The 54356-nt window shown below is 42.2% G+C and overlaps 1 protein-coding gene across 8 annotated transcripts; it reads left to right on the plus strand.

Moving 5' to 3' along the window:
* The first annotated feature begins 2371 nt into the window (after positions 1–2371).
* On the plus strand, positions 2372–49899 carry LOC137102071 (kinesin-like protein KIF26A). Of its 8 annotated transcripts, none has more exons than XM_067481166.1 (15): positions 2373–8512; positions 9895–10353; positions 13741–13871; positions 23626–23818; positions 27848–28039; positions 29243–29336; positions 29415–29683; positions 31397–31580; positions 33777–33933; positions 35738–35900; positions 37358–40523; positions 42415–42605; positions 43365–43388; positions 45825–45975; positions 46656–49898. In XM_067481166.1, the coding sequence occupies exons 2-15, from the start codon at positions 10057–10059 to the stop codon at positions 46838–46840; spliced, it is 5397 nt and encodes a 1798-aa protein (XP_067337267.1). In that variant the 5' UTR covers positions 2373–8512; positions 9895–10056; the 3' UTR covers positions 46841–49898. The 8 variants fall into 8 exon arrangements, with proteins under 8 accessions (XP_067337268.1, XP_067337267.1, XP_067337266.1 ...); XM_067481165.1 differs by having other exon boundaries at positions 2373–2608; XM_067481162.1 differs by having other exon boundaries at positions 2373–10353; positions 46656–49899.
* Positions 49900–54356: the final 4457 nt, after the last annotated feature.

The following is a 54356-nucleotide window of genomic DNA, read 5'->3' on the forward strand; positions in this document are numbered from 1 at the left end:
GTCAGATCATCATACAGATCACAGAGAGAGACAGTGAAGAGCTCGCACACCAACAAAGACCTGAGCTGCTCTGACGTCCCCGCTTCAATAGAAAGAACTGACAGAGCAGCTCAGCGTCAAACTAACGTCTCTGCAGCGAGAAGCAGCAACAGGAAACAATGTGAACAATCTCTGCTGTATGTTTAGACACACCGCAGAGGCGTTAATGTCCTGATCCAGGACACAAGGTACTAAGTCTGATTAGGTCATGCGAAGGGTTAAACACCTGAGAAATTGTGAAAGGACCCAGCTGTTTAGGGGTTGTTTCAGACCAAGAGAGAACCACACCATTCCTGACTAATGAAGATTTAGTTCATACTAGGAAAATAAGACTACAATCAAAGATCAAAGGCTTTCGGCTTGTCCCTTCAGGGGACTTGCCCTTCCTGTCGCAACCATCCCATTTTTGTCAGGGCTCAGGAGCAGCACAAAGGATGCCCTTGGTGGCTGGGCGGGGCCACACCTGGTGATGTTGGATTCATATCAGTGGCCTTCTGCATCCCAACTCAATGCTCTACTGCTGATCCACCAGGCCCCTTTGAGTGTAAAGCTACGGTATTCGAACATAAACAGAAAACCTAACTTCATTGAGTTTTAACCAGGGACAGTTCAACTAAGAATCCAAATGTGATTAGAAATGAATGGATCAGGGAATGGCCTGGACAATGCTGTTAAATCAAAGAATGGAAGCGTGAGATGTGGATAGATTTATTGAAGAACACAGGTTATCAAAGGACAGAGGCTGACTTGGCCTTTTGAATTAATAATTTAAAATGAATGAATCGGGGGAAAACCTGAGAAATAGACCGATAACAAGAGTTAGAAGTCCAGATAACAGGAGTCAGACAAATCAGAAGACAGGGTGAGGACCAAACAGGGGACTGAAGGGAGAGGTGAGTGTCAATAGGCAGGGGAACAGGTGTAAACTATAATAGGCGGTGATGAGTAGTGAAGCTGGAGGATTTAACTGGGAACAGGATGTGGGGAAAGGGCTACAAAATAAAAGTTTAGAACAGGAAGTGGAGCTAAAGGGCCAGATCATGACAGAAAGTGAAAAAGGAAATGTAACATCATATTACCACCACCAACACTATGGCATCTGTAATCCTTTAACACTAATGTTACACGTTTAACTTACAGTGTCTCCAAGTGGCTGATTTACATATCACATAGTGAGAACCTCTGGTTCAATCCCCGGTTCTGGCTATATGTCGAAGTGTCTCTGGGCAAGACACAGAAACCCCAACAGCCCATTCCCATCCCCAGCTGTGCAGTGTGGGTCCACACCCAGAAGAAATTGGAGAGGGTTGGGTCAGGAAGGACATCCGGCTTAAAAACAAAACTGCCAAATCAACATGTGGACACTGATCCCCTGTGGTGACCCTGACCTCATGGGATAAACCGAAAGGACAAAACATAAATAAATAAAAAATATAATAGTTAGAACATCTACTCCACATAATAAGACAAAAACCACATTTAACATAAAGCACCGTTTCGGTTTTACACTACATGTTGTACAAATATTGACAACACAATCCAGAAACATGTGGTAATGAAATTAAATAAACTTATGAACAAACCAGTAGGTTACACAATAAACTTAAAATCAGTTAACTTAAAATCAAATTCCATACCAGTTATATCCCTACAGTAAACCACATTGATGAAGCCCCCCCCCACCCATATTCCACTTGGGGTTAAAAGAGTAAAACCTTCAGATGAACTTTACCTACAACTCGTGCTCTGCTGCAGTCACATCACCTGCTGCACACACGTTTTCTGCCGCTGACCTGGAAACCATGCCCACATAGTCACCTCTCCTTCCTATCAATGTTGCTTAGCAACCACTCCTATTCTCACTTTCTATTTTTATTATAGTTCCCCCTTTTGTTCTCGGAATATTGTGTTTTGTGGTTAATCTTATATTGTTCCAAGTTTAACTCGGGGACAAACCAATGTTTGTTTAGGATGCAGGAACCATTCTGAAGATATGAACTTTACAGCTTTGATCTGCAGCTGAAATTAAAGTAAATCAGTCTCCTGCTGATTTCTGATGTTAAATGACAGTTGGATGGAATGTGACGGGTAGTCATTCTTGGGGTAGAGTCTGAAAATATGATTAATTTACTGTCTAAAAATGTCCCCTTATAAATTACGCTCTTATACAAAAGAAAGTGCAAATGCATTTACATTCTAGTAGCGAATGCGATGACTTAATCAGTATGTTCTAATGCAACGTATCCTGTATTACAACAGGCCTGTATTACACACATTAAATGTTACATGTCTACAATTTCTCAATATGTTCTCAGGAAATGTGATGTGGTTAAAATTACGTTTCTCATGAAATCGAACTTGCAGTTTATTTGTGGGAGCTTGATTTTTAGGACACAAGTTCTAGTGTTCGGTTTCTAGAAGTAATGACTGAAGGTGCTGAGGTCACCAGAGCAGGAAGTGAAGGTTCCACTGCAGTAAAAGCCCTGTGGACTTGCTCAGTCAGCAGAAAGCTTTATGGGGTTGTGTGCTGTGACAAATGAGTGGACCTCCATCAGCCCGACAGTAGATGGTGAGTGTTGACCTGCAGTAACTTATTTTTCTGCTTATTAGAACAGCACATGTTTCAGATGGTTGTGATGAAGCTCTGAGGCTCAGCAGAGTAACTGTTGGTTTTATTTATACCTGACCTCGTTTTTAGTTTCAGCTGATTCTTTAGATAAAGGCAGTAGTCCTGATGACTGGACTTTCTTTTCTGTCATTGATGATCACTTGTTTGGGGCAAATCGAGTGCAATGAAATGTAAAGGATGAGAGTGGTGCCCAGAGGAGTTTATTGTAACGATAAAATAATACAGATGTGTGTTGAAGCATTTTACAATAATTTTTATTTAACTGTATGTTTAAAACCATGAAGTAACCATCATGATCTGAGCCCCTCAGTTCAGTGTTTCAGCATCCTGCAGGTTTGAAATGAAGCCCAGTGGCTGCAGCTTAAACACACTCAGTGTGTTATCTGAGCAGTGTCAGCATCCTCTGAGGCTCCTCCCAGAAGCAAATCCGTCCCCGGGGCCCCGGCACCGGCCCCAGCCTCACTGCTAAAAACAGACTGAGAGCAAATCAATAGAAGGATTAAAAAGAGGGAAAAACCTCCACAGACCTGAGGTCAGAATGCAGCTCCGATGTGAAGGTTTTTTCCTTTTACAATGGTTTCAGTTGAATCTTCTCCTTAATCGTTTTTAAAGAAAATGCCCTATAGAGATAGAGGAGATGAAGGACAGGAGGGAAATGGTACAGGGGTGAAAAAAGGAGAAGCTGCAGGAGGAGGAAAAGCTGAGAAAAGGAAGAAGAGGAGGAGGTGAAGGTCACTGGTCAAGGAGGCTGAAATGAATCGAAGCCGAGGCAGATTTTTACACACACACACATACGCGCGCGCACACACATTTCTTCTTCCTTTGGGTAAAAATGTGTTTTCACAAACACACAAAAGCCAGTTTTACCTCTGGATAACAAACAATAAAGAGACTGACATGTTTTATTTGTGCTGAAATCACTGACTACATTTTTTATATTTATGCACATTCAACTTCAAACATAAATGCAGATATTATTGTGTATGTATAAAAAGGCCTGTATGTCAATCAGGCCTTCATTATTATCTCATGTGACCCTGTTGGACTGGCTGCAGCCACGTTAATTCTGCTTTCTCACACTTTCAGATTTTCACTTAGACAGGATTTATCCAGCAGGTGTCGCCATTTTAACTGAGTCTGAGCCTCAGAAAGCTTCAGTTCATCCATCACTGGTGCTTTCAGTGCTCAAGACATCAAGTTTGAACAAATTCAGGATATCATGTAACACATGAGTGGTCAGAGAGTTTTCACTCTGAACACATACAGCATCACTGCTCACTGTCTGCAGAGCTTCACACTCTGTACAAAAGCACAAAAGCAGCTCATAAAAACAAAATAGATTAGTAGGAAAAAGGATCAGTCTCACACACACACACGCACTAAGGACGACTTTCCAGTCCTCGAGTTGTTAATTAGAAGAAGCTGCAGGTTAATCAGAGAATGTGACACATGACTGAGCTCATAACAAAGAGCAGAGAAATAAAAAGTGACAACATTCATGAGAGAAGGAACTGAGATAGCACAGAGGTGGAGTCATGCTGAGGATTACACAGGGTTGGATGAGCCTGATCCTGTAGGAGCTGATTCCCAAAGATCAGAGCCTGTGAACAATCACCTCCATAACAGTAACTGTGGTGAAGTAGGGAACAGTACAGATTAATGCTTCACGTCTGCAGGTCTTGAATCCGGTAATAAAGCGCACAGGTGTGAATCAGCTGATCACCTGTGGCTACACCTGTGAGGAGTCCTCCTTTAACCACAGACCTTGATCTAAACACGTGCAAACACAAAACTATGATGACTAACTGATCCACGTGTGAAGGATGATGGTGTGTCTGCAGGTCCTGCAGTCAGCAGGGGATCATCAGTCTCTGCAGTAGAAAACGGCTCAGTCCAGACTCCATTTGTTGTCTCCAACAGATCTGGGACTTCTCTCTGAGGATGGGAGGGTTCATTTGTCCTCAGTAAGGGTAAGTCATTTATCAGCAGGAGTCCAGGAGGACACTTCAGGGCTTAAGATGCAGTAAATCTGTCACTGTAGTTCACCTTTGAAAGCACTTCCTGCTGCTGGGTTTATGTTTTTTAATTCTGTCTCTCTGATCATCAGAAGGGAGTAAAGGGGTGTTTGTCTTCTTTTGACTGTGTGAGTCTTACATTTGGACGAGCTCAGTGATGCTTCGCAGATTAAGCTGCTGGCATTTGGAGAAGAAACGTGTAGACGCTGTTTGGTGGAGATAACAGGCAGGTTTTCTCTCCACTGTTTGTTGTGTTAAAGCAGCTGCTGGTTGAAGGTGGTCTGCCAGAGCTTCACTAGAGTCTGACAAGGAGGAAGAATGATTTCTCTGCTTCTAGTTTGTAGATTTGTGTTTTAAAGCAAAAGGCCAATAACCAGATATATATTCAGTGACAGCTACAGGTAGATGTAGATACTTTGTGTGGTTTACTGAACTGGTCTGTTGGGTAAAGACCAAGCAAAAACACAGCAGAGATTAAAAATCCTATCGGAATTAGTCAGAAACAACAGAGAGAAATGACCAGGAAGAGATGATGAACATCCACGAACAGATGCAGAACAAACATCAATAATCTTGTGTCTTTTTTAGTCTTTGAGTCTTCAACCCATCTTTGCCTAGAGACTAGTTTTCTGTCTGTCCATAGTTGTGAGCTACAGTAGGTACTGATGTCAACTATTAATATAATTCTGTCTTTATCATGTCCTCAGCTCTGCTGCCTGCAGGTTCTCCTCATCTAACAAAATAAAAGCCTGGAAAGAGACGTTTCTGTGGTGTTTTCCCAGCAGCCTGTGATTAATGAGATAATTAGAGCTGAGGGAGGTGAGGCAGCAGGTTCGGTTTTTACCCTCAGCAACACTAAGAACAATTAGCACTGAAAACACTCTCATATCCAAGGAGGGGAGTTAGTGCATTGATTAATGTGAGTGTCGAGAGAAAAAATTAATTTTCTCTTTCAGCAGAATGAAAATCATCCCAGTAGAGTGAGATGTTGGTTTCTTACTGCTTGGTGCTCGTTGGAGTTTGTTTGAACAAAACCCAGAGGAGCTGAAAGACAAATATCCTCATGTCCTTTAGTTCGTAATGAAGACAAACACGAGTCAGCACATTAGTCTGCAGGAACAGCCTTGCAACAAAAACTTAAATTTAAGCAGCGTGAGTCTGGAAAACCAGGTTAAAAGGATCATAGGTTTCACTCCGGTTCAGATTATACAACTAAAAATATGTGGACAGTCCTGTGGTCCTGTGGATGAGCACATTTTAAATCCTCTTTGCATTAATCCTAGTTTGTGATACTGGTTCCCAACCAGGCCTGAATTGATTGTGTTAAAACAGCCAAAGCATTTCTAACTTATTCCATTTTCACACAAAATCAGCTCTAAAAGCAGCAGAAGAAAAAAAAAGATCCCATTAAAAATCCAAAGATACAGATTTAAATGGCCAAAGCAGCATCCAGAGAGAAACACTGACTCATGGTGGCTGTGATTGTTACCGGGGAGGTGGATGGAAACTGATCACAGGGCATACTTTTGGCCACGAGGGCTAATGGTATCATAGTTTGGCTGGTCAGGGTCAGAAAATATCAACATGAAGCTAAAAATAATTAGTTTGTTGGGGGCAGCAATGCTGCTTCAAGGCTTCCAACTGCCCCAAAACTTCAGAGAAGAAGAAGAAACTGCTTCCTTCTCAGGTTTTGTCATAAACTCCTCCACTTACTTCATACTTGGTACAGTCCAGCAGGTTGTCTTCTATAAAAGGTGTCCAGATCCACCCAGTCTGGTTTGATTGTTCTTGTGCCTGGAACCGATGGAGGCACAGGTGAAACAGCAAAGGTAAGAACATCAAACATTAACCTCAGCAGGTGTTTTCAGGTTCTGAGGTGATAAAACACACCAGGGTTTAGAAGGATAATTTCACATTGTGGTAAATCCCTCTAAAAGGTGACAGGACCTGTTCTTGTGTCTGTACATTGAAAATGAAGCTACAGCTATCAGCTAGTTAGCTTAGCATCATAAATGATTCCTCTGGAAAGAACAATCAGGCTCAAACCTGTCCAGAAGGGACACCAGTCTACAGTCTTTATGCTAAGCTAACAGCTGGTTGGCTAGTTAGTTTCACACTTGTCTCATAGAAAATATAATTGTTCTGCTAATGTGGAGCGCAAGCGTAATTGTATAGTGGGTGTGATGAGCACATGCTGTGAAAACGTTTTTTTTTCTAAATAAGATATTCCAGCTAATATGGAATAACCAGCTACAGCATTGGTTTTTGCAGTGTGTCAGTTAAAGCATCTACACACTCTCTAAATGTTAAATGTTCCTTTAAAAAAATTTTTTTTGAATGTCAAATTAAACAAGATGGTTTGATCACTTGATAATCGAGCAGGAGACTGACATTTTTACAGTTTTTTAAATTAAACAGCAGAGACATGTGATTTCATGAGTTCAGGTCCTGAATTAACGGACTGTTTTAGTGCCTTTATACTGCAGCACTGTGGGAAATAGATTCCTCATGCTCTGCCTGATCAAATATATTGAGTGTTTTTACTGAATTTATTGGCAATGATGATGAAGTGAGGTGTGTGTGTTAAACCAGGCTCTCCTGAATCTCCTTGTCTGCTTCTTGTTCACTGAACCCAGATCTAACACGAAGAAGGTTAAGGAGTTAATTCAGACAGCAACAAGGCTGCAAGATTCTTCATCACTGCCTCTTTTCTCTTTAATTAGAGCTTCTGTAAGACTGTCAATAATACTGAACTTCCACACAGCACAGAGGTGCTTCAATTAATGACAGGCAGTTGAAGCACGATGAGGCTTTAAACCCAGAACAGTAATACCTGAGGGGTTAGAGAAGGAGTCATTTCTCACAGTCTTTGGTTCACAGGGTTTTGTTGCACCACATGAATAAAGATTCTTTACTGATTTGTGTTGTAGCACCCATGATGTCACGTGTTTTACAAGCCTTACGTGATCAGCTGTTTTCTGTCTACACACACAGAAGCTGTGGGTACTGGCTAGTTCCAGTAGCACCATCATTGTTGTCTCTGTGGTTTGAGTTTGTCTGCAGGATGTTTATGTTCTTCTATGGCAAAAGGGTAAAGCCTGATCATCTTGAGCTGAAAACACAATCTCTCTTTTTTTTTTAACATGAACAGAAACAATGAAAACACTGGAAGAAGTCAGATAAAACATGGCCTCAAATAACTCCTTTAAAAAGTGTTTGGTGCTAATGAAAACCCCTTTTCAGATTAGAGCCTTTAAAATGACCTTTATGATCCTCTTTTTTTCTGCATTTTGGGCCATAAAACACATTCCTCCACTACTGACTGTTGGCTCCACACATAATGCTCTGGATTTTCTGGTGTTTCCAAACAGTACAGGACCAAATGAGTCAAATTCAAAAATAAAAAGAATTGTGATAGTCATAAAATGTGTTCAAAGCATGTTTCTCAATCCTGCACCTGTGTTCTGCTGCAATATAAACGCATGGATTTGACCAAATACTGCAGTAAATTACAGTAAAGTTAAAAAGATATTGCACGAAACTCTTGGGACTCTTAGTTCACTAGCTGCTGGTGTTTGCAGTGAAGACACAGCTGAGGATGTGTGCTGGTGAATGCTGGTTTCATCTGTTCCAGAGTTGGTTTGAGTTGACCTCAAATCATGATGTAGCAGCTGCCCCCCCATCAGAACAGAGATTTACAGTCATGACGTCCACAGACAGAGCAGCTGACTGCTAGTCTGGAGTCAGATGGTTCAGTGTTCAGGATTGAACTGCAGAAGAAAGTGATCAGATCCTAAAACAACAGCATTAATCCAGGAGGACCTTACAGGTTAGCTTTTACTTTTATGTGTTTTCATCTATTCATCTACTGATGTATGGTTCAGTGAATCGTGTTTTATTGACAAATGGCTGATTGATTATTCATGTGACTTAACAATCTGATTACCAACTTGCTGATGACTTGTACAGATGGTCAGAACTTATCTGTAAATTTTAACCTGGTCTTTGTTCCTGGTCTCTTCTGAAAGCGATCACTTACATTTTGACTCGTTTTTAGCTGCGTCACAAACTAAGCAACTGCTGCACAGAGATTGTTGGATTTTAAAACAACTAAAGAAGTTTGTGTTTTGTGTTGAGTTTTGTGCATGACAACAGTCTTTAATGTGTAAAACTGATTGAGCCGGATTTGATCGAAGGTGGTTCACTGGTTAAAGCAGATAAAGGACAAAAGGACTTGATGGAGCAGCCGATCCCCCTTGGTGGTGATTGTTTGGATCAAAGTTCTGCTGCAGGTCACTTTAACCAGGCTGTGGATGTTCCACACATTATTGAATTTTCTTGCATCACTTAGTCAGAGCAGAAAATAGTTGTGATTACCAGGATTTCTCAAGGTTCTGTAAAGTCAGGATGAATTCTTTCTTTGTGTGGAGCTGCTCTGCAGCAGGACGTCAGAGGTCAAACAAAGAAGCAGTAAAAGTGATTTTTTTTTCTTAGTGAAACAGCAGCTTGTTGCCTCACACTGAAACTGATGCAGATTCTGCAGATCTGTTGTTTCCTGTCCTCAGCTGCAGGCGTCTGCTCTAAACCACCACGGCCTGTGAAGTTATCCGACCACCATTGAGGATCAGTGATTCCTGTCGACGGCGGGTCACGTCCTCACACAGGCCACTGTAAATCTGCTCACGCTGACAGGTTTAATGTCCTGCTGCTGCCGCTGTACACGACAGTTTGTGTGTGGAGGATTTTTACAAGCTGGGCAGCTGGTTGATGGACAGACAGGGTGACTGCTGCTGATCTAACGGTAGCAGAGTCTTTGTGATGGAGGCTGAATGAGGTTCACATTGAGCAGCTGCTGGAAAATAAAGGCTTTGAGAAAGTCTGTTCACATTTCAAGTTTAATGACAAGTTTAATGTTACAAACGCTAAAGAACTCTCAACTCATACTGGATTTTATACATTCACATTAAACTGTCCACATTAAACTGTTCCTAACTTTAGTTTGTGTAAAGTTGTCTACACATTAGTATCTCCATGTGGTTTTAGTAGAGTCAAACAGTAAGAGGACAGAGAGTGAGACAGTGAATCATCGTCACGTCTTTAGTGATGATTCTGATGCATAGTGAGGGGGGAACATGTAACAGACGTGAGATGATAATAATAATTATTCTTCCTCAAACCTCAGAAAATGTTTTGTCTCGTTTAACCCTCCAGGACCCGGCCTATGCCTGCTTCCTTTTCGATAAGCTCCAGCGCCTCCAGCTCCCTAGCCGTGGACTGCATTCTTCTGTTGACACACGCTGTGATGTCTGTGGTGCCTCCTTCCAGCAGCTGAGACGCCTTGCTCTGCGTCGGGCTCTGGGCATCAGCAGGGAGATGACACCTCGCCCTGCTGCTCCTAATGTCCTACCAACCACCACCATCGTCCCCTCTGCCTCAGGTACCAGCTGGATGGGTGAGGAGCTGCCAGTGAAGCAGCAGAAATGGTCATACGAGGAGAAGCAGCAGGGGAGCGGGACTCCGTGGGGATGGGGCGGAGTTCAGAGCACCTACCTGGGTGGGGGCGGGGTCAAAGGCTTAGCCACAGTCACACCCCTCCCCATGAACACACAGCACTACCTGGAAGGAGTATGGAGGGTCTCCTGCTGCATACCTGAACACCAGCCACCTACGGTAAGCGTGGGGGGTTGGGGACACTTTAAGTTACACACATAAACATGAGGACAGGTGAGTAGCTGTCCTCATCAGAATCTCCAGGTCGGTCTTCAAGAACTCTTTCCATCATTAGTCTTTAAAGGTTCACTTTTCACATCAGTCGCTAAAAATATTTCTGTGCAACTAAACCTCAAACATGTTTTTGTGAAAAACATTGTCATCTCGTGATGATGTTGTGATGCAGTGTTACAACAGTGCTGCAGGAACCTGCAGACAGAACCATCCTTCACATTAATGAGAGAATCTCTGCTGACCATCCTGACCTCCAGCCGCATGCTGTATAATTCATGAAGCTCAGCACAGATCTGTCACCGGACTAGGTTCCTGACCCCTCCTGACTGCTTCTGACACCCTGAACATTATGACATCATTGTACACCCCACCCCCTTCTTCCAGTCCCTGTCAGACATGAAGCTTGACATTTATTTAAAAATGAAGTACTCTTTGTAACTAAGTAACTCCTCCCTGAACTCTGACTTACAAGCACATTTTGTCAACATGAATAATGATCTTCACTTTGCAGAAATTCAGTAATTGTTACTCAACTTTCAGGTAAAGCAGATTTAGATATAAAATTAGATTATTTCCTGTCCTTCCTGTGAGTCCCTGCTCTGCAGGCACATGGGTTTTTAAGGAGCAGCTGTTAATTGTGGGATGACTCCTCATTCAGTCTGTGAACTCTCCAACTGCTGCAGGAAGCCACATCTTTATTATCCAGCTCAATATTCTCCATCAGCTGAGAGGAACCACAGATATTTCACTGTCCTCTGACTGCACAGATCCAGCCCTGAGCTCGGGAAGGTTTCAGACTTTTAGCTGTCTTTTTGACTGTCACTGTCCCTGTCCCCATGAGATGTCCACATTTATCTCAAAGACTAGGCCGTGACACACCTTAAACTAGGCAAGCTGCTCTGTCTAATTTCATCATGTCGGCTCTGTAAACCACCAAAAGGTTTGAAGTGATAATGTTTTTAAAGTGTAGAATCACAGCCATTTTTGTTGATTGACCTTTGGCAGTCAGTAGCTCAGCTGGTTTCTGGGCAGATGTTTCTGGGCAAGTTTGTGTTGTTCATTTACAAGTCAGCAGATGAAAAGTCCTGAGTGGATTCAGGACTTGGTGATTAGTAAGGACAAAAACCAGTCACATGCTGAAAAACCAAAACTGATCCATTAGAGAGCAGAAACATCAGGTGAGCACAAATCAACAGTTCTTTTTAGGAAAAAAACAAAGTGGTTAAGTAAGAAGTCACAGTCGGGTCCTCTTGTAGGGGAGTGATCATAATTTACACTTGTAAAGTTGATGGTTCAGTGTCCATGTGCATTTATATGTGACAGGAGAACAGAGTGTTTGTTCATCTAGAGAAAGTTTTGAGACCTGATCTGAGAAAGGAGGGGGGTAGACAGGCTAAAGGACAGTTGATGTAGCAGTCTGTCTTTGCAGCCTTGTGTGTGCACTACAGGAATAACATGATGATAAATATCAACTGAACCATGATGGGGGAAAAAAAGAAACTGTGATGTGAAGCTTCCACCTCATCCAGCAGGCTGGAAGTGGTGTTGGTCTTTGTATGTAAGTGGTTGTAAATCCCAAAAGTTCATATAACGTCAGTCTATGTAAACTAGAACCGCTTCAACCTGTTTTTACTGTTACTGAACCAAAGCTGCTGCTGTTAAACATTCGTGTCCGTGTTTGATTTGTTCAGGTTTGTGTTGTGGTGCCGGCGGTGGTCTGGTCCTGCCGGCAGCTCTCTGCGTAATCCTGTTTATGGGCCGAGCATGTCCCAGTCCTGTTAACGCGATAATCCAGCATAACCAGGCCGCGGATCTGAGCCCAGAGATGGACGCAAAAACTGGAGAAAGGATGGAAAATGCTCACTTCCTTAAAATGAGGGCAGAGGCAACAAATATAAAGAATTTCTAACCTGATGTGTAGTGGATACAGTCAGAAAACATACGGGTGATAAATGTTTGAACAGCTGTTTTTTTGTCTGTGAATGAGAAGTGACATTTGAAAGCTGAAACATGTAAAATACAAACTGCAGGTTTGCTTTTTTTTTTTTTTTACAATAACTAAATCAGAAAGTCTGATTTCAGGTTTTGTAGCAGCAGAGCCGAACAATGAGGCCTTGGACCTCGTTAGCAGGATGATCCACTCTGAGAAGCCATGTTGTGATTGAGCACGATGGGAAGTTTGGAAAGCAGCGATCAGTCTAATGACCAGAGCTAATTAGTTAATGACCTCCTCATCCAAAGCTTCCTCCTCCTGCAGCTAATGAAGCGTCAGGCTAACGAACGACCAGCGGCAGCCATGCTTTCCTGCCACAGCTTTTCCCCAGAGACTGGATGAGCTGTTCAATCTTGTGTCTGTTACAGGATACCTTGTTATCTAGGCTAACAGCTTGTCTGTGCTCTCTCACAAAACTGCAACCTGTAACTCTGACAATGTCCAGAGAGCACGACATAAGGTGAGGACACCCAGGAATAAAGAGCAAAATAAAATCCCAGGAGGAAACATGAGAGTGAAGCTCTGTGCTTCTCTTCGAGCTTCGAGTTTTTTCCACCTGACTTAATCCAAATAAACACAGTGGATGGTCACTAGTGCATGTGACTGCTTCCTTAAGAAGGAGAGGATACCAAAAATGTCCATCAGTCACATGAATGTATGAATCAGCAGGGACAGTGAAGTAACACCAAGAACTGGCTTTGCTCTGCTTTACATCTGCCCCTTTCTGGCAACGCCAAGGTCAAGTTCAGGAGACACTGTTGGATGGACTTTGACATGACAGAGAGACTTTGACACCACATTCAAGGATTTTACCATGAATTCAGCAGGTTTATGTCTGAAAATAGACCATTAGTCTGTGCAGTGAATGTCAATCTCTGTCGACAGAAACAACTCGAGAGTGAAATGACTGCACACAGACTCACTTTGAGTCCTGCTAGTATTTCAAATAAGTCTTCAAATAAGACCATGGAAGGAGGAAGTGACACTGTCTGATCCTGGTTTAGTGAAGAGATTCATGTCACACTAAAAACAATAAAAGTGTTAGAATGTGGAAAGTATTGTGATCGTAACGTGTAACACAACTTTGATTAGAAATGAGGTCGAGTGAAAGTCAAAGTAGCCAGAATTAAATCTACTTCAGTAAAGTACAGATATGTGAAACATGTACCTAAATAAAGTACGCAAGTAAAGTACGTGTTGGCTTTCCTGAGTCATGTTTGAATCTAGATCCAGAAGGAGGTGGTTATGCACTGAAACCATAAATAAATGTTTCCTCTACTTTAACCCCATTGCCTCTGCACAGTAAAGATCTGGTGTTTGTGTGTGTGTGTGTGTCTCAGGATTTGGCTTCAGGCGGAGACCATGTGACCGTGAAGAGTTCGCCTGCGACTGCTGTCATTAAACCAGCAGCTCACAGCATCGCCACCCAAACCTGCCAACCTCCGTCTGGTGCAGCTGCTTTCTTCATCAGGTCAGTAAACGCAACACCGCTCAAAGCTTCCATCAAGGTCATTACACAGACAGAAGAACTGGACTCTGCCTAAGTCAGTAATTATTTCCAAACAAGAAGCAAAAGAAAAGTAAAATAGCAACAAAATAAAATAGATAAGAGTAAAACCACAGTTGACCGTTTAATAAAAGGAGGTGAATTTATTCATTTCACCGTTTCGGCACCCTCACATTTTCAGCCAGTTCAGTTCAGATCTGCAAAAATCAGCTCACCTTTATTCCTGATCCAGGACTTGGGGGAAGCCAGCAGAGCCCTACCTGAGGATTAGAGGCTCTGACTGTCAGAACAGGAATTCAGGGAGAAAATGAAGATCGAAAATGTTGAAAAACCCACTAAAATGTTTCTATTTATTTACGTCCTCCTTAGAATTTATTTTTGAATAAATCAGAATGTACAAAACAAACTACTGAATCATAAAATTTTTACACCATCACAGTAAAAAGGCGCAGATTTCCAATTTTTATCTTGTTTGAAGGGTCAGAACAGTGTGTCCTTCAGGTTTCAGCGGGGCTGGAGTTTGACAAAGGAGCTGGTTCAGTTTGGACCGAGTCTTCCTGAGTCACCGATCCTATCTGATATTGAGCAGTGAAAGAGAAGACAGCAGAGCAAAGCTCAGAAATGGAGAGAGATGAGAGTCAATCATCTGATGTTTCATGGGCGAATCAAACTCATCATCTGATAAAGAAAAGACACAAATCTCTCATGGTCAGACACACTGGGACTCCTTCAGTTCAGTCCTCCCTGCACCTCAGTGAGACACACAGTGAGACATACTGAGACATACCAACATAAAGAGAAGGCACGGAGTAAAAATAACGCATTTGTTTTCCAGTGAAGTGTTTTTAGACTCTGCTCCTGCAGCAGCTCCATCCTCTTCAAACACCTGAGCTCAGCTGAAGCCCTTCAGACAAGACTCAGGGTCCACATTACCCAGATTTTGCTTCAAAGACTTCCCAGCATGCATCTGTCAAAAGATGGTGGGGGCTGAGAGGAGGGAGCAGAACGTCACTCTGCTTTTATCTAAAGATGTTTGAAGGTTTGATTAGCCTGCAGCTCCCTTCAAACACACACACACACACACACACACACACACACACACACCTCGCTGGTTCACTGTGGGTTCATCCTGAAACAAACTGTTGCAGGCATATATGTGTCGTTCATACAGGAGGAGCTGTATTCAAATGTAACAAGTCCTTTTACTCAGGTAGTGTACTGTGTACTGTGAGGTTCAGGTATTACAGTGCTCCACCAAACAGCTTCAGGTACTTCAGTAGTTATACATCTTGATACTAATGGAGCTAATGGCGAGTAAGTGGACTGACAGAAAATCTTTTTACTGCTCCTCACATGTGTTTTAATATATTACTCAGTTAAAGTTTAACTATTGGTTCTGGAACTGAATCACTGTCAAGGCGATAATCTCTGAGCCTCACATTAAAGTGAAAACCAGATAAATGTGTGTAGCAGCAGGAACAGGAGAAACTGAGACGAAACCAAAAGAAAAAGAGCAAATGTTGATTATGGAGACATGCCAGGAACTCAATCTGTGTCTGAGAGGAACAGGAGATTTCTCAGATTTCAGGCTTCCTGCCAAGAAGCAGTAAGAATTCGACAGTTGGAGATTCAACAGGGGACGGCCGTATTAACACAGCAATATGAAAACGCCAGCAGAGAAGCTCGGCTGATTACGGCGTGGGAGCCAGCGGACGCGTCCATCTGTTTGTCACTGTGCATGTTTCCACGTCCAGAGAATCCCGCAATCCCCTCTGATAGCATACAGCAGCTCAGTGGAGCTGCAGAGCCACAGAGGGATCAGGATCCTGGCAGGAAAAATCTGAAATGACACAGATCTTTAATATGTCTGTCTGATCCTAAATATTTGTGTGTGGCAAAAGTGTGGGAATGTCTTCAGTGACCCCATTTTTTGATCTTAATTTACCACCAATTGATCACATTCCTGCGCATTGTCTTGCAGGGATTTTTAACCCATTCCACTTCACGGAACGGCTTGGTTTTCTTCATGACCCACCTGCTTTAGGTCTTTCGACGTTTCTTTAAGATTTAGGTCAGGTCAGCTGTTTTTAAAAGTTTCTTCTTCTCAAACCGTCTTGTGTAGCAGCTCAACAGATATTTGGTTGATTTTTATTTGGTATATAAAAATAGATTTTTCAGGTTTTTCTTCTGGAGTGGGAGTGTGATGCTCTGAACCATTAAAATAGAAACATTGGTGTGGTGACATGAAATTTCCACCAGGAACAAAACAAACATTTCTGCATTTTCAACATTTTTATTTAATAATGTGTTTCTCCCATTCAAGAAGCTACTGCTTCCGGGTTCAGTTTCTCGCTCGAAGTGGGGCTGGGGATCAAGCCATTGACCCGGTCATTAGCATACAACCTGCTCTGCCAAATGATCCCCAGTATATTTGTCAACCCCTCAATCTGGCCAGTTAACATAAAATAGACATTCAGTCATAGGCAACACCCCCACTTCCAGCCCTGCATTAGACATGGCACCTTGCTGGGGGGGTCATTATTGAGCATGAGCCCCTGATGGACCCCCCTCACCTTCCAAGCTGCTGCTCAGCAGGAGCTGACTTTAGTTTAAAGTGAGGCCATGTGACAGGAAGTCAGCTGTCAGAGCTCATCACAGTTAAGGGAGTTAGGAGAGGGGGTTGGGGGTCACCAGTGATGTGGGGGGGGAGCTCTGCTGATCCTGAAGGCTTGGAAAAATTCACCTCATTTATGTTTGGAAGCTCCTGAGCCTCGATAGTAATTATCATTGACAACCCCACAGAGGCGAAGTCACAAGTTGATCCGCCCCCCATCTCATATGTTATGCATTAGCTTCTCCTGCTGTTCATGGTCGATAGAGCACAGAGGGCGAAGAGTAGGACGGCATGCCTTTGAACAGAGGGATCAGACCTAGTCAGGCTAGTTTAGGTGAGGACTAGATCAGACTAGATTTACCCCCTGCTACAGAGAGACTCCATTTGTGTGAGACAAACAAAATCTGAATGTTTAACGTCTCCTCACAGAAAACGGACTCCCGAGCTCAACCTTCACTCAACTTCAAGCTCTTTCAAAAGAAAAAACATGAAGGAAGTGAAGAAGCCATCCATAGTTCAGAGGAGGGAGGGTGATGAAACATTCTCGTTCGAAAAGACATCAAGATGGCACCGTAGGTCACAGTTCAGGGACATCATAATCAAATCTGTACACAGAGCAGTAGAGTAGATGTATCATGATGTTTCCAGATATGAGGACACTGGACCTGACCTGTTGAACTGAGGAAGCAGTTTCCTGAATGTTTCAGCTCCTGTAAAAACCCCAAATAAGCTGAATAGAAAATCCAGGTTCCCACTGACTAAGATCAAGTTCCCCAAAGTGGATCTCTGGCTTTGGGCCCAAGCTTGTCTATCAACTTTCTGGAATAACGGGCTTCTCTCCTAAATCCTTTGGACAAACCAGGGGTGCTGCAGGGCTTTTCTGTGGCTTCCTCTGTTTGACTGAAGACCAGAGCTGCAGCGATGCACCAAAATATGAGCTGCAACAGCCACAGGAAGCAAATTACCTGAGCTCGTGTTTGTAAAACATCTGGAATCTGATCTAGAATCAAAGCATTGCACCAACAATAAAATGTACTAAAACATAATGGAAGGAGGGTGACATATATGTTCTGCCACGATAGGAACTGAATCCTCAACCCTGAGAGCACAGTGTTAATACATTGCTCAAAGCAAAGGAGAGGAGGTCGGCAGGCTGCCTGGGGGCGTCACTAATGTGACCCACATTAGTCCTGCTGTGGGTCCTGCTGAGACACAAACGTGGACGTTTAACAAATGAAAGCCTGGAGGTGAGTGGGACATCCACTGCTTCTCTAATTCACTGAAGCTGCACTGACTAGAATATCTGCAGTGACTGATTTATTTATTTATTTATTTCTCTGCATCCACTGCTCCATGTCCTGTAACTCTGAAAAATAACCTTGTTACATCCACAGACTCTGTTGATGTTTTCCTCTGCAGGGTCACTAAGGACATGCCTGACAGATTATTAAATGTCCATGAGTGCCGGTGACCTAAAATGTCCTAATGGAGACAGAAACTTGGTTATTTCCCATAGATTTTATTCATGAAATAACTTTACTCTCATGTAATTATTGATTTAATTGTCACATACCTGAAATATTTCTTTACTTTTTATAAAATATAAAAAATAATAAATGATTCTGTAAACTCATAAGCAGAGAGAGAAGTTAATTTATCAGCTGGTCTGGAATCACTTTTTTCTAACCCAGCTTCCCTCCGGGTCCTCACCTTGTATCGATCGCTGTCTTTCTTTTTTTGTCCTTTCGGCTTAGCCCCTGAGTTCAGGGTGACCACAGCGGATGTTGATTTTGCACAGTTTTTACGCCGGATGCCCTTCCTGACCCAACCCTCCCAAATTTCTACCAGGCTTGGACCGGCACTGCACAGCTGGGGATGGGAAAGGGCTGTTGGGGGTTCAGACACTTCAACATATAGCCAGGAACAGGGATCAAACCACTGACCCTGTGGTCTGTGAATGACTGCCTTACTGAACTACAGCCGCCCTGTATCGGTCGCTGTCTGGTTCAGGGTTTTGATCAGGACTGGACTGGGTCTGTGGGCCCTCAGTGATTGATCAGGGGACTTTGCGTCTCCATCTCTCTACAGATATAAAACGGCATTGATCTGTCCTCAATCAGTCTGTCTGAGTGATTTGTGTGAAGTTCCACAGCCTGAATCTAATAATGCACAGTTGGGAGGCAGGACGACCTGATGCTGTGTTTACAGTACGTATTTAAACACTGATGAAGTTCCTGAATCTCGTCGCTTCCCCACTTTGATTATTTTGTCAGTCTTTGTGTAAATGGCCCTTCTGCTCCCTTGGATATTTGTCTTCCTCCACTTTTACGCCCATTTGCTTTCTGCTAATTCTCCAGACAATGACCGGCTCTATTCACACATGGACACAATCAGACATTACACAGACTTTCTCCGCAGTAGCTGCAGGATGAATGTCCAGTCCAACTGATTTAGACATTTGTTCTCAAAACCCCTTTGGTTCAATCTGCACCAGTTTCTAAAAGTTGGTGTAACATTTCTCACAGACTCTATGAAAATGTGTTCTTGACATCTTCACTGCTGCTCTGTGAGTGTCCAGTTGTCTTTGTCCAAAAGCTGGTTGGATAAAAACCTGGTTACTGTAATCAGGGAGAAACCCGATCTTTACCAGGTGCATTTCATTGATTTCTCTGCAGCATTTAAGTGGTTTTCTGATCATCACATGCAGGACAAAAGATGGGGGAAGTAGTGAAGTGTGTGGGAGAAATTAACACTTGTTAGAGTGTTGCCCCTCTTCTGTCGAGCAGCAAATCTGTTGTTTCGAATCAGTTCATGTTCTCAGAAGGTTACCCCCACCCCCACACACACGCGCGCACACACACACTTAATGTGTTTGAAGTCCGTTGGTGGGGGAAGCTGTGGGGGTGTCATCTCATGAACAATTCATGAAGAGTGTGTGAGAGAGAGAGGGGGAATGAGGGGATCAAGTCGGGCGATCAACAGTGTTTTCCACGGCTGCTGTGAGTCGACACAACGAAGAGGTGGGGCTGTGAAGGGTGGGTAGTGAGGCAGACGGACAGACAGAGGGAGGGAGGAGAGGAAGGTTGGAGCATTGCCAGTGTTTCCCAGCAACCACAACAGCAGCAAGAGGGTGGAATCTACCCGCTCTTCATTCATTCGTTTGTTTCTACCTCTAGTTTTTAATCCTTTTTTCCTCCTCCGCTGCTGCTGCTTCTGTCTCTCTCTCTCTCCCTCTCCCTCTTTTGGAGTTAGTGGAGGAAGGAGGGGAGGGGTGGAGAGGAATTGCATTGCGATACTGCAGGAACAGACTGTGGAGCGACAGGAGAGAAGAGAGGGAGAGGTGAAGGAAGGAGGGTGGAAGAAAAATGGACTAAAGGAGGTATATTTAAAGGACAGAAGATGAGGACACAGGCAAGGGAAGAAGAGGGGAAATGAGTTAAAGTGAAGGGAAAGGAAAAGAGGACGGAGGGTCAAATAAAGGAAAGAGACGGAAACCGCAAGTGGACAGTTTATTTTTATTCTTCTTTCTTTTTGCCCACCCTCTTTAAAAAAAAAAAAAAAAAAGTCTAGACGGGAAAATATTGAGTGAGTAATAAGATATTGAAGCTTAAAGAAAAAAAGAGTGGATCAAACAGGAACTGGGACAGATGGAAATTATAGGTTTTCAGGTGGAGGTTTGGTGCAATGCTTGGCTCAGGGAGGCTGTCAGATGGAAGGATGGACAGATGATGGATTCACATGATAGAACTGAAAGATTCCTGTTGTATCTTTTGTTGACAAACTGAAGTGAAGCTCCTCCTTGGGACCTTTCTCTCTTTTCCATGGGTCATGTCCCAACACAAATGAAGCTCGTTTGTCCCTGAAAACTTCCTGCAGCTCGGAACATACTGGAATCTTCCAGACTTCAAGTCAGATGAAACACGAGGATACGGTGGATGGATGAATGGAGGGTTTCCTAACGTGCGAAGGATAAAATGATGAACTGACTGAAAACCTGTTGGAATGTTTTTTTTTCCGGAGGAGTTTGGTGAGAAGGACCAAAGTTTTACTGATGGGCATTAATCTGACCTGAAGACTTGTTTCGGATTGACAAACTCCTGTAGTCCTTTACTACAAGACCGAGGGCATGTCAAGGCAAACCAATAGTTTCCTGACCGACGTCAGAGATATGACTCGTTTTGATCAACAAACTGGGAAAATCTTGGAATCCCCTCAGATTCCCTGAGGAGTTTACTGAGAATGACTTAAATAATCCACCATAAGTTCACAGCATCAGTCACTGATGGGTGGACCATCAGTTTTCAGGAGGAGGAGGACACATCTGGACTGATAGGTTTATTGAAGAACTGAGGGGACATGGAAAACCCCCGATTCTCTGAGATATTTTGTGAGAAAGAAGCTGAAAAAAGAACCATGTGGACAATCGGCTACTGATGGGTACAGCTGAGCGGAGAGATTGATGTACACAGGATTTATTTAATAATAATTAAAGGAGATATTTGATTTATAAACCACATCTGGTTTTTATGTTTATCTATGACATCCTTTACACGAGCAGTTGATTGTTGACCTGAGAAGATCTCAGACTGACCTATTAAGTTCCTGACTGATGCCTCTTCAGTGACGTCTTAAAGACAAGTATGGACTAACGGATTTGTTTTCTACTGAAGTAAGAAAAGTCTTGGAAAACCATCACATGCCTACAGGTATTTGGAAAGAGCGACTGTAACTGAGTGCAGAAGCTGCCAGTAGATATTAAATGTATACCAGTTAAGGTGCATAGATAGTGCTGACTGACAAATCAAGAAGGTTTTGAAGCCACATGTCACTAAAAACCAAAGTTACTGATGAATGGGATGTTTGCCATCTCCTGTGGACGGACTGAACCTACAGCAGATATGGACGGCTGTCCACACCTCACTGATCATCTGTGAAGTTTCTGGATAACACAGGTCTCATCACTGATTATTCACTGCTCCCTGTTTCCACTGAGATTTGTGTTTTGTACTTTTTTTTGGAGTTAATCTCCTTCTTTGCGATGCTGAAAGAGAACGAGAACAAGTTTGGACCTGGTTCCCCTTCAAAACTAAAAAGCGTGAGCAGATAATGGATTGGAAGGAGCTGTGAGTATCAGTCCCCCCATTTCACACAATTACAGGATGAGCTTGTGTCAGGGTTCCCACCCCCCCTCACATTTAGACCCTCGATGAGCAGAAAAGGTGATGAAACAAGATAAGAGGAGCTGTAGTCGTAAAGCTCCTTCACAGAGCGAAGGGAGAGTTAACTTTAATGTCTGATTATAAAATAACAGTTCTCATTTCTTAAACCTGAATCACACCTACACATGCTTGAAAAGTCATGGAGGACACATTCTGAGGTTTGAGTGTCCACTTTCTGTACCTGAGGCTGTCAAATATATCCGTTATATTAATAATAAAACAGTACTTAAACAAAAGCTTCTTCTCTGTCTGGTCACACAGCAGCTCACTAACACTGACAGAATATTTAAAGGTTGTTGTGAACTGAGAATAGTTGTTCAGCAGCATGTTGTTCAGCAGCATGTTGTTCTCAACACAACAGACGCTTCTGCCTTCAGCTGTTGTCATTGCACTGGAAAAAAACTTGTAATTGCAGAGGAGTCACTCAGATACTCACAAACTCAGATTTCGTGCATTGAACATTGGTGTTGTTCAGTTTTCTTTGACGTGCAGCTTTAAGCCGTGTGTGTTCAGAGACGTTTGGGTTTTTTTATACTTGTAAAACAGACAAGTGTCCACTAGAGGCAGAGTTGTATTTAGTAAATCACAATTTCCTGAAGAGAAACCAGGTGTAAACAAAAAAATAAAAAAACACATGTAGCTGTTGAATGGCACTAACAGTTGTTCTACCTGTTCCATCATCTTTTCTTCTTCTACGTCTTATTTCTTTGGCTTTGGATCCTCCCTCCTGACTTTGATATTAACATTAATCAGCTCACAGAATGAGCAGATATGTTGGGATTTGTGCCTGGTGGTTACCCACAACCCCCTTTTCTGTATAAGTTTCTGTTGTTTGAGGACTGTCCAGTGTGGTAGGTAGTGAGACTAATTCAGTCTTTGCTGTGTAACAACATCACATGAGTAAAGTTTGACACAGTTTGATCAGTTCTGGGCTCAAACCGTAGCTGAATCCATGAGAAATTAATTGTCAGCACTGTACACGTTGCTGCAGTTGGAGATGAACATTTCTCTGGCTGAACCACACAGCCACACACATGCAGTACTTGGAGTACTCCCCGAGGCTGGACTTTGTCCTTCATGCCGGCTGTAATTACAAGCTCTTCTCTGTGATTGGGCTCAGTGAGAAGGATGGGGAGAGGAAGAGGAGGAGAAGTACAGGAAGACGCTCTTCTTCTCTAATGATGTCACCTGAGTTTGATCCAGCACTACTCCTCTTCCTCCTCCCTGGTTTAATATCGTCTGTCGAGCTGACTCTGACCCTCAGTTCACCTCCTCTTTCGTTTCACCCACAGACTCCATTAAAGGTTTTAAACCTATGCTCTGAGCTGCTGTGAAGACACCTTCCCTTCACTTGTTCACAGCAGGAAACCTTTGTTTCTGCATCCTGCAGCATGTGAAAGATAAAGGAGCAAATAAGAGTCTGTAATCAGCCTGACAGAGACACAACAGGTTTGTGTCACACTGATTTCTGACTTATGCTGCAGAGTGAAGGGAAAAGGAGGAGAGACACTAACTGATTCACATTATGTAATAAAGTGACTTATTTTGACGTCTTTGAGCGCTTTTGTGTTAGTTTATAAATCAGTCTGAATTGATTTTAAAAAGGAGGCGGCATTGCTCAGTAATGATCTTGTGCCCGTTGCAGCCTTTTTTCACACAGGCCTGTTGGAGAAAGTTTACTAGAAACCCGGTTCCGTGTATACATGGCAGAGAATTCAGTGCTCTGAAAGAGAAATCCACCTGGAAAAACCTTGTTTCCCCAATCCCTGATCCCCATTTCAGCCTGTAGCCTGATGACATGTAAACATGTTGGATGAGGTCACCGAGGTGACTTTAGCAGAAGAACCTGCTAATCTCTGACAGGCTCTCTGTGTTTCCTCCTCAGGGCAGCTCAGAAGCTCAGCCTGTCCCGCAGGAAGAAGTCTCAGCCCAGGCCCCCCTCCTCAACCGATGAGACCCCGGGGGCTCTTGTGTACACCGGGGGCTTCAGTGGGGCCCTGCAGCTCTCCCCGCCAGCTGTCCCACCATGTCTCCTCCGTGCTGGGTCAAAGGTCAAGGACAGTCCAGGGATGGGCAAGGTTAGTTACCCAGAATGCTTTGCAGGAGATCAGAGACCAGATCAGCCGGTTCTCAGGCTGCTGGAATCTGATGAATCCAGTCTAACAGAACAGCGGGTTAAGTGAGTGGGAAGGGGTGGCAGGGTCATCTGGATGAAGGAGCCTCCTGTTTGAGAAAGAAGTAGCAAACACACGAGTGTTTGTGCTGAAACCACAGAAAGCACAATTAGTACAATGATTGGAAGAGTTTAAAACAGAAAATGTAGTAAAAATGTCAATATTCTACTAAATTTGTTTCAAGCCAAACCAGGCAAACCAGCAGGGGGCTGTTATTGTCAAGCAGGTGCACGTCTCACAGTTGCTTTGGCACATTTACCAGTTCACTTTTAATCTGACCCTTTCTGTCAAACACAAACAGCAAAATAACTGTTGCCGTTTTCTCCTCATCCCAATCATAATCTTCACACAGACACTTTCTGGTTTAGTTTTTAGTTGTGCTCATAGTCACTTTAAAACTTTAGTTTTTTTGTTTCCTTGTAGTTAACTGTGCTGTGAGCCACAGGAGCTCATGATGAGCATCTGTCTTCTAAAGTTGACCTGTGCAAAAGAAGTCTTAACCTTCTCTGTTCAGATCCTCAGGAAATGTCATGATCTCTGAACGATGAATCCATTAGGGTATGCCGAAGGCCTCAGGTCGAACAGGGGCGGTGGCTTTATGGCTTTATCAACACAGTTACCCGTGTTTGCTGCAGTCTGGACTCATCGGAGTCGATGGAGTTGCCAGAGCTGCTGCTGTCTGCTCAATGTGAAGTAATTAACCTGCAGCAGATTAAACATCTGACCCCGTGAGTGGAAGTCTGTGCATGTTGAGTCTCTATGCGCTGCTGCTAAAACATCTGGATGTTAGTTTGCATCCAGTGAAGCTGATGAATGTGTCTCACTGTTATCTCGCTGATTGGATGATTGACCAAGTGAAAAATTAAAAGACAGGAAAAAACACTTTTTAATAGGAAGTTTTTGAGCGTCCTGAATTAACAGCTTTTGAAGTCATTTTGAAGATCTCCTGTGGATCTTTAATATGAAAAATAAGTCTAAGTCTTGATGAAAGGATCTGGACTCAATCACACTTCAATCTCTGATCCAGGGTCTCCAGATGCAGTGCTTACATTTTATATCTAATCAGACTTCAGGTCCACGGCAGCTGCTGGGTTAATGAGCTGCGGTGTTGACGAAGGAGAAATAAAACGGCATCTTAATGAGACTGGATGAGCTCTGCTGCAGCTCAGACCTCCTGAATACTGATCAGAGATTTTTGCTGCTCTGCAGTTTTGCATCTTTGAGCTATTCTAACAGTTCTAACAGTTCAGGCAGGAGAAGTCACAACAGAGTCCATAGACCTTCGTCTTAACAGAGCTGCAGGCTCTTCATTCCATTAACTCTGTCGCTCAGTTAACTGGTTCCAGTGATGTTCTGGGATCCTCAGCCCTGTGGACAAGTTCAGGAACATCCTTTTTTTACCAGGCTGACCTCTACAGGGAGCGCAAGAACTTTACAGGTTGAAATGAACCATCAGCTCCTTGTCTGTGGAGGTTCCCAGTCTTCCATGTCTTGAATTTTCTCAGAGGTTTTCAGTCACTGACTATTTTGAAGTTCCTTGAAGATGTTAAACTTCTGATCGGAAAGACTTCTTTGGTTGCAAATCACGGTAGGGAGTCAGGATATATAAGGGCTCATTGACTTCCTCACTTGCTTTCCTCAAGTCAACAATGTTGCACATTAAATGGCTGCTATTACGCCCTACTCCACCTCCTGGTCTGCTCAGTAGCCCCTTATTGTGTGCTGCACCTTTGCCATCATGTTTGCAATAATACAAACTTCAGATTTCATTATTCATTGTGTTTTGGGTTAAAATGTTGACATTGGTGCTGGTTTAAAATAAACCTCAAACAAAGCTAAACACACTTCACTTCATACAACACAACCAGTGTCGACTGTTGCTTCTTTCATAATTAATGTGGAGGCTAGAAGAAGAAATATTAAAATTCATCTCCTGACCTACGAGTAAGTTCAGTTTGCTGTTTCAGAAACTTGATTGCAGTCATTTAATGGGGGTGATCAGATGATCAGCGAGTGTTAGGTGAAGAGAAATTAATTTATTGTCTAACAGCTGTAGCTGTGATACTAAATCAAGTTTTGATATGTTTGAAAAAGTAACATCAAAATTCCAAATACTTAAAATGATAATGAGTTCATTCTACCCGCATGGAGCTGTTTGTCTACAGTAAACAAGAGTATGAGGTAAAATGTACTGGACTGGGAATCCAGTGGGCACATTTTTTGTGAAAGTTTTTTTAACGTTGACAGAGAAAACAGGACGGAGTGGGACCTCCTCCTCCTCTGTTACAGCCTGGTTTTATTGCTGCTGCTTGGTCGTAAAGTGTGAAGCAGTTTGTAGTTACAGCAGAGGAAACGTCCCCCAGTGACCTGCTCATAAACACAGTGATGGACTGAGCTGAGATGAGCGCTCAGTTCATCCACAAACTGAGAGGAAACTGTTCAGTCTGTTAATGAGTTTTTATTTGTATTTTAAGTCCACTTTAAATTAGGGAAGATTTTTATCATTTTGTATTGTCTAGTTTTCTCTCTTTGCACATTGATCTAAACCATTCTCGTTTTGTTTTTTTACCTTTTCTTTCTCATCAACCATATGTTCCTTTCTTTATTTTTCAAAATATCTTCTCTTTTTTTTATACATCTTTATTGTTTGTAACTAATGCTTTTCCCCACTTCTTTGTGTAACTGCTCCAACAGACTTTTTCTCTGAACAAAGCAACTTTTTGGTTTGATGCGTCCTGTTTGCTTGGCGCCACATCTTTAATTGACCAAATACTGAAATCAGACTATTCTAAATAATTCATTTTCATTTTCAGTCGAATACAATAGGAAAGTCCAGGAAAGTTCTTCCTGGAGTTTCTAGTTCAAACGATCAGAGGAAGAACTTGTTTAGCATCGTCATGAACTCTATTCAACCTCTTCTCATTAAAGCCGCTCTTCATCACTCTGAGCAAACAGCAGCCAACAGGTTAATCCTTTAAAAAGAGTCTTTTCACTGTGGACTCTGGCTGCTCTGTGTGGGCGACAGTGAAGCTGCTGCGGAAGAACAAACCAGGGGGAGCCGAGGGATTTAAAGAGCCAGTAAATCCAATCCACTTCATGATTACAATCAGAACCAAAGGTTCTTGTGCATTGTACGTTAACAGTGCACCCGCTGGTCAGAGACTGGAGATCAGCATCTTCCTGTGAGCTGCTGCAGCCATGATTCGCTCTGCTGGCTCGCACCATCACGTCGTTTAAAAACTGCTGCGTTTTCAATTGTTATTGGCTTTAAACTTGACCTCCTCACCGCCACGAAGCACCGACTCAGCAGCTCCGTGACAGACTAATAAAAACCCTTCAGACAGCAGCACACAGTCACAGAGCAACACTGGTCTTTGCTCAGAGACACACTGCTGCACGTCAAAGGAAGAGGGTCCGGAGCCCTGCTCAGTCGATCAACATCTCGGTACACAGAAATGTCTCAAAATGTTCTGGAGGTTCTGAAAATGTGTGCGGAGGTGTGAAATGGGAAGAAGCCGGATTTTACAAAATTTAATTAAATTCAGTTTCAAGTTATTTCTGTGTCTGCTTATGATTTACAAATGCTTTTAAGGAATCCTGGAAATCTGTGTGAGAAAGCAAATATTAGGGATGGAGGGGTGTTCCAGTTGTGTCTTATTGACATGGAGGGATTTCAGAAAGTCCATCAAAAAACTACAAAGAGACAAAAACAATGACAGGAGAAAATAATAGTAGCAACAAAGAACCACAGAGACGAAAATGACCTAAAAGAAGATGAAAATTGGCTGCAACGAGACAAAGAGATATAAGACAACCACCAGATGTTTTTTTCTCTGAACAAAATGTGAGTCATCATATGCTCTAAAAGTTTCAAAGTGTAACTGCTGATTAACAGATCACAGTCTGATCTGATCCTTCTTCGTCCTTCTCCAGGTCAGGGTGATGGTCCGGATCTGTTCGGTCGCCAGCAGCGAGTCCTCAGAGTCCATGTCCTTTCTGAAGATCGACGGCAAGAAAAAGCAGCTCACTCTGTGTGAGACGTCGGCCAGTGGACAGAGACGGTCCTCTGCCTCAGCACCCAAATTTTTTACCTTTGATGCCATCTTCTCCCAGGATGCCTCACAGGTGAGATGGGGCTGAACGTGATTACTTCTTCGTCGTTTGGGTGAATATTTGTTCTAAACAATTCTTCCAGTTGGCGAAAACTACTGACTGAGCTCTGTGTATAAGTATTCCAGGCTTACAGCTTCAGTGTGAGCTCTGATCGGAAAGAGCGTGTGATGTGATGCTGTGATGACACGTCAGGATGGAGACGGGTGGATTTATTGGAACACACATGCTCTCCTGCAGCGTTCACACAGTACCTGATAAGTGAGAACGTTATTCACATTTAAACTGCTGCTGCAAGTTTTAGAGGCAGGTTCTGATGATTCTGTTCGTTTTTTATATTTGCTGGTTTTATGCAGTAATTGTAACCTGTGACAAAACAAACTGTTGTGTCTTAATGTTACATAAAGTACATGAACTGACGTATTCGTTATAACAACATAACACAGTCAGTACTGGATCACAAAAGTTGGATAATAGTACTGTAACATGACGGATGACAAAAGATTTAAGGAGGTGAAATTCATGAAAAGGCTTTAGTCTAGTTTGGTGCATGCAGCAGCACTCTTTGTCTTGAGGGTCTGAGGGTCTGTTGGCCTCTGTTGGCCTCACCTGGACACACAGATGGAGCTGCTGGCCCCACTTGTCATTTTCTGGCCACACAGGCCTCTGTCTTGCAGACCATGTTTTAAGTGACGTTTCTCAGGGCTGGTGGCAACTGTAGCTTAGAATGGAGAGCGGTCATCCACCAATGTCTTTGAGCAAGATGCTGAACCCCAACTTAGTTGCTCCCAGTTAGGTGCTCATTGGTGTGTGTGTGTGTGTGTGATTGATAGTGTGAATGAGTCCAGGGTAAAGTGCTTTGAGTACCAACAGGTGGAAAGGTAGTGCTAAACTAATAAAAAAAAAAAAGTTTTTAATCCTTCCTTTTTTTTTGCTTTTGTCTGATGAAATGGAAATTCCTCATAGTACTTTGCTTTCATGTTTTCTCTCTTTGGTTCAAAGTGTCTAACACGTGACTAAATGTTAAGTAATTGATTTGTATGTAGTCAGAGTTGAGCATCTGCAGGAAAAGAGATGAAGGCTCAGCACTTTGATCAGTCTCTTTCTGGACAGACTGTCCTCATTGATAGATGAAGAACCCCCCATCCCCCGCACATAAGAAACTCCCAACAGAGTAAAGTGTAAGCTGTAATGTGCCGTGGATCTCTATCCTGATAGGCTGAGGTGTGTTCGGGGACGGTGGCGGAGGTCATCCAGTCGGTGGTGAACGGAGCAGACGGCTGCATCTTCTGCTTCGGACACGCTAACCTGGGTAACCAAACATACAAACACACACTTTAATTTTTATTGTTAGCATTTAATATTATAGCTGCATTGGCTCCGCCTCCAGGTAAGACCTACACAATGATTGGTCGAGACTGCTCCACCCAGAGTCTCGGCGTGGCTCCCACAGCCATCTCCTGGCTCTTTAAGGTGATCGAAGAGCGGAGGGAAAAGGCCGTAGCTCGTTTCTCTGTCAGAGTGTCTGCTGTGGAGATCTCTGGCCGGGAGGAGACACTCACTGACCTCTTGGCTGAACTCTCCTGCTCCTCTGGGGGGCCCCAGGAGGCCCTGGGCCCGGCGGTCTCACTAAGAGAAGACCCAGTCTGTGGATCCCAGGTAGGCCAAGGGAAAACTTCCTCTTAAATTGTCTATTTTGTTCCCCTTATTCACCTCAGCAGCAGAGACACACAGGGACTAGATTTTTAAACCAGCTGATTGAACAGAATCATCCCTATAGTCAAATTAATAAAACTGAATAATCAAACAGGTGCAAAGGATTTAAAATGTTTTACAACTGTTCAACATCTTCTAAATAGTTTTCTGTAAGAAACTGCAGCACACCAGCATACTGGACCACAGCACATATTAGTATAACAATGTACTGTAACAGAAGATGTCTTGAAGCATTATTGTACTTTATTGTGTCCTAATTATGGCATATAACAAAAATAACCCAAACTTTCTTTTTTCTGTATTTTGAGATCTTCATTAAAAGGCATTTTCATAAATATCCTTTGGACATTTTAGACATGTCCTTGTGACTGCGAAGTTGGCTTGAGACAAAGCTTCTTTATTAACTGAACTTCTCTGTAATGGCTGCAGCCACAGATGTCGCTATAGTCATTTCACTTCCTGTCAAAAAAGCACAGGTAAAAGAAAACAAGGAATCTTCAGACCAAAGTAAACCAGACAACAACATCTCACTCAGTGAAACACTTTTATTTACTCAACAAATACTTTTTGACTGAACGTATGTTTACATTTTTTACACCCAGTGGGAGTTTCACACATTTTTAAATACATCCTGAAGGTTCACTAGGGCATCAACATCTGAACACATCCTCAATCTGGATGCACAAAAAAACATCTAATCATCTTTGTTGATGGATTTATTACAGTTTACAGTATTACAGTATTAAAGATTGAAAGTGATTTAATCAACAGTTCAAAATTTGAGTTTTGAGGAATAATTTAGAAACAGCTGTCTGATTCACCTCTGACTTTGCTTGAAACATTGAATCATTCTGAGCTTCTTTAAATCTGAGACAATGTGAATTATTCACAAAAAGTTGACATTTAATAATTTAGTTTCTTTAAATCAAACCCAGATAGTCGAGGGTGAAAACTGGGACATTTCTTGAGATCCCCCTGCTCTCCTTCAAACCTCTTTATCTCCTCTCCTTACCTCCTTACCTCCTACCTCCTGCTTATCTTGTCTAACCTCCTCTTCACCCGGGGACTTCATCTCTGTCCACAACTGTCCAATTAGCCTTCAACTTATTCAGTGGGTTTTATCTCCCTGGGCTCCTTCGCTGTGCCAGTTTTTATCTCTTCTCACTCTAAATTTTCACTTTCTTCCTCCACGTTCTTCTTCCTGCATGTAAATTTCATTTTCCTCTTTAAAACGTCAATCAGTGGTGTTGTGGCCGTTGACATTTTCTTGGTCTTTCTTGTGTTTTCTTTTTCAAAGCGACATCTTGATGAATTAAAACATATTTGAAACTGTTATCAGAGCTGCAGATGCAGAAATGATGTTTGCACAGCTATAGACTAGTTCCACCTGATCACCTGATCTTATATTAACTGGTAAAATTGACAGTTAATCATGTTAAACTGCTGTCTGAAGGTTTTTATATGCAGTTTAGTAAACTAATTTGTTCAGGTTTATCTAGTCTCTACTGGTTCAGTAAAACACGTGGAATGGCCCTGATGTCCATACGTTAGATCAGCTTTTTGTCCTCCATCTGTTCCTAGCTATAGGTAGTTGTAGTCACCAATCACGGCTTAGCTTCATCCTACATTTCCCATATTTCTTACTTTCTCGATCAGCTGCAGAACCAGACGGAGCTACGGGCAACTAGCGCTGAGAGAGCTGCCTTTTTCCTGGATACTGCCCTGGCAGCAAGGAAGAGCAGCAGGACGGCAAACGACCAGGAGGCTCGGAGGAACTCGCACTTTCTGTTCACCCTGCACCTCTACCAGGAGAGACTGGACAAGAGCAACAAGGCAGCAGGTCAGTTTGTGTCCACAGTTAGTATTGAAATGATACTAGGAGGAGTTATTTCTGAGTTTGGAGAAGTTCAGTTTATCTGTAGGGTTTATAAAGATGTGTTCAGATGGAGATGAGTTTAAAGTTCAGAGCCACAGCAAGAGTAGGGAAGTCGGAAGTTATTGAGAGATGGACTAAGACATGGTTGCTTTAAAGCTGTATGGAATCTAAATTTAGGGATACAAGTACTGGGTTCAGTACTGCCCTTGTGTACTCATACTTGTCAAAGATTTCCAGTATAATGCACAGATATCCCTTTACATTAAATTACATTAACCTCCGGCTGCCTGTGGCCAACATGAGGACTGTCTCTGTTTCAGAGACACTAAGAAAGGTGACAGCAACAAAAGTAAAAATGACTGCAATCTCTGCCAGAGGGCCAGGAAGGAATGTTTATTGACACAGAACAGATGCAACAGATATTATATATTATAGAGAAACAACAACTCTCTCTGATCCTGTATGAATTCACTAAACCCATAGACTGCTTGTCCTGCTGAATGTAGTAAAGTGAATGATGGGGTCTGAATTACAATTAAAATTGAGACTGAGGTTTCTTCTAAGCAGAGAAGGATGTCAGAGACAATTTAATTTAGGGGACATGCATGTGATTTAAAGAGTAAATTCCTGGGGTCGTATTAATAACAAGGTGAAATATCACTGCTACATTGTTGACACTGAGATTTCAAATGAAACTTGAAAAACAGTGCCTACACAGAAAGTTTGGTGTTTTTAAAGAAATCAGTCACAGCTTCACAATCACTATCAGAACATAAATTAGTTATTGCGCTAATATGGTAAGAATACTGCATTACTGTATAGTGCTCATATAGGCAAGTACTTGAACACACTGTAGCATTGCTTGTAAAACCAAAGTCAGACTCAAACTATGTCCCTTAAAAGCCAAGTTTTCTTATTTGGGTTGAACTGTTGGAGAATGTTTGAAAGGAGCTCAACAACTTTTTAATGAAGACACAGCAGGTTGTTGACCGTGAAACCACAGACAACAGAAAAATCAACCTTTAACATTGTGGAGCTGTGAAACCTCTGCAGCTCGGTTAAAGATTCTTCTTTCCTTTTCCAGCTCATTTACAAGTTTGTAGCTGCTAATTAGCTTCATGTGGAGCTGCAGACGTGTACAACGAGAACCTTAATAAGCAGAGAGGATGCGCTAACGCCACCTCTGCCCACGTCTACCTGCAACAGCATAGACACTTCCACAGTTATTAGTGTTTCACCGCTGCTCCATCCATGAGTGGAATAAATCTGCATGGCTAATAAGGCCTGAAAGCGCCATGTCCTGCAGTGTTTGTAGACCGGCTGGTCTCAAACTGTGCACTTAGCTGCTCTCAGCATTTTATAAATGTTGCTGATGTGGTCAGTTGATTGTCCAAACCATCATTTCCCTGATTTAAATGAATGAGCAATTAAAACAGTAAAGACCAGACTGACGCTGATCTTTATCTGAAAATTTAAATGTGCATACATGCATATAAATATGAACAATGTTAATATGTTGAGCTTGATACAACCTAAAAAAATGTGATCCAACTGGTTTTGACTTTAACACCAGGCAATGGTAATTTAGTTTGATGCTCTTTAAACTGACTTGATGTCCTCTCGATGTCCTCAGTCAGCTGGCTTACTTCAGCATTCCTATGCAGACTGGAATAAATAATATGTAGTTCTTGGGGGACCTCCTCAGTGAGGAGTTTGAAAGAAAAAGTCTGCATTGACTTGGACTTTTTTTGGGACTTGTTGAATTTTGACATGGTACTAACTAGGACTTGATTTGACATACTGTTCACCGTTGGAAAGCGCTTGTGCATGAACTCTCAGCTCCAGCTCACACAGCCCAAGGTCCATAGACATTTTCCCATGTCAACAAGACATCCCTTCATATTAGCAGCAAACATTCTTATGGAAGAGAAGATGTACATTGATTTATTTTTTCTCGTTCCCCGGGTAATGTTCGAATTTTTTCCTTGTAAATTGCTCTTAAAAACCAATTGATTATTAAAATTCACATTGATTACCCTCCTGCCTATATACAAATGAATTTATTGACACATCTTTTAACCAACCGTTTTAGCACTAATTAACAATTACAAACTAATTCTGCATGCTTTCTTTTAAAAACATCCGCTCTCTGTCTCTTAGTGTCTGGTCGGAGTCGTCTCCACCTCCTTGATTTGGGGAGCTGTGAGACGGATATCAGCAAGACCAGAGAAGGAGGAGGAGGTCAGTGTCTGTCTTTGTCGGCACTGGGAAACGTCATCCTCGCCCTTGCCAACGAGGCCAAGCACATTCCGTACAGGTATGAAAAGCTCACACTCTGGGCATTTTAATGAACTCAGCAGGGGGTCAAAGGTCAGAGAGCTGATAGAACAGATGGACCAAAGATCCCTGAGAGGATGGAAAGGACAGGGGAGGCAGTGCATGAACCAGGCAGACAGAATTCAATGTATTTTTAATGAGTTTTCAGTCGATCTTAAATGGCTGATTAGACTGATGAATAAATCACTTTGTGATGTTAATGGACATGTATATTCAGTCCTCTGGGTCTTTGTTATGCAGTCTCATTGTTTCCAAGCTTTCTTTAGTTTCAGGTCTGTATTTTGGTATTTTGTTTGCCCTCACTTTGTGTTCCTTTTCAAGCTGTTTAATTTTAAGGGGGGACATTGCCATTATTTCAATTTGGGTTGATTGTCTGTTTAATGTGTGCAGTAAAAAGATACAAATTTCTAAGATGAAAAATTTCCAAATTATTTTTTATTTCCAAAAAAAAAGGTTTTGTGGTCAAACCAATTGTGTTTTGCTTACAGTCATTGAGGTGTGTTTTGACAAAAAGACTCGAGTTCTTTTTCCTTTCTGCTGTTCCATTTCAGGGGTCTCAACAGTGAAACATGTGCCTCCATCTAACCCTGTCCTCTGCATCCTCTTGTCTCACACCAACTAACGTCATGTCCTCTCTAACTACATCCACAAATGTCCTCTTTGGTCTTCCTCTAGACCTTCTGCCTGGCAGCTCCAACCTCAGCATCCTTCTACCCGATATATTCACAGTTTCTCCTCTGAACATGTCCAACATTGTCTGTCTTGGACACGCTTCCTTTCATTCTCACTGATACTCTTTTATCACACAACACACCTGACACTTTTCTCCACCCATTCCAACCTGCCTGCACTCGCCTCTTCACCTCTTTTCCACACTCTCCGTTGCTCTGAACCGTTGACCCTAAGTACTTAAAGTCCTGCACTTTCTTCACCTCTGCTCCCTGTAACCTCACTTTTCCATCTGGGTCCCTCTCATTCACACACATGTATTCTGTTTTACTGCGGCTAAGCTTCATTCCTCTGTTTTCCAGAGCAAACCTCCACCTCTCTAGGTTTTCCTCCACCTGCTCCCTGCTCTCACTACAAATCACAATGTCATCTGCAAACATCATAGTCCACGGAGATTCCTGTCTAACCTCATCTGTCAGCCTGTCCATCACCAGAGCAAACAAGAAGGGGCCCAGAGCCAATCCTTGATGCAGACCCACCTCTACCTTGAACTCCTCTGTCACAACTACACCACACCTCACCACGGTCTTACAGCTCTCATACATGTCCTGCACCACTCTAACATACTTCTCCTTACAGACAGACAAACAGACTTCCTCATACAATACCACAGATCTTCTCTCGGCACCTTGTCATACGCTTTCATTTGGTCATATCTGGATGAGCCAGAAGGATCAGGAACTTGAATAAAAATTTAATTATAATTTTGAGGTCAGAAAAGGTTTCTCAGTTTGTTGTTGCGATAAAGTGAGTAAAATATTTTTGGATAGTAGTATTTAAATTAAGCAGATGATCATTAAAGCTGTACTCTGGATTTTATAAAGGCAGGATTTCTTTAACGTTTCAGTCCATTCCTGACTTCAGCTTACAAGTGGTGTGTAGTTCAAAGCTTCATTAATGTGACATGAGATCATTCTTATTCCTTTTTTGCTTTTCTGTGCCCAACTGTTGCACAGTGTGATGAATGGGATTGCATGGGGGGGTTCTCAGGCCTGTGGTGCATCTTTTCTCCCTCGTTTTTTGACTAACGAGGGGTTTCTTGATGTATTATTCAGGGACAGCAAGCTCACCATGCTGCTCAGTGAATCCCTGGGCAACATCAACTGCCGAACCACCATGATCGCTCACATCTCAGACTCCCCGGCCAGCTACATGGAGACGCTGACCACGGTGCAGCTGGCGTCCCGCATCAATCGCGTGAAGAAAAAGAAGTCAAAGGTAATTCATCTTCTATTCAGGTTTTATTTCTCCAGCTCAGGGCAGTGGACAACTGGGTTGGGAAAGACCAATTACTTGGTTGTCTGCTTGTATTTGACGTACCAAATAAGTTTGATAACTTAGTCACCAATTAATTCCAATAGAGAATAGTTAAATACTAGTTTGGCACATGACTTTGGAGGTTTGTTCATGACATGAAACATTTTCACTTTTTATGCTAACTGCTTATGTAAATTTAAGAAACTCTAAAAGTGGCAACAAACTAAATGGTAAATGGTAAATGGTCTGCACTTATATAGCGCTTTTATACCTATTGGCACTCAAAGCGCTTTACACTGCTTCTTATTCACCCATTCACACTCACAATCACACACACATTCATACACTGGTGGGGGAGCTGCTCTGCAGCTGGCCAACACTCACCAGGAGCAACTAAGTTGGGGTTCAGTGTCTTGCTCAAGGACACTTCGACATGTGACCGGAGGATCCGGGGATTGAACCAACAACTGTGAGATTGGTGGACAACCGCTCTACCTTCCTGTGCCACAGTCGCCCCTAACTAACTACATAGGGTGAAAACTGTTAATGCTATTGAGTATTGATTTTGGGGAATCCTGTACCAGCCTGTCATACAGGAGATTCTGAACTAGGCAAAAAATTACTTTGGGTGAAGAAAACCCCTCTTGTCTTGTTTTGGTATTTGGAACAAAATTAAACTCTGCTTATAAAACATTTCGGAGTGAAATGAAAAGGAATGTGTTTTCAGTTCTGTGAAGAACAAGCAGCAATCACATTTTCTTAATGTGAAAATATTTTTCAAGAAAAGCTGAGACTTAATGGTTTCTTCCTTACTAAATCCAAAATACATACAATATGTCAGCGATTACACAAATCATACAGTATGACATTTAGTTTAACGGAACTCAATTACTGAGCATTTACCAGATCACACTGGACACTTTACCTTGCTGAAAGTGGAACACTTAAATTAGATTTCAAAGCTTTAATGGTTCGTCAAAGAAGAGTTCTAATTCAGAGGCTTGAATGTTTTTCTTATTCTTCAATGGGACTTTTTACAGATGTGAAAAACATGTGAATCAATTGTTATATGGTCAGAATTCAGGGATTTTTTTTCTACCATGATGTGACAGATAATCAATATCCCTAATCCTACGGGAGCGGCAGCCTCTGTGGGAAGATGAGATTGGCTTTTGCTCTCATTAGGGGGATTGACAGACGTTATTTGTATTTTATTGATTAAACGAGTCATATAGGAACATGGGTTACAAGCTTATACATCTTATTGGCATTAATTTTAATTATTCCATAGGGTCCATGTTCAAACTCGCACTGTATTGACACAGAATTCTCCTGAAATGGATTTGCCTTGAGGTTGATGTGCTGCTGCATACTTCAGGTGTATTTAGTTTGTTAATTCTGTCTTGATTTATCTGCAGTACATCTCCAGCTCATCTGGTGGGGAAAGTTCCTGTGAGGAAGGCCCGTCCCGTCAACCTTCTCATCTACGGTCTTTCCACCCTTGTACTGTGGCCCTTGACCCAGACACGCCCCTGCTTCTCTCCAGTGATCCTGACTATTCATCTAGCAGCGAACACTCCTGTGACACAGTTATATACATCGGACCTGGAGGGATGGCAATCTCAGACCAGGAACTGAGCGACAATGAGGGGCCACCATCTTTTGTTCCCATAATCCCTTCCCTAAACAAAAAGCGAGTTAAGGACATACCCAAGTCTGATGGTGATCACCTAAAATGTAACACATTTGCAGAGTTGCAGGAGAGACTTGATTGTATTGATGGCAGCGAAGGCCCAGCCACGTTCAGCACAGAGAGCAAAGCAGTACAAGCAGCAGAACTCAGAACTCAGACTGGAGCTGCTAAACCTACAGATCCCCCACCCAAACCTGATACAAATTCCTGCCAAAGGTTATTGGAAAACACACCGACCACATGCACAAAGAAATCTGATGAGGGACAATTCAAGTTCCCTTCACCCGCTGATCTCATGGAGACTTCCAACCGGACAAGTGCAGATGGGGAGAAGCTTTCATCCACCCCCTTTCAGCCATGTAGGTTAAATCCAAGTCGGAGTGTTCCCTGGGACTCAGAGCCTGTGGTGCGCGAGAAAGTTTACCTTAAAAGTGTACCCAAGCCATCAGCTTCACCATCCTTACCCAGGGCATCCAGGATAACATCTCAGCCTGGAGAGGTTGTTGGTAGGACTCCCCCAGTGGGTATGAGTCAACAAGCACTGAAACAAGACCAGTCACCATGCTCAGCTAGCATGGAAAGAGCCCCAGACAGGTTTCCAATTAAGGCCAACAATCTTCGAGCATCTCTATCAGGAAGATGCCTCGACAGGGATTTTCTGAGAACCACAGTTACATTGCAACAGCCTGTTGAGCTGAACGGGGAGGATGAGCTTGTGTTTACGGTCATAGAGGAGCTTCCACATGCCTTTGTTCCAGATAATGGCCGCCCCTCCAACCTCCTGAGCTTCAACAGTGCCTTCTCACTGCAATCTTTCACCTCTGGGTCACGCCCTGTAAGCATCATCAGCAGTATTAATGATGAGTATGATGCTTACACATCTCAACAAGCTGTGGGACCAGGGGCTGATGTCAGCCAGGAAATGTTTTCCCAGTGTGGTAACGAACATCTATCATCTGTCAGCTCATGGTCAAGGGAAGGGACTGCTGATTCAGCTGAAAGTACAAACAGACTTTCCATGAAGGAGAAAAACATTGCAGCAAAGAATGCATCAACACTGACCTCACAAAGTATGATTCCTAAGCAGCCATTTGTGAAGCAAAGCATCAAGAGCTCCCTGAATGACAGCGGAATCAGTTTCTCAGAGCTGGACAGTGACCTTGCTACTCCAAACAAAGTTTTTACCAAATGCCCTCGCTCCCCTGACTCAAACAAAATCTCTTTGAAAGGCTCTTCCAAGGTGAGAGCCAATATTTTGAGCACTGAGTCAGGACAGATCGCCCATCATGCCACTCATTCCAGTCTTTCCAGAAAAACAAAGCCTACCTCATCTGCAGCTGTTAGCTGCAGCAGACAGGAAGGCAAACTTGATGATATTCTGCTTCAGGATAGCAGTCACTTTGATCCCAGAGAAGCTGACTTTCTCTCTGCATGTAAGCCATCAGGAAGTGGCATAAGTAGTATTTCCTCTAAGAGACCCGTAGAATACAGTAACAGTGTACCTCGGCCACCGAAGGCACAAATGTCGTCTTCAGCTCAGAGGGTTGTGGACGGTTGTGAGGAGTCTAGCAGCAAAAGAGGAAATACTCTGATAAAGCTGCCACAACTAACTCGAGGTGCAACAACCCTAGGAACTGTTTCTATCCCCCAGAGTTCTGAATCAAAATGGGCTCCAGAAGGAACTTTAGCAACAGGTACCCTGAGGTTTGGATCATTAGGGAAAAAGTCAAACGGGCAGAAAAGCAGCGTAGTCTGCAAGTCTGGGCCCGGAAATCTTTCACCTCCTGTTCCACCTGTTAGACAGTTAAGCCAAGAACAAAAAACAAGGACTGTGCTATCTCCAAGTGCCTTAAAAACTATCAATGATGTGGAAAAGTACTCATCCTCTAAAACATCAACCTCAGGGGAAGAGTTCAACATCAGGGTCCGAGCAGGTTCACTTAGTCACAGGACATCTAGTTTAAAAACTGAAAATGTCTTTACCAGAACATCTTCAAGCCTAAAGACAAGAGGAGCCAAAGCAGATTCCTCCAGGTCTTATGGGAGCCTGGTGTCTCTAGAGAGATCTGACAGTATAACCTTTGCTGGGTGCAAATCTGAGCTGTTCAGGGAGAACGGCAGTGCTGCTGTAGGAAGTAGCTGCAGATCCAGTAGATCAGTGCCAAGACTCGGGGTTCCAGCCTCCACAGCTGTTGCTTCTTCTGAAGCTACTCCTGGTGTCTTTGCAACCACAAGTAAACTGGGGCAGGTCAGAGGCACCAGTAACTCACGAGCAGCAATTTCTGGTGGACTGAAGGTTCGGACGTTGTCTGCAAGCAGTTCCAGGAGCCTTAGCTCTTCTCCAAAACCTTCTGATAATGCAACTGTTTGCAACACTAGCCTACCTCAAACTGTCAAGACCCCTGCTCGCTCTGGAGTGGGAGTGAAGATGGGACGAGGCACCATCATGGGCACAAAACAGGTTATCAGTAGAGCTGCTAACAGCCGGGTTAGTGAGCTAGCTGCTGGGAGTCCAAGAAAACAACTGGGCCGGGGACCTGGATCGACAGAAAGTGATGCTACTGATAGTGGGACCAGTAGTCTCAGTGGGTCTCCAATCAGCACACCTCTACCATCACCTTACAGCAAAATCACTGCACCTCGGAGGCCACAGCGCTACAGCAGCGGGCATGGCAGTGACAACAGTAGCATCCTCAGTGGGGAGCTGCCCCCTGCCATGGGCCGCACAGCCCTGTTTTACCATAGTGGAGGGAGTAGCGGTTATGAAAGTATGATTCGAGACAGTGAGACCACAGGCAGCACCTCCTCAGCTCATGACTCCATGAGTGAGAGCGGAGTGTCCTCGTCCAATAGGAGCAGAGTTTCTAAATTGCCCAAGAAGAGAGGAAATGGTGAGTCCAAATTCCAGTCCATCAGTCCTGTATGTTCACTCTGTAATCTAAACCATTTTCACAGTGTGAACCACCTCCCTAACGGCCAGGCTTAATTTCACCCAAAAACAATCTGCTGTTTTTTCCACTGTAGAGTCTTAAAGTTGTGCGTTTACACTGATCAGCCACAACCTCAATACTACCTGGTAGTTCAATTCCTGATTCCACGTGTCAAAGTGTCCTTGGATAAGATGGTCCGTGTGGAGCTGTCCAACAAGTGTTTCTTCATGAGGATCAATAAACTATGAGTTTTTATTAATATTATTGTTAAAGGTGGTTGCTGTTTTTTTCAGTAGCTGGACATTTTTCAGTATTGGAAAAATGTCAAAGTAGTGAAGAAAATGTGTAAAACACATGTTAAGAGGTTTAGAACAATACCTTTTGATTTTTAAATGTTCATATACACTTTAGCGTGAATATTTATAAAAATCCGAATTAATTAATCAATGACCAAATCAATTTACTTACACTGTACATACATACACTGTATGTAACGTACTTTGTATGCATCTTGGTATTACACACATTGTGTCCTGTGTTTGTGTGGACTGGATTTGTTGGTGAAGCAAATGTGAACCATTTGCATCATTTCTTTTCTGTTTACAGATTAAAACTTGCATTTTATAGCTGGTAAAACAGGTAATGAACCAAAAAGCAACAGCTCGTGTTCACGTTATAAAAACGAAGAAGCTACATTCCTATTTTCCAATCCCATTATTATTGAAATGAGGTTTTATATCGTCAGCGTTAATGGCAAAACTTTAATGCTTGAATTTGACATTCAACAACTATTTCTCAATGTATTGATTCAGAAAGTGAAAGAGCCATAAAACTCGTCTCCTCTAAAGGAAATTTACATATTTATGGCTTTTTTTCAATACGTGCTCTCATCCAGTAGAGTGTGTGATGATGGGATAAAAGCGTTTGTGCAGTGATTTTCATGAATGCTGAGCACAGTGAAGAGTTCTGCTATTATTGCTGTGGGAATATCCATCAGACAGATCGACTCCCTAATATTTCACTTCAGAAATTTCCCTCTCAGCCCGGCATTATCGTTAAAAAAAACTACATCCATGCACATTATGTGAGACGTCATTGTAGTGTATTCTGCCTTAGAGCAGCTGATTGTGATTCATGGCAGCAGTGATGCTCAGGTGATGCGGCCTGATGCATACAGAATCAGCACTCGTGTGATCTGCCTGCCATCAGTCTGTGGATCTTGGCTCGTTTCTGCTCCATGAATATTTCATGAAGCCACGGCAATTCCCGGTGTACATATCCAACTCCAATTATCACCCACATAGCCCCCCCCCATCCACCACACCACACTACAAAGCATAAACACCCACACACACTCCTCTTCAATCTGTCACTGATTCCAAGTCCTCACTTGGAGAGCATGAATGTTTTTAATAATCACTAATGGCTTTTTGTTTGTGCTGCACACTTTCACCCTGTGCAGTTTTGATAATCACACAGTTAATTTGTGCAGCAGCTGTCTCACAGTCCTGTGTACAAAGTCAGTAAAAGTAAGATTGAGGTGTATAGGTTGATGGCAGTGATGTTAAAATATTATCAGCAGCACAAATGGTTGTTGACACCGGGCAGACATTGGTGGCATGAAACTGTCGAAGATGAGGCTAATTATAAATAGTGAGCTGTGTTGTCTTTTCTGCTGATAATTAGAAGCTTCATTAGGCTCAACATTTTAATGTGGTTTCAGGGAATCTGTAACTTTTCTATTACTACTACCTGATTCACAAAATTAGTTAAATTCATTCAGAAAAATTAGTTGTATTATGAATTGTTACCTTAGACCTGTTATTAATTTTGTTTATTTTACTTCGGTCAGGTTTCTTGCGACGGCGCTTGATCCCAGCTCCCCTCCCTGACACCTGCTCTCTGGGCAGGAAGGTGGGCGGTCAGTGGGTGGACCTTCCCCCACTTGGCGGCACCTTGAAGGAGCCCTTTGAGATTAAGGTGTACGAGATTGATGACGTGGAGCGGCTGCGGAGGAGGAGGGAGGTGGTGACGGGGTCAGAGGTGAGCATCAGTTTTCTGCTCAGCGGCATCGTATCCAACTCTGCTGCTGCTGAACCCACAAACTCTGAACTGTGAAGCTCAGGCAAAGGGCCAGATAAGGTTTTTGTGGCTTGAATAACTGAAGCTAAACAAACTAAATAATATGATCTCTGAATTGGTTTTAATTTCCTGTAGCAAGCTGTTGAACATCTAGTGTTTACTCTCACTGAGGCAGTTTACATCTGTACTTTAACTGATAGTTTTAGCGGTTGTTACTATATACAGCAAAGTCATTTAATGTATAATTGTTTCCTCAAGAGGAATGTGTATTGAAAATTACTCAAACTTAGCTCAAACTACTGAAAAAGGATCTCAGAAGCCATTTTTCTCCTGAGATCTTCAGTTACGTTCAGACCAGCCTGAGGTCAGCCTGATCCGTTTATCACTGAGTCAATTACGGTTTATTCTTAATTGGTTTAGATGTGAGTGATGGCTGGAGGAGGGGGAAGGGGAGGGATGCAGAGGTGAATGAAGGCTGGCCATGGCTGGTTGGTCTTTATGGCCGCTCCCTCTCTGTGTGTTAACGGGTCATTAACCTTCAGCAGCAGACCGGTGAATGGTGTGTCGAGGGACGGAAAGACATTAATTCAGCTGGAAAGAGCTCTGATTTATTTTCAATTAGAGAAGGATGATCTGTAGTTCCCCCTTTTAGAGACACAGTCTGATATGTTTGAAAAATCCTCAGTTTTCTCTTCTCTGTGTGCTTCTGTCTCCCCTCAGCAGCCGTTTCATGATGTTGAAAAGGTGAGTTCTGTTTTTAAAATGGCAAATATTCCAGTTAGCGTTCTGCAAACATTTCTAAAATCCTTTATGGCCTGTTATATCAGCGTGGTTAATTTCAGCCTGGAGTATTTCCCATACATATGTTTACTCTGACTGTGCTGTGTTGGCTGTGTTCAGCAGAGAGTCGGCAACACAGCGAATATCATGGTGAGCAGCATGAGCCTCCTACAGCTGTCCAAAAACCCTTGTCTCTGAGTCCAAGCCAAAGTAAACACAGAATGTAGCGGTCTGGAAGTGACAATATGTCCAACTGTAGGGATCGACTTCCAGGGCAGAGTGAGGCTGTTTTTCATTGAGTGTTTGTGATACAGAAGCAGTAACAAACGTGTGTCTGAATTTAAAGAATGAAATGACAAGATACACACTGCAGTTTTAATCAACTAATGATGGAGGGCAGAGAATCCAGCTGTGGCTACTTTCTCTACAAGTTCTCTACCAGATCAAATTGCAGTTCTAGTGTGTGTGGATTAGTAGTTGACTGATAAGGATTTTTCAATGGTCAGTGCTGATCTTTAGAGAGCAGGGAGGCTGGTGGTTGATTTTTTACGATGATCTGTTTGTTTGTTTTTCTCACTAATTGTGCATCCAATATATACAGTTTAAGAAATGAGATGAATATGCTCAACTTAAATGAACATTTGATGAGTTTTAAAAAAAATGACCTCGAGCAAACAAGTTCAGAACCAGAATACAATTGTAGAGGCAGCAAAAATAATATCTGACAAAACTGCTAAACTGTATTTTTAAAATATTGAATACACACCGAATATAATCCACTCTAATAAATTCAAATTTCATAAACAATACAGTATTAATTTTTTAAATGTTTTACACTTGCTGATTTAACTTTGTGAGCATTTCAGAGGCTGTGGGGTTTGATCCTCATGGGTTTTTTGTTTCTATTATTTAAATCAATGAAGCTACGTTAACTATGGAATCTTTTCTCTGCTTAACACAGAGTCCAACAGCACCGTCTTCCACAGTGATCATACAGCTGAACCAGCTTTTCTAAATCAGTTCCCTTTAATGAAACATAAAATCTCATAATTATAATCCTAACTAACACGACAGTCAGTTCTGAGAGTTTAACTTGTTCGACAGTAACTAGTCAGTGAAAGTGAGGTCTCCCCTTCCTCCCACCTGCTCAGTGCATGAGGAGCAGCTGTCCTCCCCCCTCAATCAAAGAGCACAGACTGCAGCAAGTACACAACTGTATTTGCACGTCTGCTGCACAGACATCAGATTATCTTGATTAATCAGTCAACCACTAGTGTGGATATTTTAACTTGCTGTGAATCATCCGACAAATTTTCTCTCTACACAAAAACATTCTCTTGTTTTTCTTACTGTGCTTGGAATCACGGAAAGAAGAAAAACATTATTGGGATGAGGGCATTATTTTGAAAGAGAAGAAGTAACCAGTGCCCAGTTCATTTCCTCACTCTGAGCATGTACCTCTACACTATTATCCTCTTTTTGTTCTTATGAAAAAGTCTTGATTTCAGGATTAGGGTTTGGGGTTTGTTGCCTGTTACTTATATTGTGCTAGAGACCATGGCATTAAATACACTCCTGACTTCTGTTGGTGCACAAGTATAGGCTGAGCTTTATTGTCTTCCTGTTCCTGCTCCAAGACTCCACTCACACTGATTTCAAAGCAGTGAAAACTGTTTAATCTGTTTGTTGGAGTGAGATTAAATAATCAACTGTATCTTCACTGTAATGGTCTAATGTCCATCTTATCATTTTCCACATCATGTTAAGTTCCTGATTAACCTTTTATTAGAAAGTTTAACCAGTTTAATTATATTGAGCTGTAAACATGGAGAGTAACAAGGGCCACTGACACTTTTAATACGTTTTAGAAAATCCTCCTTAGTCCACTAAATTCCGTACAGTGTGGATTTTTAAAATGACAAACTACTTCATTCTGTGCCATAAAAACCTTGAAACATCTATTTAATTGTGTTCTCTAGTCTTGATTTACATATTAACAATAATGAAATGTCAGTGAAGTCTGTGTCGACTGCAGTGTTGTCAGCCTGTGGAGAATCTCCCCTGATTCTAATTTCACCTGTAGTGAAGTGAAGCTGCATGTTGACACTGATCCACCTCTGTGTCACCTGCTCGTCCTCAGTTGTCCTTAATCCTCCGCTCCCTGTTTGTCCTGCAGATTAAGTCTCAAGCCTGCAGATTATTGCTCACACTAATTTTATCTCTGGCTGGCTCCTAATTGAATCCAGCAGTGGGCACAGATTGAAGTCTCAGAGCAGGTTAACGGTCCCTCGTTCCACTTGTGTTAATCCCCACAGCTGCATAAAGCACCCGACACTGTGCAGGTCCCTCCTCATGTTAAAGAGACTGAATCATAAGCGGGTCTGTTTGTTTGGTCCCTAGGGTCTGATCTACTTTAACGCCCGGCTCAGGATGCTGGAGAAGCGGCAGCAGCAGATCAGAGAGCTGAAGAGCAAACATGAGAGGCTAAAGGTGGAGCTGGAAGAGGCCAAGCAGCGGCTGATGCTCCACCCCAACAAATGGAGTGGAGAGTGTGAGTACAGGCTTGAGAGCCAGCACTGTAGTGTTTGACCTCTAAATGTACCAGGGACAAGTTTTCCAACTGTGTGAACCTGTGCTCCAGGGTGAAGGGACACGTTCCATCAGGCTTTAATCAGGAAATATTTTAATGACTTGGTTTCAGCTAAAACAAGTCAGATCCTGACAGGTTCAGTCCAAACTCCCTCACAGCCTCCTGCTGCAGACCAGAGAGACACTCAGACACTGAGCTTGGTAATATACATAGATTCACTAAAAAAACGTTAAGCAGCTTCAGCAAAGAGCTGATGCTGCATTTTGTGCTTCAAACGACAAACATGGTCTCAGCTTCACAAATGAACTGTAATTCTGTGCAGCCAGTGTCTGTAGTCAAAGATTGTTTGTAAGGGAAGATGCTCCACTCTGTAACACCAACTGAGAGTTCCAGAAAATCCATGAGAGTGATACATCTTCACTTCATTTTTTCAGAATCTGTGAATAAAATTGAAACAATTAACAAAAAAAACATTTTATTTGTTGTGGAGTATATTTACACTGTAGTACAAATACTTTTACACAGTGAAACGACCGCTTCCTACAGGGCAGGAAACCTCTGAGCTTTCTCCACTGTGTGGAGACAGTCCTTCCCCACCCTTGTTATAATGTTTTTAACCCTTATCTGTGTCCTCTTTCCAGTCGACGTGGACCAAGGCCTGGACAGGGAGTCCCAGGAGTACCTGGAGGCTCTGGCTCAGACCACGGTGGAGTTGGAATACTGCGTCAACCTCTGCAAGTCCCGCGTCATGATGGAGACCTGCTTTGACATCACAGTGAGGACAGCAGCTGTCATGCAGGGTGGACGGCAGGACATGGATGTGTGATGGGGGGACGGGCTAAGATGAGTTGAAAGAGCTGGATTCTGCACTGGAAGCTTTTTCTCCATAAGAGACACTAACAGGATCCCTCTTGTAATGTCCTTTTTCTCAGAGACATATCTAAACACAAACTGAAACATGTTGAAACAGATCAGCGTGACTTCCACTTCTTGACGACTGCGTCATCTCCTGAAGTTCAGAGAGGCTGCAGAACTCCAATCAGAACCTCATGCTTTTAGGTTTCTTTAGTACCAAAATAAAACTGTGATAATCTGAACATTCATGATACAGGATTTAACAGCTGTTGGTTATTGTAGTGATCAGTGTTCTGAGAAAAGAAACAGGTCAGATCTAGATGTTCTAATACATTCAGGTGGTGCAGGTGAAGGTGGAGAGACAAGACAGGAAGTAGGTTTCTGGATCCTGATGACGGGCTGAGAAACAAATAATGTATTGTCCTGAGGGAAGATTCATCTTTTAGAAAATGTCATTGTTCACTACAGTGGACATATTCATTCATTCATTCATTCATTCAGAACTTGCTTTATGATGGACTTTCAGGACGTTTCTGGCTCCATCTCCACATGTGGAAATGAGGACAGGTGAAGTTGATGAGATCTCAAAAAGGATGAAAGCTCTGGAAGTGCCTTTCTATTTGTCTAATTTAACACCTTTATTCTCAGTTATATGATGTTTTCATATTTATCCTGTTTCCTAATCGGTGCTGATCTTATATTCATTATGCAAAAACCTGATTTTGGAGCAGACGTTTTGTTTATGTGGTGAAAAGAGATGAGAGAGAAGAGAATTAATCAGTTTTTTTAAACCTCTGCCTTTGCCGGGATTATATGGTTGCTGCTGATCTAACGTTTAGTACAGACAGGCTGAAAATCAGGAGCTTTAGTAGAAAGAACCTGGTTCTCCGATCATCTGTGTCTGGTCTCAAACCAGATAATTATGCATGAGTTTGAATTCAGGTTAAAGGAACCGACCTGCTCATCTCCTTCACAGACTTGAGCAGCTCCACAATCAATTTTCATTGCTCCTCAGAATCATCAGCAAACCACCAGTGATGGTTTCCTAGCATGAACTTTGTCACAAGCCCTGTCTCTAAACAACAGGCCTCTCTACAGCTGCTCTGTAAGTGCAGATACGTTTATGTGGGGACGTAACTGCAGCCTGACAAGTGCACGACTGATACTGAACACATCGGTAAAATGTTCCCAGTCTGTTTCTTTTTCTGACCTTAACCACAGATGAGAGACTGGAGTCGTCTCCAGTGTCCGTTCTGTGCTTTATTCACCCACCATCCAGCCCAACCACCTCTCTACAGCTTCCTCTCCATTACCATGTAGCTTCAGTTATTCACATAATATATCAGAGCATATTTATCCACTGACCTGTTTATATGCCAAAATGTTGTTTGCAGTTTTAGTTCCACAAATGCTTTGGAGACAGGGTTCTAATGAATCATCCTGGGTGGTGACTCTAACTTGTAAACTTCAAACATTTTTTAATTGTTTTTGCAGAAATGTCTGTGCATTAGATTATTTCTTTTTAATCGGTCTAAAATGTAGAAATCAAAAGAAAACATTGTCTGCGTAGCTTCCTGTAGACTAACAATAGTCCAGGTATAGAACGTCTTATTTAAATTAACAGTGCCTCAAAAATATAGACAACCTGTTCCCGTTGGTTGAGGCAAGTGTTCGAGCTCTGCATTAATGTCTGATGGCCCAGTATCAGAAAACAAACAGTGCTGCTTTACTGTTTCTCTCAGACAACAAACCGCACAGATTGAAGTCAAGTACGTTTGTCCGATTCTGAGTTTTTTCGTTTGTTTTTCAAGCACTGTTTTTAGTTTTTCATTGTTTATTTTAAAGCCACAAAAGTTCAATTTTATTCCAAACACATCAACAATAAATATAGAACAAGCTGAAGTTTAGTCTTTAAAATTAATGAACATGATTCATTAATTTTAATCTGCTCCCTCGTTTCCCCTCAGACTGTTGCTCTGCTCATATCTCTGGACCTTTGTTTAAAAGTTGCTGCATGAAACATTTTGTTAAAATGTGACTTTTTGCATTTAGTTTCTAATCCGTTTGTTAAAGGTCAGAAAAAAGGAGTTGGTTTATTTTAAATGGATGTTATTCTGACAAATTCAAACTTTGGTTTTGTACTGTACAGTTTTCTAATTATTTGTAAAGTGAAGGGTGTAGAAGAGTGGAAAAGCCTCATGATACATGATAATAAAGAAGAGTCTTTTGGCTAAAGTCAGACCTTTGTTTCATTTGCAGTTTAGCTTTGATTTTGTTTTGAGTCCAAAATGTTTTCAGAAAGTTTTTATTTCCACAGATATTTGCTTTATCCCTCCCATATGATAGTAGCATCACTTCAGAAGCCTGGAAGTTCACTTCTGTCCCCTCTGATTTCAGAGCTCAGTGACAGCAGCAGCACTGGCTCGGAGACATTCGACCCTGAAATCCTCCAAAGTCTCTGTCAGGAGATAAATGCGTCTGCGTCCGTAAATGTCAGAGAAGTGGACTCAGAGGGAGGGAGCTGTCTGCTGGTTTAAGCCACTCAGGAAATGGAGACAAGTCCTGTAGAGTTTCATCAGAAGTTTCATCCGAAAACCAGAACTGGAGAAAAACACCATCTGATATCAGACTTCGAAAGGACTCTGTGACATCACATCATACAAATACAGCACCATCACACAAACGGGCGATTGTGTGAACAGACTTCATCTGTGAGTAAATACAGATCAGCTTCAGATGACTCGTGATCTTTGAACTTCGACTACTGTCTTTTAGCTGTCACCTTGACTGCAAAAGTGTGTTACTGACTCGCATCCTTGAGGAAGCAGCACAAGTCTCCATGGCAATAGTTACCATGGAGGCAGCAACCTGATGATAACTGGTTCAGTTCCTGATGGATAGAGGTTTGTGTTTTTATCTGTGTTCATGAGGTCATTTTGTAGAGTTACAAGTACTCAGTATTGCTACTCACATAAGAAAAAGTAGCAATACCACAAATACTGTTACAGGTAAAATACTTAATGTAAAGTGTTCTCTGTACAAAAGTATGAGTAAAATATAATTAATAAAAGTTTTTGAGTGTTTAGAGTAATGTGTGTTGTAGGATGATTCATATTTACGGTCAGTAGTTTATGAATTTTCTCCTGTGGAAGCACCTGCAATTCTGAAGGGCAACCGTGCTCGAGTCTCCTTAACTCAAGTGCTTCTCTGGTAAGAATTGAACGGTTATGACTTTCATCCCTTTGTGTGTCTTTTATTGGAGAAAACGCCTCTGTTATAAATTAACTGTGTAAACTGTCTTTTAGACTCTTCAATTTCACCTCTGGTTATTGTCACTCAGGCAAGGGCACATTTAAGTGCTATTCCATGTGGTAGTTTCTCTCCCTGAATTTTAAAATCACTTCTAATATTCTGTTTTGTTGTCCACCAAACAGTGGATAGAAGGAGGAAACACTTATTCAGTCTTGGGTTCTCACCATCTCTACCCTTTGTGCCCCCTCTTGGGGTTTATAATCTTGACCGCTTCTTCTATCTGAGGTTGTACATTTTCAAAGGTTCTTACCTGAGAAGAGATGAGCCCAAGGCAGTGGAGTCTTTCAAGAGTTTATTGAGGAATATCAGCAGTCAAAAAAAATCTCAGCAGTACAATCTTCAGAAGGGTTGTTCTCTAATTCTTAGTCCTGAACAAAAAACTAAGAAAGAGAAACTCTAACTCCTTATTCCTTCTCTACTCTCTTCTACTGGCTTCTCTTTACTCCCATTGCCACGCACTGGCAAATTCTCTTCACTATTTATACAGTTTTTACCATACTGTCCACCCAGTTTTTTAATCTTTTACCCACTCGTGGTTTTTGTACAGTTAATGTGTCATTGATATGCTTTGTGCATCACCAAGTTTCCACTCACATGGTTTTCTGTCTCTCACCTTGCAGCTGTCCACAGACAGTGGCTAGCACTTTTCTGCCCCTTCTGCAGATGCTTTTTTTACCAAAGCATATCTTGAGTGAGCTTTGCTCATCAAGCGTGATTTTTTATTTTTTTATAAAAGCCGGTTTATTTCGGTTCACACTAGATCAGGTCAACTTGAGTCCATTCAATGTTTTCCATTTTCCACCCTCTGATTTTCTGTTTCTGTTGTGAATGACCCGCCTCTCTTCTTTACTCCTGGAGGTCGTCCGTCACTACATGAGAGGCTGCGGGTGTCATGGTAACCAGGATGAAATGGCTTTTCCCTGACGTTCATTAAATGAAAAATCCTTCAGGAGAATCTGTCCTCCTCTTCACTGAAGGCTCTTAATTAGGGTTTGTCACCAGACCTGTTCCCCGTCCATTAACTGTCAGCTGTTAATCTCCTCATCAATCTGCAAACTGTCATGGAAGCATTTCATGAAAATCTTCTGATAGTTATCTGTGTAAAGACTTGGAGGCTGCAGGCATCAGTCTTTCATTCTTCCCAGTTTCTGCTCTTCATTCAAGATTTCTCAGACACCCAAGTAACCCAAGCCCACCCCTGCTGGAGCAGCACCAGCTGTAACTTTGTGGAGGTTAAAAGCTGCCTTGCATCTTTGTAGTTGCCAGTCATATATGTATGTGGGTGTGTATATAAGTATATACAGTCCATCCAGAAACCATATACAAAATACTACGCACAATACCCCATGATGACAATACTCAAAAAGACTTGAGGCTGTAATTGGTGCTAAAGGTCTTTTAAAAAACTATTACGCAAAGGTGGTAAAAACGTATGTAAATGTCAATTTTTTTGTAAAACTAGATTTCAAACAAACTTTATTCACATTGTCATTATGGGGTATTATTTGTAGGAAAAAATTAATTTAATCCCTTTTGAAAATAATAAAGCTGTAACATAACTTAGAAACATTTAAGCGCTGTAAAAATGTGTATAAATATATATAATGTGTGTGTGTGTATATGTACATACATATGTGTGGATGTATGCTGCATTACAACCAGCTGTAAAGTGACTGCAAACATTAAACAGGGACAGAAATGTACAAGGATGTAAACAAAAGAAATGACTGTCGTGTGAAACAGCAGCAGGAAGGAATCAAACTCTGAGACATGTTCATCCTGCTGTTGTTAAGCTGAGAGGAAATGCAGATCAAAGCATCTCACATGCACAAACAGGACTATCACTGTTAAATTCGCTGGGTAAACAATCTATTAAATTTTCTTCACTCTGTATATTTAAGCTCACTTATTGTTTTCAGTGTTTAATTAGTGAAAATAGTGTCTTCATAAAGTAGAGTAAAGCACTTTGATTTTCCTCGTTGCTTTTCAGTTTCTTTCTTTTGCTTTTTTCAGGTTTTTTATTTCCTATAGAACTTTTTTTTAAAAATCAACAGAATGATAAAAGCAGATTAAATAAAGACCTTGGGTAGTCGGCGTCTGTCATTTGTGATTGACAGGTGTGAACCATGACCACATGTTACCACAGTACAAAATCCTGTGTGTGTCCACGGAAACGTGTGTTTCATGTGTCATAAGTTTTTTTTTTTTTAATGTTTTAGCTCCAACAAGAACAAGTTCACTAACATATTTTAAATGTACTTGTCATGGAAATGTAACACTCAACATTTACCTTATTATATATAATAAAGTTTGAAAACCTAAATTACAAACTTTTTACAATGAAAACAATAGTTTTTAATCTTAAATCCTATGGTCACATTTGTGTAACCAGTTTAAAAATAACTGAGGTGAAGATGTTAATTTCATCCATTCTGTCACTGGTAATAATCCAGCATCATGTGTGTCCAGAATTCAGAGTCGTGATGAATGAATGATGTCAGTGTGGACAGGATTCACACTGTGCCGACCTGCAGGGAGTCATTACAAAAACATCAGCGAGAGGAAATAATTCATCACATAATTCAACAGCTGCAGGTGATCGGCCAGATCACGACTCTAATTTACAATGTGTGCTGCTGGATTTGAATCCTCTAGAAAAACCCTTTATGGTCTTTTCTGTTGGTTTTACCACACAGATGCTGGTCTGTTCCTAAAAGAGCGGATGAAAAAGGGTGACGAAGCCAAATGAGAGCAAACCAACAAACGACATGGAAAACATCTGCAAAGGGACTTTAAATGAGTGACAGATGCAAAAGATGCACAACAAAAAACCAACCATCAGAATAGATGTGAAAGAAACAAAGCAGCAGAAGAGAAGAATTGAGCCCGAAGAGACAAAAAACGAAAGACCTTAAATGGCACAATGGATGTGTGACCCCGTAGAGTTGTCTTCAGTCTGCAGAAGTGGAGAGGAGCCTTTCACGAGTTTGATCCCAGATGTCGGGCGTTCAATGAAGCGTCCTCTGCTTGTCCCTGCAGCTGCTTCCCCATCTCAGCGGAGACAGCCGGTATGTTTGGCTCCGAGCAGCTGATGAAGTTTTTGTCTCGGCGCAGGAAGGAGACAAACTCTGAGACGTCTTCATTGTGCTGCAACGTCTGATGTCACACTGACAGGAAACAGCTGGAACAAAGGAAGCAGGATTTTCAGGGAAGCAGCTCAAAGCTGTTCTATGAAATATTTATTTTTGTCTTTGTGCATCATACGGTGCATAAAATACACTGGTCCAACTTATCTGTTTCTACTCCAATTAAATACTTTTTTAACCGCACAAACAAATTCAAACACAAATGTATCACACGCGTAGCATAAACAGATTCATGTCTAAAACTAAATTATTAATGTTGGTATTTGTCATTTTCCTCTGATGCTGTGAACTCGTGCTTGCTGCGTTTGTCTCTGTGATGAATTAATTTAATGATGACCATGAATGTCCCAGACGTTCTTTGTCTCACTACTGGACGTTAATGGACTTCTCATCCACTGGTGCTGCTGCCCACACACTCCTCACACACCTAATTAACGTGGGCCCGCTCTGCTTCCTCCCTCTGCATCAACACAAACTGATCATCAGACTGATCATCAGCACAAACTGATGATGGAAACAGCTGCTCCGGTCCATCAGTCCTCGTCTCTGCCCAGGAAGTGGTTGGACACCTTTCACTCTGGTTTTTCTGCCCCACGTCTCACGACTGCAGACAACGCCACACTTTGTTCACTAAAATGCACTTTTTCTAATTCCATCAACCACACTTGGTGCATCTAGTGTCTGAGCAAAGGGAAAAGTGAATAAAACAGAAGAAAACAACAATTCTTCATAGAATCAGTTTTCTCCTCCTCCGAGGATTCGCCACGATGGTTTCTAATAAGAAAACGTTCAGCTTTTATTGAAGTACGAAGGATCGAAGCTGACTAATGCTGAAAATAAATATAAATGATAAAATAAAGTTAATCTGCAGCTGTGTAACAGAATTCTAAAACAAATGATTGATTTTTCACCACTAAGATCGTCCGACCTTTCCCCTAAAATACGAAGGAGTAAAAGAATGAAGTAGCATATTTTGAGTAACTGTACTTAGTTACTTTCCAACTGAGCTCATTGAGTTTGAATAGTTAA

The sequence above is a fragment of the Channa argus genome, chromosome 17 (assembly GCF_033026475.1).
Source record: "Channa argus isolate prfri chromosome 17, Channa argus male v1.0, whole genome shotgun sequence".
Lineage (NCBI taxonomy): Eukaryota > Metazoa > Chordata > Actinopteri > Anabantiformes > Channidae > Channa > Channa argus.

What these genes read in the sequence shown, in the direction of transcription:
- LOC137102071 (XM_067481162.1), top strand. Translation starts at nt 9,787, where the DNA reads ATGATTCTGATGCATAGTGAGGGGGGAACATGTAACAGACGTGAGATG. An exon ending in CTGAACACCAGCCACCTACG is followed by an intron (nt 10,354 to 13,740) that starts GTAAGCGTGGGG and finishes TGTGTGTCTCAG; the next exon opens with GATTTGGCTTCAGGCGGAGA. An exon ending in TCTCCCAGGATGCCTCACAG is followed by an intron (nt 28,040 to 29,242) that starts GTGAGATGGGGC and finishes CTATCCTGATAG; the next exon opens with GCTGAGGTGTGTTCGGGGAC.